General features: G+C 49.6%; 5 protein-coding genes across 9 annotated transcripts; 3 read left to right on the plus strand and 2 right to left on the minus strand.

The window, feature by feature from the left end:
- The first annotated feature begins 2603 nt into the window (after positions 1-2603).
- GNL2 (G protein nucleolar 2) lies at positions 2604-14602 on the plus strand. Its single transcript, XM_063177699.1, has 16 exons — positions 2604-2913; positions 2996-3080; positions 5220-5314; positions 6195-6334; positions 7571-7755; positions 8011-8077; positions 9159-9317; positions 9852-9965; positions 10112-10240; positions 11235-11339; positions 11438-11596; positions 11726-11848; positions 12171-12601; positions 13228-13307; positions 13938-14029; positions 14422-14602. The coding sequence occupies exons 1-16, from the start codon at positions 2850-2852 to the stop codon at positions 14569-14571; spliced, it is 2178 nt and encodes a 725-aa protein (XP_063033769.1). The 5' UTR covers positions 2604-2849; the 3' UTR covers positions 14572-14602.
- A 662-nt stretch (positions 14603-15264) lies between these two features.
- DNALI1 (dynein axonemal light intermediate chain 1) lies at positions 15265-21304 on the minus strand. Of its 2 annotated transcripts, XM_063177701.1 has the most exons (6): positions 21210-21304; positions 21027-21103; positions 20778-20947; positions 19386-19564; positions 16548-16712; positions 15265-15608 (listed from the first exon to the last, which is right to left on the minus strand). In XM_063177701.1, the coding sequence occupies exons 1-6, from the start codon at positions 21288-21290 to the stop codon at positions 15573-15575; spliced, it is 708 nt and encodes a 235-aa protein (XP_063033771.1). In that variant the 5' UTR covers positions 21291-21304; the 3' UTR covers positions 15265-15572. The 2 variants fall into 2 exon arrangements, with proteins under 2 accessions (XP_063033771.1, XP_063033772.1); XM_063177702.1 differs by lacking the exon at positions 15265-15608 and having other exon boundaries at positions 16574-17313.
- A 511-nt stretch (positions 21305-21815) lies between these two features.
- SNIP1 (Smad nuclear interacting protein 1) lies at positions 21816-27183 on the plus strand. The gene is made up of 3 exons (XM_063177398.1): positions 21816-22122; positions 23497-24056; positions 25728-27183. Exons 1-3 carry the CDS (start codon positions 22099-22101, stop codon positions 25990-25992), a joined length of 849 nt encoding a protein of 282 aa, XP_063033468.1. The 5' UTR covers positions 21816-22098; the 3' UTR covers positions 25993-27183.
- A 1985-nt stretch (positions 27184-29168) lies between these two features.
- MEAF6 (MYST/Esa1 associated factor 6) lies at positions 29169-36006 on the plus strand. Of its 4 annotated transcripts, none has more exons than XR_010030661.1 (8): positions 29169-29291; positions 29408-29523; positions 29610-29697; positions 30583-30628; positions 31114-31306; positions 34126-34183; positions 34782-34815; positions 35259-36006. XR_010030661.1 is itself a non-coding variant. In XM_063177241.1 (8 exons), exons 1-8 carry the CDS (start codon positions 29196-29198, stop codon positions 35265-35267), a joined length of 612 nt encoding a protein of 203 aa, XP_063033311.1. In that variant the 5' UTR covers positions 29169-29195; the 3' UTR covers positions 35268-36006. The 4 variants fall into 4 exon arrangements, 3 of the variants coding, with proteins under 3 accessions (XP_063033311.1, XP_063033312.1, XP_063033313.1); XM_063177241.1 differs by lacking the exon at positions 34126-34183 and adding an exon at positions 33994-34023; XM_063177242.1 differs by lacking the exon at positions 34126-34183.
- An 8986-nt stretch (positions 36007-44992) lies between these two features.
- Positions 44993-56644, minus strand: ZC3H12A (zinc finger CCCH-type containing 12A). Its single transcript, XM_063177290.1, has 5 exons — positions 56244-56644; positions 53224-53363; positions 50265-50499; positions 47894-48000; positions 44993-47788 (listed from the first exon to the last, which is right to left on the minus strand). Exons 1-5 carry the CDS (start codon positions 56642-56644, stop codon positions 46800-46802), a joined length of 1872 nt encoding a protein of 623 aa, XP_063033360.1. The 3' UTR covers positions 44993-46799.
- Positions 56645-67719: the final 11075 nt, after the last annotated feature.

A 67719-nucleotide genomic window follows, 5' to 3' on the forward strand; every position in this document is an offset into this window, starting at 1 on the left:
TTTAAAAGCAGGTCCCACACATTATCAGCAGGATCTTATGACACAAAATCCAGGCTTGCAGCCCACCCCAATGGCTGGTAAAGGGTCCCACCAACACTTCCAACCTGGGAATTCAGCAGCCAACTCCAGGGCATCCCCAAGCCAAGCTCTCCCTGCCACAACCTCCTGCCCAAAGCTGGCTGGGTCTGTTCCCTCACAGAAAGAGACGGCGACTTTCTGGCTGCTCCCCAAGATGTCTTGCTAACAATAAAGAGGGAGTTTTCTTTAGGGAAAGGAAGAAAGAGTTGGGGAGAGCAGAGCAAAAGTATTACTCAACTATTTAGTCTAAAATGTTGAAAATCAAAAGGCTCTTCTGACAGATTGATATCGACTCTAATAGAAAACACACTTGTCCCGGGAAAACTCTTCTCCATGAGCCTCGAGTCTGATAGCTTAAACAATTATCTACAATTTGGAATTGATTTTTTTTTATAGCCACATCAATGTGTACTTTTTCAATGCCCAAGGCACAGATAATTCTATTAAAGAGAAAAACCAGAACGTGGAGGCTTAAGCCAAACAGCCTCCAAGTCCAGACTCAGTCTTACAAAACATGTCCCAAGGCCTGACTCATCGTGGCTCCCTTGTGCAGCAGGGACTCTGCACCTCACAGCAAAACGCTGAAAATCATTAGGAGAACAAAATCCCAGCAGCTCTGTTATTGTTCTGGGCTTAAAGGAGCATTAGCAGCACCAGAAGGACATTGCTGTGCTGCTAATAAGTGTTTGGGAAGGATGGGCCAGAGCTGTGTTTTGGGCAAGTATTCCCCAAGGTGCTGAGCTTGGCCCCAGCCCAAGCTCTGCTATCAATTAACACAGTTTCAGCTCAGCTTTGTTCATTTCCCCTAGGTGAGGGGATTTCAAATTGCTGTTACATCTGGCAGTGACAGGGATGTGGGCTCTGGACACAGACCTTGCACAGATTTGCTCTGGTAATGCACCATCCACGCAGTTCTTTACTCGCACATGAAAACACGCAGCGTTGTTATTGCTGATTTCTGAAATTCTTTGCCAGTAACCCAGAAAGAGCAGCCCTGTGTGCCTGTAAACACCCAGCAGCACGGCCTGGTGCTCGAGTCCCTGCTACAGCAGTGTCCCTCTGACTGTCCTGGTGTCCCTCTGGCTGTCCCAGTGTCACACCAGCAGTCCCAGTGCCCCTCTGGCTGCTTCAATGCCCCTCTGGCAGCCCCACTGTCCCCCTGGTTGTCCCAGTGCCCCTTTAGCAGCCCCAGTGCCCCACCAGCCACTCCAGTGTCACACCAGCAGTCTCAGTGCCCCTCTGGCAGCCCTAGTGTCCTATCAGCATCCCCAGCGTCACATCAGCCACCCCAGTGTCCCTGTGGCTGTCCCACTGCCCCTCTGGCTGTCCCAATGTCCCTTTAGCAGTGTCAGTGTCCCACCAGCAGCCCCAGCGTCACATCAGCCACCCCAGTGTCCCTGTGGCTGTCCAAGTGCTCCTCTGGCAGCCCCAGGGCCCCTCTGGATGTCCCAGTGTCCCTCTGGCAGCCCCAGTGTCACACCAGCAGCCCCAGTGCCCCTCTGGCAGCCCCAATGTCCTTCTGACTGGCCCAGGACGCCTCTGGCTGTACCAGTGTCACACCAGTAGCCCCAGTGCCCCTCTGGCTGTACAAGTGCCCCTCTGGCAGCCCCAGGGTCCCTCTGGCTGTCCCAGTGTCACACAAGCAGTCCCAGTGCCCCTTTAGGAGCCCCAGTGTCCTCCTGACTGCCCCAGTGTCCCTCTGGCTGCTCCAGTGTCCCACCAGCAGCCCCAGTGTCACAACAGCCACCCCACTGTCCCTCTGGCTGTCCAAGTGCCCCTCTGGCAGTGCCAGGGCCCCTCTGGCTGTCCCAGTGTCCCATGAGTAGCCCCAGTGTCCCTATGGCTGTCCCAGTGCCCTCTGGCAACCCCAGTGTCCCACCAGCGCCCCCAGTATCCCACCAACCACCCCAGTGCCCCTTTATCAGCCCCAGTATCCCACCAGCCACCCCAGTGCCCCTTTATCAGCCCCAGTATCCCACCAGCCACCCCAGTGTCACACCAGCCGCCCCAGTGTCACACCAGCCGCCCCAGTGTCACACCAGCCGCCCCAGTATCCCACCAGCCACCCCAGTGTCACACCAGCCACCCCAGTGTCACACCAGCCGCCCCAGTGTCACGCCAGCAGCCCCAGTGTCACACCAGCCACCCCTATCCCAGCGATAGGCAGGGAGCGCTCCCGCCGCTCTCCCGAACCATTTCCATGATGTGTCACTGCACAAACTCCATTCCCGAACAATGGGGGCTCCCGTGCCAGCGCCCCCGCCGGGCCTCCCAACCACCCCGCGGGGCCCGGGCCGGACCGGCCACACTGCGGCGCTCCGGGCGGGCACCGCCACTCCAGAGACGGGCATTGACACGGGACACAGTGACACAGAGCACGGGGGCACGGAGGGGACACGGGTGACACAGGGTGACACAAAGAGACCCGGGCCGGCCGAGCCGAGGTTGCCGTGGCAACCGGGCCCGGAGGTGCTACTGCGCCTGCGCCGCCGCGCGGTGCTCCCGGAATTGCGTCAGGCGCTGCTGAGCGCCGGAAGTGCCGGGCGCGTGTCCGCGGCCCGGCCTGAGCGCTCCGGGCCTGTCCCGGCACCGATACCGGCACCGGCACCGATACCGGCACCGGAACCCGAACCGACAGTGATACCGGCCCCGGAACCCGCATCCACACCGATACTGACACCGGAACCCGCATCCACACCGATACCGGCACCCGCATCCACACCGATACCGACACCGGAACCCTCACACACACCGATACCGACACCGGCACCATGGTGAAGCCGCGCTACAAGGGCCGCTGCTCCATCAACCCCTCCCGCGCCAGCACCAACCCCGGTACGGGCAGGGCCGCGGGCCGGGCGGGCTGAACCGGAGCGAACCGGAGCGAAGCGGGGCTGATGTTCTCTTGTCTCCGCAGATCGCATCGGGGGCGAGGGAGGGAACAACATGCGGGACCGAGCGACCATCCGGCGGCTCAACATGTACCGGCAGAAGGAGCGCAGGTGAGGGCCCGGCCCGGCCTGGCCGCGATCCCGGGACAGGCCCCAGAACGCCTCGGGACTGGAACTGGGAAGGAAAGATACATTATTTAATAAATATTCTTGTTTTTCAATAGGAAATTACCACAAAAATCGTTCCCTGTGAGGGTGGGCAGGCCCTGGCAGAGCGTGCCCAGAGCAGCTGTGGCTGTCCCTGGATCCCTGGCTGGGACTGGCACTGGGAAGGAAGGATACATTGTTTAATAAAAATTCTCGTTTTCCAATAGGAAATTACCATAAAAATTGTTCCCTGTGAGGGTCAGGCCTTGGCACAGGTGCCCAGAGCAGCTGTGGCTGTCCCTGGGTCCCTGGCAGTGCCCAAGGCCAGGCTGGGCAGGGCAGTGGGACAGTGGAAGGTGTCCCTGCCATGGCAGTGGTGGCGCTGGATGGGCTTTAAGGTCCCTTCCAACCCAAAGCCTTCTTTGATTCTGTGATAGATTATGATACTGTCATATTATGATTTGATTTGTGATACATTAATGTGCCAGGTGATGTTCTAATCCTTCTAACAGCTTCTGTGCCTTTCCTGAGGCTGCTGCACCCTGCAGACACTCACATGATGAGTTTGTACTCCAACACGTGTTTTATCCTGCACCAGGAATTCTTGTTCATTCAGCCTTCATTTCTAGTGCATCAAGTTTTAATTACTGCCACTTTTTCATGGTGTCTAAACCATTATCTTGGACTATTGGTAGCTGTTTTGTCATATGGAAACTTTGAGAGTTGCTCTGTGGTGGGCTCTGTAACCCTGTGAGCTGGGGAGCCTGATCCTGATCCTAGGCCTGATCAGAGGCCTGAGCCTGATTCCAAGCCTGATCTGAGCCTGATCCTGATCCTGAGCCCGATCCCAGCCTGATCCTGAGCCTGATTCCAAGCTTGATCCCAGCCTGAGCCTGATCCCAGCCTGAGCCTGATCCCAGCCTGATCCCAGCCCGATCCTGATCTTGAGCCTGATCCCAGCCTGATCCTGAGCCTGATCCCAGCCTGATCTGAGCCTGATCCTGATCCTGATCCCAGCCTGATCCTGAGCTCTCAGCAGCCCAGTGATGTACCCAGGATACAGGTGTAAAACACTTGATGCATCTGCCTGGAGAGACCCAAACCACACAGAATTCCTGAATTTCCCACAGCAGCAAAGCTCAAAATCTCCCCCCAAACACCTGAAGAGCCTCAGCTCCCTCAGCATCTCCACAGAGGGTGCCCCTGTCCCACACACAGACATCCATGGCAGGGGAGCAGCACCCACCTGGCTGTGCCATGGCAGTTCTGTTTCACATCACCTTCTTTGGCTTCTTGTGCCAAATTTCCCCCTGTTTGGGGAGCAGATGAGAAGGAGGGATTTTGAGATATTGCTGAGTTCAGACCAGGTCTCCTCTTGTACATCCTGTGTGGGTGAGTCCTGCAGAGCTGGTTAAAGGGCTTTGTGAGAGAGCTCAGTGGGGTTTGCCAGAAAACAGCACTGGTGCCTTTTGCAGCCCCAGGAGCCCTTCCTGGCTGCCACAAGCAGCTGCAGGGAGGGTCTGGCCAGGCTGGAGTGACACCAAGGGCTGTGACTGCCATCAGTGCCACTCAGGTTGGGTAACTCACCTCAGGGATGCACAGCAGCATTCACCACTGCAGAGGAAGGGTCCCTCTGTCACAGACATCTTTTATGAAAAATCCTTTCCTTAGGATTTTTTCCTCCTGAGAAGATGAGAGGTCTCAGGAACAAAATGTAAACATTGATTATGTGCTGCTGTGGAATGCAACAGGTGCATCTGGGATTGGTCTCATGTGGTTGTTTCTAATTAATGGCCAATCACAGCTGGCTCAGACAGAGAGCCAAGCCACAAACCTTTGTCATTCCTATTCTATTCTTAGCCAGCCTTCTGGTGAAATCCTTTCTTCTATCCTTTTAGTATAGTTTTAATGTAATATATATCATAAAATAATAAATCAGCCTTCTGAAACATGGAGTCAGATCCTCATCCCTCATCCAAGAACCCTGTGAACACCATCACAGTCCCTCTGCATTTTGTGCTTCTGCTTCTGGCCTGGCACACACAGGGCCTGAGGGGTCAGTGCTGCCCTTTGTGCACTGACATTTCTTCATTTGTCCCTCAGGAACAAACGTGGCAAAATCATCAAACCTCTGCAGTATCAGTCAACTGTGGCACCAGGCACTGTTGCAAGAGTGGAACCAAATATCAAATGGTTTGGTGAGTTTTGTCCAAATTCCAGACTCAGCAAGCTTCAAAGCTGTTGAATTTAGTGTGATGGAAGGGGTTTGTTTCAGAATGGTGATCTGAGAGCTCTGTGGGAAGGAGAGGGACCCCTGCTGTTGTTGATGCCTTGTGGGGCTGCCTAAAAACAGAGGGCAGACAAAATTAAGGGAATAAAAAGCAGTTCTATTTATTGAAGGACCTCCAGGTACATTTAGGGCAGACAAAGTCCCCCAAGGGCCACCTAAAATGGATGACAGGTCATGAGTTTTCACACTTTTTTTATAAGTTTGGTCCATTTGCATATTGGGGGTTCATCTTCCAATTCCAGCTTCAGCTAATGAAGTCATTTACTCCAAGTTTGCTCCCCCCAACTCACTTTTGTTTCCATCTCTGGGGCCTGAGGCAGTGAGGTGTCCTTGATTGCCAGGCCTGGAGAGGAATTGTTGTGTCTGCCCAAAATGGGGAAGCAGCAGCTCACACTGTGGAGTTTGGAGTTATACACTAAAGAACTGCGGGATTTCAAATACATGAAAAATAGAAAAGCTGAAATCCTGAGGCATCATTGTCACCCCTTGCCTGTACCTGTGCTTTGGGGCTTTGCTCTCCCTCAGGGGGGTTATTTTGGCTCCTGTTTTGTTCCCCAAGGTTTGCCCATGTGTATGGCTAGTAAATATCCTAAAGATACTTTTAAAATTTCCTATAAATGGTGGCAAAGAAAGGGATTGGCTGCTTCTTTGGGCTTGGTCTCAAGTAAAACCCTTTTTGTTTTCACTGATATTTTTGTTTCTAGATGCAAAGCTCATGTTTTATTAGTGTCCCCAGTTGGAGCAGTTGAGATCAGGAATGGCCAGGTGTGATGTTTGTTTTTTTACAGGAAATACTCGTGTGATCAAGCAATCATCCCTGCAGAAATTCCAGGAGGAGATGGAGACTGTGATGAAGGATCCTTACAGGGTGATCATGAAGCAGAAGAAGCTGCCCATGTCCCTGTTCCACGACAGGATCAAACCACACGTGGGTATCCCTGTGTGCACAGCTGTGAGCAGCTCTGCTGTTCTGATCAGTCTGGGAAATACTGGGAAATGCTGCCTTCTACAAGGGGCAGCTGGAGTGGATTCCTTGGGGAAGGATGGTTCTGATTCCCTGTCACTGTGGCCATCAAGTGAGAGCAAAGAGAGATATATTATTTAATAAAAATTCTCATTTTCCAATAGGAAATGACCCCAAAAATTCTTTTCTGTGAGGGTGGGCAGGCCTGGCACAGGGTACTCAGAGCAGCTGTGGCTGCCCCATCCCTGGCAGTGCCCAAGGCCAGGTTTGGAGCCACTTGGGACAGTGGAAAGCGTCCCTGCCATGGCAGGGGTGGCACTGGATGGGCTTTAAGGTCCCTTCCAGCCCAAAGCCTTCTGTGATTCTGTGACAGGTTATGATATTGTCATATTATGATCTGATTTCTGATAGGTTAATGGGTGTTTGGGGGGTTACTGTGTGTGGTCTTTTGAAGTTCTAATGCCTCTAACAGCTTCTGTTCCTTTCCTGAGGCTGCTGCACCCTGCAGACACTCACATGATGAATTTCAACTCAAACACGTGTTTTACCCTGTACCAGAAATTCTTCTTCATTCACCCTTCATTTCTAGTACATCCAATTTTAGTTACTGCCATTTTTTCACTGTGTCTAAACCATTATTTTGGACTATTGGTAGCTGTTTTGTCATATGGAAACTTTGCAAGTTCATGTCATAAGAACATTATTTAAATTAGGGAAAAGGTTGTGTTAAAACATGCATTACAAAAACAAATTGCTCCTTTCAGCCATGCACTGTTTGCTGTTCCAAGACAAGCTGGCTTTCATTGCAAGCTTTAAAATCTAGTTTTGATTGTAATTATCCCTGACAAAAATCTGAGAATTTGGCGAGATTTGTGCTCTTGCTAGAAAAACAAGCAGTGATCAAAGATAGCAGCTGAATTTTCATCACGGTGCCTGTAATTGCATTTGACACCATTTATGGTGGAAGAACTGAAGCATGGCTCGTTGGCAAGTGCAGAATGTTTTGTTGCTTATTAAGTATCCACTCTTGTGTTTCTCAAAGCTTGAAGTGGAAAACTCAAACATTATTAAGGAAGTGCCTGTCACTTACAGGCTGCCAGGGCTGTGTTGAACTTGGGGCTCTTTTCCTGTGTGTCACGAGAGATTGGAAAAAAATGGTGTTTGGGGTTTGTTTTTTTTAACCAACCTGTTTTTCCTCAGACCTCCAGAGTTCACATTCTTGACACAGAAACATTTGAAACAACGTTTGGCCCCAAAGCACAGAGGAAAAGACCAAATCTGTCTGCAAGTGATGTGCAGTCTCTGGTGGAGAATGCTGAGGCCTCGTCAGAGTCTTATGACCAGGGCAAGGACCGAGACCTGGTGACAGAGGACACTGGTGTAAGGTGACTGGAAAGGAAAAATTATTCATTGTGTACATATAGGAAAAGCCAGCCTTGTTTTTAAATATGGATCTGGTACCTCCATCAATGTTGTTACTGTGTGAGGAGGAAGGAAAAGGAGATGAGCTGAATGTGGGGTTTTGGCTAAATACCAGTTGTTACTTGGGCTTTGTCCCCTCTTTTGTCTGTAAATGGATTAAGAGAAGATGATCCTGACTCTGTATCTGTGGTGCTGATGTTTCTGGTGATGTCTTCTAGGGATGAAGCACAAGAGGAAATCTTTAAGAAAGGACAGTCCAAAAGAATCTGGGGTGAGCTCTACAAGGTAAATGGCACTTGGATTTTACAGCAATCACATCTGTCAGCCTTTACACAGTTAGGGGCTTCAGCACAGCACTGAAATCCTGTACAGCAACAATGAGAAAAACTCAAAAAGAGTAGATTTTAATTTCTAAATCTCTGCCTGACTGAGCTTGATTCTTGAGCTCTTGTCCTGCAGGAACAAACATTCTTAAAATACATGATCTAGAAGAGGACTGGCAGAGTGAAGGTATCAGTTTCTCTTGGACTCCTGGGTCTTCACCACAAGTAAAAGAGTCATGTTCCCTTTAGTTCCTTTAGGCTAAAAACATCTGGCATGTTGATGGGGTCATCTTGGGAGAGCTCTGACCCTCAATTCTCCATGAGCCACCGTGGCTGCCAGAGAAATGGAGACTGAGTGAATCGGGGTGGTATGAGCAGTTTGTGTGCTCTCTGTGACTCTCTAGGTGTGAAATTGTTTGACTTTTTGCTCTGAATTTCTGAATGTAGCTAAAAACCTTTTCATTTGGATCTAAAAGCCCTGGGAATGGTTCAGCAAAACAGATTTCAGTAAGAGGCTGCCAAAACTGCAGGAAAAAGCTGTGAAACAAATTCACTTGGCTTGAAACAAGTCATAAATGACAGCTCCCTGCTGTAGCTGCTTCGTGGACTAACAGCAGGTTCCTGCTTGGTTGTGTGTTTCATATTGGTCCAGAAAACATCCTTTATACCCTGATGCATTATGAAATGGGAGAAGGGAGTTGTTGCTGAATGGAGGATGAACACTGGGGGTTTGTGTGCTGCAGCACTTTAGTTTTCCCATTTGGGTGTAGTGGTTTCTTTCCCTGGTGCATAAGAGCAGGTAAAAGTTGTTCAGCTCTCCAGGCTGAATTTGGAGGGGATTTAGGAGAGGAGAGAGTAGAGCATCAATGGATGTTAGTCTGAACTTCACTTGTCTGTGGGGAACTAGCAGTTTGTGAGGGATACAAGGTTTTTTAATTAATTATATAGTTTCAAATATCACTAGTTTTCATTTGGGAGGTACAGATACCTTGCTTTCTGCAAAATCCATTATTTCTGTGTGGTTTTTTTTTTATATTTTTCAGGTGATTGACTCATCAGATGTTGTTGTTCAAGTTCTGGATGCCCGAGATCCCATGGGCACTCGCTCCCCTCACGTGGAATCCTACCTTAAAAAGGAGAAGCCTTGGAAACATCTCATTTTTGTCTTGAACAAATGTGATCTCATTCCTACCTGGGCCACTGTAAGCACAGTCCTGCCTGTTATTCTGTGGACCTTCTTTGTTCCTGTTGTGGCTGTAGCTCTGTGCCAGTCCCCATGCTGGTCTGGAAGGGCGTACTGCAACTGGGGCACTGGGAGTTCTCTGCTTGCCTGCAGTAAAAGTAACAATTACCATGTAAATCTGTCCAAGTTTGGCCAAGTTGAGCAACACACGCCAGCCACAAATTCCCTACTTCCTCTGTCTGGATTTAACAGTTCAGCTGTTGTCTCCAGAGTGTGCTAAATGTTAGTCTGCCTAGGATCCATATCCACCCCAGCTGGTTTGCTTTATGTCATTAAACTAATGAGTTTTAGCTAGCAGTGAAGGCGTTTTTGGGAAATTGTTTGTCTTTAATACAAACAATACTGTTGGGCTGGGGAAGTGCTTCAAAGGTTCTTCCTTAGCAATGTTCATGTTGCAGTTGTGAGCCCAGTGCAGAGGCTGTGTCCTCCTCTCTGAGCTCAGAGTGTCACTGTCCAGCCCCAGTCTCTAACCCAGTTCTCTTTGCCTCTGCAGAAGCGTTGGGTCACTGTCCTTTCCCAGGAGTATCCAACACTTGCTTTCCATGCCAGCCTCACAAACCCATTCGGCAAAGGTGCCTTCATCCAGCTCCTCAGGCAGTTTGGAAAGGTACAAAACGATTTTGGGGATCTGTGGTTGGTTTGGGGGGGTTACTGTGTGTGGTCTTTTGCTTTGTTAGCAATTGGGGTTCAGGACTGCAGTGGTAATTCTGTCCCTCACTCCAAGATGTAAAAGGGTCTGTTATTTCTCACCAGTTACACTCTGACAAGAAGCAGATCAGTGTGGGATTCATTGGTTACCCCAACGTTGGCAAGAGCTCAGTGATCAATACCCTGAGGTCCAAGAAGGTCTGCAGTGTGGCCCCCATTGCAGGGGAGACAAAGGTAGGAACATCCCAGTGCTAAAGATACAAATGTGCTCATGTGAAACAGCCCAGTGACCTTGTCAGGTTCTGCACTGACCTGCACAGGTTGTGGGACCCTGAGGAGGGGCTCATGGACAGTCCCTGATCTGAGACCCTGCTCTGGCAGCATTCCCCAATTCCCACCCTGCTGTACTGCAGGGCTGTGATGGGAATGCTCAGCTGCCCTCACTCCCTGATCCAAATGCTGGGTCAGTGTCTTGGTTTGGAAAGCCAGGAGGCTGCTAAGGAAGGCAGGAGCCTCCCCTGAAATGGAGAATGCAAACCCTCCCCACCCCTCTGAATTGCTATAAATTTTAAATTAAGGGGCTCTCAGGCAAAGATATGGGAGCAGGAAATAACAGTTCTTTAATAGGGAAGAAAATAAAAGGATAAAATAAACAATGCAGTGAACTAAACCAACACTGCCAGAGTCAGAACCCAACCTGACACCCTGTGGGTCAGGCTGTTGGCAGCAGTGCCATTGGAATTGTGGCTCAGCCCTCCTGCAGTGTCAGGGCTGGTTCTGCTGGAGCAGGGATCCTGGAGAAAGGTGCAGTCTCTGCCTCTGAAGATCCAGGGGCAGAGGCAGCTGCTGTTCCTCTGGGCAATCCAGTGCAGAAGCCGTGCTGGTGTTCCAGAATCTCCAGATTCTATCCGGGTAGGAATGCTTGGCTCCTCCCTCTGGGCTCCCATCTCCCAATGGGATGCTGTAGTTCTTATCAGCCATGCAGGGACATTCAGTAGCTGTTATCAGCAGGTGTGTCCACCCAGAGGGAGGTGTGAGAGTGGTCACTCATAGAGAGAGATAATGCATACTGCCCACTTGACCAAAGATAATCTGCCATACTGATGGTAATGGAACACATCTTGCCTTGCAATCTGGAGCACTCAGGCTCTGTTTCTCTGGCTCTGGGCTGCAAGAATGAAGCAAGGCCTGTGTGGAGGTGCTGATGGGAGCTGCTGCTCTCTTGCAGGTGTGGCAGTACATCACCTTGATGCGGCGGATCTTCCTCATCGACTGCCCCGGGGTGGTTTATCCATCAGGAGACTCAGAGACAGACATTGTGCTCAAGGGAGTGGTATGTGCCTGCACTGGGGGCTGGGAGGCTTTGCTTGTTCCCACTGTGATGGTCTCAGAGGGTTGATCCTCTGCTGATGCTCTGCTGTGCTTTTTCAGGTTCAAGTTGAAAAGATTAAGAGCCCTGAAGACCATATTTGTGCTGTGCTGGAAAGAGCCAAAGAGGAGTACATCAGGAAGACATACAAAATTGAGTGCTGGACAGATACAGTGGACTTCCTTGAGAAACTTGCTGCTAGGACTGGAAAACTGCTAAAGGTGTGCCAGCTTCCTGCATTTGTGGGCTGGAAGATGAACATGGGAAATGGCAATGGTTCTGTTGCTCATGGGGCATGGGAGGGCTGTGTGCCCCACAAACATGGACATAAACTCTTCTGTTTCTGTCAGGGTGGTGAGCCTGACTTGCAGACCGTGAGCAAGATGGTTCTCAATGACTGGCAGAGGGGCAGAATCCCTTTCTTTGTGATGCCACCAATGGAAGAACCAGTGGCAGGTCAGCCAGCTCCCCAGGTAAGAATGTGATGATTGTGTCTCCTCTTCCTTCATATTTGATATTCCTAATGGTATTCACTGCTGCTTCTCCCAGAGTGCCATGGATTTTTGGCAGTGCATGTCCTGGGCTCTGCCCAAGCATGGTCCTTCATGTGACACCTGAATTTTGTGAGGACCAGGTAGCAGTGCTCTTTACAGAGATGTCTGAGTCATTATTACTATGAGTAATGTCAGTAATCATGTTGTCATCTTAGGCTTTTTCTGATGAGAGAAAATGAAAATTGTTCCTGGAGATGGTGGGACAGACTTTGGGGATAATACACCCTGCTCTTCCTTGCAGCCTCCTGTGCTGGAAGCAGCTGTGACATCCAGCCAAGATATCACTGAGGAGAAAGTCTCTGAGTTGGTGGCACCAGCTGTGGAGGCAGCAGAGGAGGGGAGCAGCACAAACAATGAAATCAGGCAGCTCATGTCCCACGTGCGGCAGAACTTTGGCAGGATTAACGTGGCACCTCAGTTCTCAGAAGAAGACCTGGTTCCTGTGGATGTGCCAGGCTTTGATGACACTGACCATGAATCCACTGGAGAGGAGGAAGAGGAGGAGGAAGAGGAGGACGAGGAGAATGAGGAACATCCAGGAGAGGAGGAATTGCAGATGGCACCAGATGTGCAGGAGAGCTCTAAAGCAGTTCTTAAAGCTTTGGAGGACAAGATTGCAAAATACAGAAAATTTTTGGATAAAGCTAAGGCCAAGAGATTCTCAGCAATAAGGTACCTGAATCTGTCCAATGTATTGCAGGGGGAGAAAGGGTTGATGAGGCTCTGCTGTAGATTGACTCCATTTCTGACTTGCTTGACACACATAAGTTGCCACAGCTTATCTGGCTTAGCTATAAGGGTTGGGAATTGGGCCAAGTAGCAGTTTGTTTTTGAAAGATTATTCCAGGAGCTGCTATTTACCAGCAAATTAAAAATGTTCTCACTTTTGGAAAGCTGCCTCTTAAACTATGGATTGGAGTTAGCATTATCTTGGTTAACTGGGCAGCAATACTGCATCCTTGGATCTCTCCTTGATGTTGGATAATCCCAAGGTTGGATATCCCTGGGTGTTCATGCATGTGCAGTGAGTCCTGGCCCATATAGCAGGCCCAGTTTTAGCAAAGTTCACCCACCAGCTTTATGAGGAGGGAGATTTCAAGGTTTAAGTGCTACATTTTCTCTCTCATATAGCACACAAGCACAACAACTCCAGCAACAGGGGTATTGCAATATTCTGGTGCAAAGACTGGCTTTGATGCTGTCAGGGGACTGGGATCTGCTGGAGTCTGATGGCTTCTCAGAGGTGGTCACTGTTTGTGTAACAACAATCTTTTATTGCTGGTTTTATCTTCCCATAGAATCCCCAAGCGACTGAGTGACCAAGTGTTTGCAAAATCCGTGGAGAAGGCTGAAGAACCCAAAGAAACTGGAGACAGAGGTAAAATAAGATTAGTAGAGAAAAAAATGGCATTAAGGGGAGAAGCATCCACTGGATCCTGTGTGCAAGATCTTTTCCCCTAAAACTACTTAAATCTCCCTTTAGCTGTCCCAAGGGCTGCTGCTGACCTGGTGTAGCCTTCCTGTGCAACAGCTGTGTGTGATGGGAGGTGTCCCTCTCAGTGAGGGAGGATACAGTGAAGGCAATTTTTGAGTTCCAGCAGCCTGGGCTCCCAGCAGGCTGCAGCCAGAGCAGCCCTGGGTGTTACAGGAAGGAGTGGATGGGATTTGGGATGTTATAAAAGCAGAGATACTTCAAGCTATAAGTTTTTACTGAGTTGTTGTCAGTTTTAGTAAAGGCACAATCCAGTGTGAGAGCCCTGTTCTGACAGGATTGTGGAATTCTCCTGGACTTGGCTGAGGCTGGAGCAACCTGCTGCTCAAGAGCAGTTTTCACAGTAATAGCTGTGATTCTCTTGTGAGGAACATTCATGTTGTTTTGGTAGAAGCTCTTAAATACAGCCAAGGGAATATGTTGCTCAAGGAGTTGAAATGGTGACCTCAGCCTGCAGTTCTTCAAACAAATGAATGTTCTGGAAGATACCAAGGGCATGATCTCTGCTGTTTGCAGGCATAGAGAAGAAAAGAAAGATGAAAGAAGAGGAAAGTGATGATGATGACCAGTTGGGTAAACAGCCTTGTAAGAAACTCACATCCAAAGAAGTAAGTGTTCTTTCCTGTAGTACAGCTGAGCAGGGAAATCAGCTGGCTTTTCTATCCTTGGCCATATCACTAAAGAGCTTTGAGACTTTGGGCATGAACAGAAGGGCAATGAAATCTGAACTCTGTTATGAATGTGACAACTTCTGTCACCTCCCTCTTACCTGACTACGCACACCAGATTGAATTTTGTGTCTTGCTGCAAAGACCGAAATGGAGTTTTCTCCCATAAGAGCAGGGCGGGTGGGTTCTGTGCAGAGTCACATCAGTAACATTTTGTTTGAAATTATTTATTTTACTTAACGTGTGTGGAATGCAAAGTGAACACCATTGGAGAGTTGCAGACACTGAGGCTCTGGATGCTGGGGATTTGCTAATGTGTTTTGTGTTTGCAGAGGAGACGAGCCGAGAGGCAGCAGCGCTCCAAGAAAGTCGGAGTCCGCTATTATGAAACTCACAACGTGAAAAATAAGAATAAGAACAAGAAAAAAACTGGCTTGGAGGGACAAAGATCAAAGCACAAAAAATACAACCATAAGCAATAGCTGCTTATTCTATTAAATTTTACATAAAACAGCTCTAGTATGCGGTGGCTTTTTTTACTATAAAACTTGCGGTTCCTGTTCAAAGCCCAGTGTGACCGGTCTGTCCTGGCCCCAGGAGCAGCATCTCTGTCTTTGTTTCTGCATCATCTGAAAGTTCTTTGTGCAGTTGGAGCTGGTGGTATTTCCACATCGCTGTCCCAGGCCAGCAAACACTGCAGTAGCCAAGCAGCTATTCCAGTGTTGCTCAGTGGTGGGGTTTGGGTGGGTTTTGTTCTGGAAACCCAGTTTTTCCAGTTCTGGAAACTGGCTTTGTGGGGTTTTTCACATGACTACAGGGAATTCTCTTTGCCTTGTTCACCTTCAGTGTAACCAGCTGCTCACAGAGGTACCTCAAGCAGGGATTTCATTTGCTTCCAGTGAGAAGTGAATCTGTGAGTGCCATTGTGTCCCTTCATTTCACCAGAAACAGTCACACCCAGAGCTCTGCTGTTGCCTGTACTGTCACTGCTGATGGTTCTGGCAAGGGATGTCCATGAACAGTTGACACCAGCAGATACTCAAGGAAATGCCCCCAAGACACCTGTCCAAGAGTGAGCTGCCATTTCTTGGTGCATGTGACTTACTTTGCTTGTAGGCACTTCTATATTTCTGAATCTTCTACAACATTTTCAAATTAATAATGTCAGAGAGATGTTTGCATTTAAAAATATTTATTAGTTATTGCTTTGAAGGTCATTAGCACATTACCAACAGGCAAGTTCCAGACAAGTTCACTGTTCAAAGAGCTGACTGCTGAGATGGCTCTGAAGGAGGGAGCAGTAATTAATAAAAGCTCTTGAATTTCAACTCTTCAAGAGAGAAAGAAAGAACACAGTTACACTGCCTGCTGTTACTGGTAAGTGAAAACTCAAGATCATTTTAGGAAGACAAATCTTTGTCACTAATTGCAAGCTTCTTGCTCTGACAGCTCTTCTGAGCCTGCCTCGAGGACAACAAAACAATTAATTCTTTGCTGCAATGATGCATTCAAGTTGGGCCTGAAAAACAAATGAGACAGTGAGACAAATTAGATTTCCTAACCTAAAAAATAAACCTTCAGTGCTGTGGAGGGCTAAATTTTCTGTTGGATGTTCACAGCAAGGAGCTGAGGGATGTTGTGCTGCTGCCAGGAGAGCCAGGCCAGGTTTGTTCCCCAGCAATTCCGTTCCTACATGTTTTATAAATTAGTTTGTCGTTCCTGGCATGAAATTTGTTACATTCTGAGGAGAAGAGAGCTGGTCTTGGCTCTGTACGATGAGAGATTCTGTTTAGAATGTGAAGCATTGAGGAGGAAATTAAATAAAAGCTGTTGAAACAGTGGTCTGAATTCTCAGATTTGAAGCTGGACTATGTGAGCTAAATTAAGTATTTGGCTCTCTAGCATTTGGAACATGAACTGACTCCAGGACAAGAGTAGCTGGGAACAGCAAATTTTGTGATTAGTGAGAAAATTTGATGCCAGTTAGTGGATGGATGGGAGCAGCCACAATAACCCTCAGCAGTGGCACACACAGCTGGTCAAGTACAGGTACTTCAAGGAAGAATCTGATTCAGGGGCAACACACATCTGATCTAAGATTTTGTGTCCTAAAACATTCCAAGGCAGCCTGAAAATCTGAGTTAAAAAGTAAAATCTGCAGGAAAAGCAGCTTGCTCTAAGGGAAATGTTTGTAGTTGTAGCCAGAAACATTTGATGCTGTTCAGGGTGACATTCTTTCCTTCCTTAAAAGATGTGGGGTTTTGTTTTCCTTTTAAAAACAAAGTACAGAGCAGCAGCTCTGTTCTCCCCAAAGCCACAAGCACAAATAATTATCCAGTCCCTGCACAGTTGTTCTTGGGTAACATTTAATGTTAAATGGTGTGTTGTGTTACTAGGGCTTTAATGGTTTTAATGAGAATTTTACCACTAGTATTTGGAATTCTGGATTTGTACTGACCTTCAGCTGCTGGTTTGTCCGTTTGAGGAACAGAACCTCCTCACTGTGTTTCTTCTCTTCTATTTCTCTCCGTTCTGTTTCTTGCCTTTCAATGGCCTCACATTTCGCTTTCTCTTCGCTCACTTGTTTTTCCAGCTCCTCCTTCTCCTCTTCCAGCTCTGCAATCTTGGGAAAGAGTACAGATGTCTCAGGTTTTGTTGGAAAATAGTCAATTTTTAGTTCAGATGGGACTGATGCCTTGAGAGGCTACCTAGAACAGAGGCTAGCCAGAGTTAAAGGAATGAAGGAAGTTATATTAAAAAGCTTTCAAAGGATACACCTTTGGCAGTGCATGAGCCTGGTTGTGGCTACACCCAAAATGCACCATGGGTCAAGAGTTTTCACAGTTTTATAAGTATTGGCCCATTTACATATTGGAGTTAATTGCTGAATTACAGCTTCAGGTTATGAAGTCCCATCCTCCCAGTTTGCTCTCCTCAATTTACTGCTCATACTTTTTGAGCCTGAAGCTATAATGGTGTTCTCAGGAAAGGAAAAAAGATTGTTTTGTCTAACTAAACTGTAAAGAGAACTTGCTAACACTCTATATGAAGTTCAGAGTTATTTACTAATGCAGTGCAGAATCTGAAAAATACAAGAGAAAAAATTTAAGGCATCAGGAGAGAGTGGAGTGTGGTGCAGTCTTTAAAGCTGTACAACAAGCTTCAGAAGAGCAGCTAAGCCCGAGGAGAGTGAGCTGAGTATTTTGATGGTCTTTGCTGCCATCCTGTGGAAACAGAAACAATAAATTTAAGGATATAAAATCTGCTATGTTCATGTGCAGAAAGCTCCATCACGGGGCCCCAAGGCATCATTCACCTTGTCTCACTTTAATTTACAGTCAAAACTTGAAAAAAGATAACAGGTTTCAGTAAAATAATTGTATTACATTAATTGGGATACTAGCACTAATTAAACTCTGCTTTTGCATTGTTTTCAACAGTAAAAGACAAAGAAATTCAGTATCAGAGTTCATACATGGCAAGCAGAGACAGCGGACTATGTTTTTAAAATAATTTTTTAGAATCTCTTGTACAATGGGAAGCTGTAAAGATTTAAAGAGCAGAAATTCTCTAAACACTATCAAAGAGGATCTTCCTATAAAATAACCCACCACAACAGAAACTTGACATAAGAAATTCTCTAAACACTGTCAAAGAAGGTTCTTCCCATAAAATAACCCACCACAACAGAAACTTGATATAAACACTAAGGCAAACAGGAAGGGGTCAAGGTGGAGGTTTGGAATTAGCATAGCAGACAAAAATTCCACTGTGCAGACTTTGGGAAAGGAAACAGCTTTCCCCCAGTCTGCACAGTGCTTGCAGAGCGCCTTGTGGGAACCTGTCAAGGACATATTTTATGAAAAATCCTTTAGTTGGATCTTTTCTCCTAAGAAGTTGAGAGACCTCCGAAACAAAATGTAAACAATAACTATCTGCTGCTGTGGAATGCAACAGGTGCATCTGTGATTGGTCTCATGTGGTTGTTTTTAATTAATGGCCAATCAAAGTCCAGTCTCTGGTCAGTCACAAGATTTTATTACCATTCCTTTCTAGCCTTCTGATGAAATCCTTTCTTCTATTCTTTTAGTATGGTTCTAATATATCTAATATATTTTCTTTTAATGTAATATATATCTTAATATAATATATTAATATAAATTAATAAATCAGCCTTCTGCAACATGGAGTCAAGATTCTCATCTCTTCCCTCACCCTGGGACCCCTGTGAACACCACCACAGGAACCCAAGTAGTTTGGCAAGGTGTTGGGAAGGATGAAAGTTTGACAAGAAAGTGTCACAGATGTGTATGTTTAGCAGAAAGATTTTTAAATGTAGAGTCTGATGAAGGAAGAGGGATGGAAGCAAGTTTTGATATAGAAGAAAAGAATTGCTGAGCCAGTCTTACTGGATAACCAAGGAGGCAAAGGGTGTGTTAGTTAGAAGGGGTTTTCATGGCTTAGAGCAAAGAATAAACTCACTTTAAACAGAAGATGTTTTTACCAAACAGAAAGATAACACAGGCAAACAAGCCTGCCAATGTTGCAAGTAGAAAAAAGGTCTCAGAACTTTCCACTGCAAGAAAACTGAAAACCAACTTCTAGCTTAAACTGCAATGTACTGACTTTTAGTGATTGGAGAACAGTAACATGAATATGGTAATTATAGTAGTTATGATAGGCTGTAGATAAAAGTTAAGGTATAGATTGGTTCTTCTGTATTAAGATACTCAGCAAAGAAAAGCATAGAATGCATTGTAACCAAAAGAAAAGTATAGAATGCATTTGTAACCTAAACTAAAGGGCCTCCAGGTCTGCCTGCAGCTGGAGCTGACAGAGCTGTAGGCACAGGGTTTGTTGCCTATGACCCTGGACTGCTGTAACATCTTGCATGGAATAAACTGCATTTTGGAGAGCTGCATGGAGTCCCACATGTCTCATTTAAGCTCTTACAGTGGCGCCCAACGTGCGGCGCCATCAGTAAGAGCCTGAATGAGGGATGCAGGACTCCAGCTGTAGGCACAGGCTCTGTCACCAACAACGCTGGACTGCTGAAAATCTTGGATACAATAAACTGCACTTTGGAGAGCAGCCTGGAGTCCCACATCTCTCATTTAAGCTCTCAGAGTGGCGCCCAACATGGGGCGCCATTAGTAAGAGCCTGAATGAGGGATGCAGGACTCCAGGCCTGCCTGCAGCTGGAGCTGACAGCTCCACACCTCTCATTCAGGCTCTTACAGCAAGGAAACCTGCTTCCACCCCGTGTCCTTCAGACCCTTCAGTGCAGGTGTCTCACCCTTTTCTCCAGGTGGGCCTTGCCCTGCTCGGCCTGCAGCGCCTTGCGCACGCCGAAGGCCACGCTGCTCTCGTAGAGCGCCTGGTACGCCGACAGCGTCAGCTGCAGCTCGTCCCGCACGCGCAGCAGCAGCAGCCCCCGCTCGGCACAGCTCACCGTGGTCTGCCGGATCAGCTCGTCTGCAAGGGACGAGGGACAGAGCCTGCAGTGCCTCTGCCGGGGACACGGCTGCTCATCTCGCTGTCACGCTGATCATTCAAGATTTTCTAAGCATTCTCATGTTTATATTCCTGTAACAAACTTGCTCACACGGTTTGTGTGAATAACTTGTTGTTTTGCGGTGTTTTATGGAGGAGGAGGAGGAATTTGATGGGTTGTTGGATTGTGCAGTGTTTTGTTATGTTGAGCACAGCAGGTAAAAGCAGAGTGGTGGTGCAGCCCTTCAGGTAATGCCAGTGATTAGCTGATCCCCTAATCTGCAACAGCAAACACTTAAAAACGTGTAATGATTGTTGCAGTCTTGGGGGAGCCCTCAGAGGACCCTGCTCTCCAACCCATGGCTAACCCTCAGCTTTGGGAGCCCAGCACTGTGTGTGACACACACAGAGCTGTAAGTAACTTTAAATAAACTTAGTTGAAGTGCAGCTAAGAGGAAATCTATGAGGATTTAAAGCTGTTTTTCACGTGCAGGCATCCCCTCACCTTTGGGAGCCCACACCATAGAGTGTGTAACACACACAGCTGTAAGTTACTTTAGATAAAACTTGGTTAAAGTGCAGCTAAGAGGGTAACTACAAGGATTTAAAGCTGTTTTTCACAGGCAATCCCTCGCCTTTGGGAGCCCATACTGTAAAGTGTGTAACACACACACAGCTGTAAGTAACTTTAAATAAACTCGGTTGAAGTGCAGCTAAGAGGATAAGTACGAGGATTTAAGGCTGTTTTTCATGTGCAGGCAACCCCTCACACTGTAGAGTGTGTAACACACATACAGCTATAAGTTACTTTAGATAAACGTAGTTGAAGTGAAACTTAGAGGATAACTAGCAGGATTTAAAGCTGTTTTTCACATGCAGGCATCCCCTCGCCTTTGGGAGCTCAGCACTGTGTCATTGGAGTGTAACATAAAAATGGCTATAAGTAACTTTAACTAAACTTGGTTGAAGTGCAGTTAAGAGGGTAACTACGAGTATTTCACGCTGTTTTTCATGTGAAGGCAACCCCTCACCTCTGGGAGCCTAGCACTGTCATTAGGGTGTGTAACATATAAACGGCTATAAGTTACTTTAACTAAACTCGGTTGAAGCGCAGCTAAGAGGGTAAGTACAAGGATTTAAGGCTGTTTTTCGTGTGCAGGCTGTCCCCGGGGTGGGAGCTGTGTCGGGCACTGACCGAAGCACTGCGTGTAGAGCTCCCTGCGCACGGGGCACAGCCCGGTCTCCCGCGCCTGCCGCTGCTGCAGCTGCCGGTCCAGCTGCTCCTGCAGCTGCACGACGTCGCGGCGGGTGCTGGGCGCGGTGCTCACCTCCTGCACCCAGAGCTTCTGCGCCTCCTCCCACTCCCTGCCAGACAAGCACCGGCCGTTACCGGAGGCACCGGGCGCCCCCCGGGCACCGCCGGCCCCGGCCCGGCCCCGCTCACCGCGGCGGCAGGATGAGGTTCAGGAGCTCCTGCGGCTGCTGCGTGGCGAAGCCGGCGGGGGTGCGCGGAGCCTGACCCTGCGGAAACACGACAGCGCCGTAGCAGCGGGCAGGGCACCGCGTCCCCGGCTCGCTCAGCCCCGGCGGAGCGCGGTGCCCCCCTGCGTGCCCCGTGGGCGCTCACCGCCGCGGAGGGCCTGTCGTCTCGGTGGGACACCACCACGGGCGGGCAGTACCGCAGCAGCGACTCCGGCGGCGCCGCCATGGCGGCCGCGGCACTGTCACCATGGCGACCGCGCCGCGCACCAACGCCCGGGCGGAAGCGCCGGCGGGCCGGAAGTACCGGCGGGGCGGAAGTGGCGGCACTTCCGTCGGGACGGGCGCCATGGAGGCCGCGGCGGAGGAGCGGCGGAGAGAGCGGCGGCGGCGGCGGGAGGTGGCGGTGAAGGCCGAGCGGCGCAGCCCCCGGCGCAGCCCGAGCGAGGAGCGGCGGGGCCCGGCAGCGCCGCGCGCGGGCAGCAGGTGAGGAGGCCCAGCCGCTCGGCCCCGCCGCGCTCGGCCCGGCCCCGCCGCTCAACCCCTCCCGTTGTTCCGCAGGTCGCCCCGGCGGAGGAGCAGGTCCGGGAGGAGGAGCCGCTCGCCGCGAGGCAGGAGGAGCCGCAGCCACAGCCCGCACCACGGCGCCGTGAGGGTGAAGCAGGTGAGCGGGGCTGTCGGTGCAGCGGGGCCCGGTTCCCGGGACTCGGCCCGGCGGGCACAGAAGGTCGGTTCAGACAGGGCCCTGCCCGGTGTGCCGTGTCTGGGGAGTCAGGAGCTCCCGCTGCCCGGCTCAGCTGTGCCACCCGTGCCTGGAGCTCCTCTCAGAGCCCTGCCGGTGCCACAGCACAGGGAGCTGCATCCTTTCCCCAGAGCAGGCTGCCCTGCCTGTTTGTGGCGCTTTATTCCATGCAAATTGCGGGAACCCAAGTGGTTTGGCAGGGAAATCTGTTCCAGGTGGTGTCAGAGCTGCACCCCAGCAAGATGGCAAAACCCTTTCTGCATCCTGTGTAAATACTCCCTGTGTGTCTGCATCGATGCCGTTTGCAGGGTCACCAAGGGTGGGTTCAGCACTGCACCCTCATTTATTTCCCGTGTGTGCACAACCACAGATGTGCCTCCCCATGCCTCAAATCAGAGGGAGGGACATCCCAGTATCCCAGTGTGTGGGATTGGGATTTTCTAAAAGGCTGAGGTAGATGAGCTGCTGTTCACTTCGTGTTTTTACAGTTTAAAAGTTCATGTTTTTACAAGTTAAAAAGTTACAAGACTCTTAGTTTATGTTTTTACAAGTTGGTGTTTTTACAGGTTAAAAAGTTACAGGGCTCTTTGTTATAAGCCATCTTCCAGTACCAGTGAGACTCAGCAGTGGGAGGGGTTTTGTAGGAATTGAAGATGATTTCTCAATTGGTTTTGATAATGCAGAGGTTTTTTTTTGTTGTCTTACATAGGTAAGTGAGTTTAGTTCAGGTTTTTACAGTTTAGGTTAAAAAGTTTCAAGTTATAAGTCGTCTTTCAGTACCAGTGAGAACTCGGGGACTGGCAGAAGCTTGGAAGAAATTTAAGATGATTTTTGAATTAGCTTTTGATATCGCAGTTGGGTTTTTTACATAAGTAAGAAAAGTGAGTTTAATTTGTGTTTGTAAGTATAGGTTAAAAAGTTACAAGACTCATAGTTATAAGCTGTCTTCCAGTACCAGTGAGAGCTTGGGGACTGGCAGGAGTTTGGAAGGAATTTAAGATGATTTTTGAATCAATTTTGATAATGCAGTTGGGTTTTTTACATAAGTAAGAAAAGTGAGTTTAGTTTGTGTTTGTAAGTATAGGTTAAAAAGTTACAAGACTGTCTTCCAGTACCAGTGAGAGTTTGGGACTGGGAGGAGTTTGGAAGAAATTTAAGGGTTTTTAATTGAATTTGATAATGTAGTTTGTTTTTTGGTTGTTTTTTTGTTTTTTTTTTTACATAGGTAAGAGCATCTAGTTCATGTTTTTACAGTTTAGATTAAAAAGTTACAAGGCTCTTAGTTATAAGCTATCCTCAAGTACTAGTGAGAACTCGGGGACTGGCAGGAGTTTGGAAGGAATTTAAAATTATTTTTGAATTGGTTTTGATAATGCAGTTGGTTTTTTTACATAAGTAAGAAAAGTGAGTTTAGTTCGTGTTTGTAAGTATAGGTTAAAAAGTTACAAGGCTCTTAGTTAAAAGCTGTCCTCGAGTACCAGTGAGAGCTCAGCGAGTGGGCAGGGTTTGGAGGGAATTTAAGGGTTTTGATAATGCAGTTTAGTTTTTGGGGGGTTTTTGCATAGGCAAATGAGTTTAGTTCCTATTTTTACAGCATAGGTTAAAAAGTTACAAGTTCTACTTAGCGATAAGCTGCTGATTTTCCAAAAGGCTGAGTAGCTGAGCTGCTGTTTGACTCTGGCTGTCCCTGCAGGAGCGGGAGGATCACTGTGGCAGGGTGAAGGAGGAGAGGAAGCAGAGGCACCCAGCAGAGCAGGAGCAGCGGCGGGAGCGCGACAGGAGCGGGGACAGGGACAGGCACAAGGAGCACTCAGACAGGAAGAAGAACCCTGGAGCTCGCAGCCACGAGCGGGACGCGCAGAACCTGCGGGAGCAGCAGGCGGAGAGGGAGCTGCACAACGAGAGGAGGCGAGAGCACCGGCAGGGCGAGCCCGACGCTGAGCCCTGGCAGTCAGACGGCAAGCAGAAAGAAAAACCCGCCGCCAACAAGGAGAAACCGAGCTTCGAGCTGTCGGGGGCGCTGCTGGAGGACAGCAACACCTTCCGGGGCGTGGTGATCAAGTACAGCGAGCCGCCCGAGGCGCGCATCCCCAAGACGCGCTGGCGCCTGTATCCCTTCAAGAACGACGAGTTCCTGCCCGTGATGTACATCCACAGGCAGAGCGCCTACCTGCTGGGCCGGCACCGCCGCATCGCCGACATCCCCATCGACCACCCCTCCTGCTCCAAGCAGCACGCCGTCTTCCAGTACCGGTGAGGCTCGGCAGGGGGGGTTTGGGAGGGATTTAAGGGGTTTGAATTGGTTTTGATGGTGCAGTTGGTTTTTGGTTGGTTTTTTACATAGGTAAGAGAGTTTAGTTCACATTTTTACAGTATGGGTTAAAAGGTTACTAGGCACTCAGTTATAAGGCTTTTTAAAGATTTATTGATTAATAAAACCCATCCCCATCGACCACCCCTCCTGCTCCAAGCAGCACGCCGTCTTCCAGTACCGGTGAGGCTCAGCAGGGGGGGTTTGGGAGGGATTTAAGGGGTTTGAATTGGTTTTGATAGTGCAGTTGGTTTTTGGTTGGTTTTTTACATAGGTAAGAGAGTTTAGTTCACGTTTTGACAGTATAGGTTAAAAGGTTACTAGGCACTCAGTTATAAGGAAGGCTTTTTAAAGATTTATTGATTAATAAAACCCATCCCCATCGACCACCCCTCCTGCTCCAAGCAGCACGCCGTCTTCCAGTACCGGTGAGGCTCAGCAGGGGGAATTTGGGATGAATTTAAGGGGTTTGAATTGGTTTTGATGGTGCAGTTGGTGTTTGGTTTTTTTTTTTACATAGGTAAGAGAGTTTAGTTCACGCCGTCTTCCAGTACCGGTGAGGCTCGGCGGGGGGAGGAGCTTGGAAGGAATTTAAGATCAGATTTTTTAATTGGTTTTGATAATGCAGTTGGTTTTTGGTTTTTTTTTTTTTTACATAGGTAAGAGAGTTTAGTTCACATTTTTTACAGTATAGGTTTAAAAGTTGCAAGTTATACTTAGTTGTAAGCTGTCTTCCAGTACCGGTGAGAGCTCAGGGACTGGGAGGAGCTTTGATGAGATTTTTGATAATGCAATTTTTTGGGTTTTTTTTTTACATAAGAAAGAAAGCTGACTTTAGTTCATGTTTTTACAGTATAGGTTAAAAGGTTACTAGGCACTCAGTTATAAGGCTTTTTAAAGATTTATTGATTAATAAAACCCATCCCCACCGACCACCCCTCCTGCTCCAAGCAGCACGCCGTCTTCCAGTACCGGTGAGGCTCGGCGGGGGGAGGAGCTTGGAAGGAATTTAAGATCAGATTTTTTAATTGGTTTTGATAATGCAGTTGGTTTTTGGTTTTTTTTTTACACAGGTAAGAGAGTTTAGTTCATATTTTTACAGTATAGGTTAAAAAGTTGCAAGTTATACTTAGTTGTAAGCTGTCTTCCAGTACCGGTGAGAGCTCGGGGATGGGAGGAGCTTGGAAGGAATTTAAGGGGTTTGAATTGGTTTTGGTAATGCCATTTTTTGGTTTTTTTTTTTTTTTTTTTTACATAAGTAAGAAAAGTGAGTTTAGTTGGTGTTTGTAAGTATAGGTTAACAAGTTACAAGGCTCTTAGTTATGAGCCGTCTTCCAGTACCAGTGAGAGCTTGGGGAGTGGGAGGAATTTGGAAGGAATTTAAGGTTTTTTAATTGTTTTTCACAATGCAGCGTTCTTTTTGTTTTGTTTTCTTACATAGGTAAGTGAGTTTAGTGAGTTTAGTTCACATTTTTACAGTTTAGGTCAAAAAGTTACAAGACCCTTAGTTATAAGCCATCTTCCCGCCACCCCGCAGAGCACAATTTCTGCCCCTGCTGCTTTGTGACCACATTTGCAGTGTCTCAGGTGGCTCAGCAGTGGTTTTGTTGCAGGCTGGTGGAGTACACCCGGGCTGATGGCACCGTGGGCCGCAGGGTGAGGCCCTACATCATCGACCTGGGCTCGGGGAACGGCACCTTCCTCAACAACCAGCGCATCGAGCCCCAGCGCTACTACGAACTCAAGGAGAAGGACGTGCTCAAGTTCGGCTTCAGCAGCAGGGAGTACGTGCTGCTCCACGAGTCCTCCGACAAATCTGAGGCCAACACCAAGGACGATGATGAGGATGAGGAGAAGGAGGAGGAGTCTGACAGTTAACGGAGGAGGGAGAAGCTGGGGAGAGGCAGAGGAGGGAAACTCCTTGTGGTTGAACGGGACTGGGATGTAAACGTGGAGCATTGCAGCACTGATGCCTCTTGTTGCCTTAAAGTCCTTTCTCTGTTGCTGGTCTGTTCCCATAGTTTGTTTTGAGGAGCTTTGCTCGTTATTTGTGTTTGATAGTTTTGCATATCAGGAAATACAGCTTTATTTTTTATTTTATTTTTCTCCCAAGAAGCCGAAGAGCACCTGGATGTGAAAACTCTTGGTGCTGGAAACCCTCCACAGATGTTGCCAGACTCTTCCAGCAAACCATGTCAAACACAGACAGCATCTGGAAAATTATTTTTATGACTTGTTTTGTTGTAGCCCTTTGAAAATGCTACAGACTGAAAGGTTAGTTAGAGAGTACCTGATGCACGTCCTGTTCAGTAGTTTGCCAAATTCCTCTGCCTGTTGGGAGTTCTGACAGGAGAATTTACCTGGATCACTGCTAAAATGGCAGAAATGTGGCAAAGATTCTCATGTATTTGTATGTTTTTAGTATTTAATTTGTCTCATTGGTGACTGAGGGACGGGCATTTCACTGGAATTCCGCCTGGAAATCACAAGAGAATGTGAAACAGAAGTTAAACAGTTCTTGGAATTTCAGGTGATGAGACTGTGACCCAAGTTCCCTGTTCCCACACATGATGCTGAAGCTGCCCTGGATGTGGAGTGTCTGGGTTGTAAGCTAGAACCCTTTTTCCTGACCCCACCCCAGGGTTTGTTTGTGTCAGGAAGAAACACCTTCGATAGGGTGACATGTTTTAACCAGTTTGCACTATTTAAGTTCTCTTTTTATAAAAACTTGGGTACCCAAGTCCTTTGTTTAACAGTGAAGAAGTCAGTGTTTAGGGAGAGAAGCACCAGTCCCACTCACTGGGAGTTGCAGAGTTTTTGGTGTCTCTCCAACGTTGCTTTATGTTCAATGTGTGTGTCCCACACTTCACTGACTCACCTGGGTGTTTGTGGTCTCACCTGTTTGTCCCTGCTGTGTACAGACTGTACACAAAGGTGCTTGTTGTACACATGGATAGTGTAAATATGGGGCATTGCTCTGGGGTTTCAGATGGGTAGGATGGGGTTTGAGCAGGAGGAGCTCCTTTATATCTACTCCAAGGGTTTTTAAATAAACAATTTGTAAATTTAGCCTTGATTGCTTTCAGTTGTAATATTTTTCTAGCGTCCTTTTTTCTTTTTTCCTCAGAAGACTTGAAGTTTCAGTAGTTGTTTCTGTAGTAAAGAAACCAAATAAGTTCAAAACTGCACAATTTGTATCCTGGAGAAGCTGTGAGCACAGGAGGTTTGTATTGCTCCCCTTTCTCACCCCAGGGTGGATCATTCTGTGTGCCCTGACAGGGTTCTCACACGAATGGGAGGTGACAGAATTGCTCTACTGCAAAAGGGCAAACTGGCCCCCAGTGTCACTGCAGAGGATCAGAGTGACTCAGTTTAATAGGATCACAGAAGGGTTTGGGTTGGAGGTGTCAGGAAAATTAATCCTCTAACACCTGAGGTTTGTGTCCAAACAGGAGACAGAGGAGTCCTGGAACTTTATCCTAATAAAGGGAGAGGCCATGGGGCATTTCCCATGGGGTCTCTCAAGTTGTTAGAGGACATAGCTTCCTTTTTATCCCAATTTCCCAGCTGCATTTCCCTCTCTTCCCCACTGACTGAGGTACTTGAGAGGTACAAACTTCGCAGAACACCTAATAGAGACCCCCTTCTAATGTATACCCCCCTTTTTATTTTCCTTGTGCCAATCAGTGGAAGTCCTATGGAATTAATGCTTCTTCCCATTACTTCTTTTATCTCTCAGTTTCCAGTTTTATTTATCAGCAGACCTACAGTTTGTCTGTAAAGACAAATCCCTCTCATTCCATTTATCAATCAGTGGAATCCTTCCCATTGTTTCCTTCATCTCTCAGTATCCAATTTTATTTATCAGCAGACCTACAGTAGATGTGTAAATCCCTCTCATTCCATTTATCAATCAGTAGAATCCTTCCCATTATTTCTTTCATCTCTCAGTGCTGGTTTTATCTACTAGCAGACCCACAGGTTGTTTGTAAAGACAAATCCCTCTCAAAATTGAATCATTTATCAATTAGCGGAATCTTTCCCATTGCTTCTGTTACCTCTCAGCACTGGTTTTATCTACCCACAGGTTGTTTGTAAAGACAAACCCCTCCTTCCTTTCAGAGTGACCCTAAAGACCACAGACTCGGGGAAATTCAGAATTTTTAGCAGAATTTTTAGCAGCAGAACCACAGAACTCTCCAACCCTTGGGAGTATTGCGTTTAGTGATGGAATTTTGGTCCATGCAGTTATTAGGGCACAAAGCTTTAGGACTTTGACTGTGTTTAGGGTGAGGAAAACGGTTGCAGTTATTATAGCGTATAGGTAGAAGGTTGAGGAGGGTAAGTTTAGGGTTGTAGATGATAATGAGGTGGGAGATGGAAGAAAAAGCTAGGATTTTTTTGATTTGTGTCTGGTTGAGCTCCATTAATCCTCCCAGGGCTGCTGAGGGGATAGCCAGGTAGGAGTTGAGGAGGATAAGTTTAGGGTTGTAGACAATAATGATTGCTATTCAGCCTAGCTGGAAGATGGAAGAAAAAGCTAGGATTTTTCGGATTTGTGTTTGGTTGAGTCCCATTCATCCTCCAAGGGCTGCTGAGAGGATAATCAGGATAATTAATTAGGAGTGTAGGGTTTAATGAGGGTGAGGTTATCACCCCACCCCTCCCGCCTCACCAGCACCCTCAATGGACCAAGCTCAATGGACCAAGCTACCCCAGGGTATTGATTTAGTGACGGAATTTTGGTCCATGCAGTTATTAGGGCACAAAGCTTTAGGACTTTGATTGCATTTAGGGTGAGGAAAACGGTTGCAGTTATTATAGCGTATAGGTAGAAGGTTGAGGAGGGTAAGTTTAGGGTTGTAGATGATAATGAGGTGGGAGATGGAAGAAAAATCTAGGATTTTTTGGGATTTGTGTTTGGTTGAGCCCCATTCATCCTCCCAGGACAGTCAGGATCATTAATTAGGAGCGCAGGGTTTAATGAGGGTGAGGCTGTCGCCCCGCCCCTCCCGCCTCAGCAGCGCCCCTGGCGGCGGCTGCCGGCACCGCCCCGCCCCTCCCGCGCAGGCCGCGCCGCCATGGCCGCGCTGCACGCCAAGGCCGGCGGGCCCCCTCAGATCCCCGACACCCGCCGGGAGCTCGCCGAGCTGGTGAAACGCAAGCAGGAGCTGGCGGTGAGCACCGGGGAAGGGCTCGGTGCGGTGCGGGTGGCGGCGGAGCGGCCCGGGGAGCGGCGGGGCCGCAGCGGCGCGGCCCGGCCTGCTCCATGCGCGGCGGTGTTTCCCGGCAGGAGACGCTGGCAAACCTGGAGCGGCAGATCTACGCCTTCGAGGGCAGCTACCTGGAGGACACGCAGATGTACGGCAACATCATCCGCGGCTGGGATCGCTATCTCACCAACCAGAAGTGAGTGAGGGGCGGAGGAGGCGCTGCCCGCCCGCCCGGGCCCCTCCGCCCGCCCGGCCCCGCCATCGCGCCTGTCTCTGTTTCAGGAACTCCAACAGCAAAAACGACCGCAGGAACCGCAAGTTCAAGGAGGCCGAGAGGCTTTTCAGCAAGTCCTCGGTCACCTCAGCAGCGGTGAGTGCTGGGGTGAGCCCTGACCCCATCACCGTCCCTGTGGCCACCCTTCTCCTCATCTCTGTCCTCATCCCTGTCTGCATTCCCATCCCTTTCCTTGTCCCCAGTCCTGTTCCTGTTGTATCCCCATCCCATCCCTTTCCTTGTCCCCAGTCCTGTTCCTGTTTTATCCCCATCCCATCCCTTTCCTTGTCCCCAGTCCTGTTCCTGTTGTATCCCCATCCCATCCCTTTCCTTGTCCCCAGTCCTGTTCCTGTTTTATCCCCATCCCATCCCTTTCCTTGTCCCCAGTCCTGTTCCTGTTGTATCCCCATCCCATCCCTTTCCTTGTCCCCAGTCCTGTTCCTGTTTTATCCCCATCCCATCCCTTTCCTTGTTCCCATTTGTGTTCCTGTTTTATCCCCATCCCTCTCCTTGTCCCTATTCCTGTTCCTGTTTTATCCCCATCCCATCCCATCCCATCCCATCCCATCCCATCCCATCCCATCCCATCCCATCCCATCCCATCCCATCCCATCCCATCCCATCCCATCCCATCCCATCCCATCCCATCCCATCCCATCCCATCCCATCCCATCCCTGTCCCTTAGTACCTCAGTCCTGCTGGGATCACCTGCAGAATGACTTCCCCATTTGAAATCCCATACCTGCCCTGACTCCCTGCCCTAAGCATCCCTATCCCACCCTGCAGCCTCTTCCAGAGTGTTTAGGGGTGGGAGGGTGCCTGTCCCTGGTGTCACTGCTGTCCCCTGGCTTTGTCTCTGCCCCAGAGCCCCGGTGCCACATCGGGCACTTCAGAGGGATGTGTCTGTGTGACCTGGGCTCTGTGCTTTGAGCCCTGGCAAGTGAATCCCTGCTTGCCTTGACATCCTGTTTGTTTTGCAGGCTGTCAGTGCATTAGCTGGAGTGCAGGACCAGCTCATTGAGAAGCGTAAGTCCCTTTGTCATTTTGCTCTGAATTTGGGGAGAATTACACTCTCCCCACCATTCTGCCCTGTCTGGGGTCTGGCTCCCCTGCCCAGCCCCTGTGTCTGCTGCCCGCAGGCTGCTCCTGGCTTCCCAAGTTCCTTCCAGGCTCAGAGGGCTTTGTTGTGTGTGAAAGGATTGAATTTGCTTTGGTGCTCTGTGGAGGAAGAGGCTGGAGGAGCTGAAGCCCTGCATCTGTAAATGTGTCAGTCACAGGAGGCCTGGGGAGGGACCACTCACCTCCAGGACTCTGAGAAACCTTTTTGTGACCAGCACCAAATCAGATGTGGCTCCTCAGTGCTGGGGAGCAGCCTCGTGTCCATCCTGCAGGGGCTCTGTGATTCACCTGGTGCTGCTCAGGTGCCTCTGCTGCTGTTCTGGGGCTGTTTCCCCCCCTCAGGGCTGTGCCAGGAGCTCACCCTGGTGCTCACCTGGTTTGTCCTGCTCTAGGGGAGCCGGGCAGTGGCACAGAGAGTGACACTTCTCCAGACTTCCACAACCAGGAGAATGAGCCCAACCAGGAGGATGCTGAAGAGCTGGATGGCTCCGTGCAGGGTGTGAAGCCCCAGAAAGCTGCTTCCTCCACTTCCTCTGGGAGCCACCACAGCAGCCACAAAAAGAGAAAGAACAAAAACAGACACAGGTCAGTGGGACCAGCAGCCTGCTCACCACACCTGGACAGTTGGCTGGGGCTGGATTGAATTTATTGCCTGAGGGGAACACGTTGGAATAACCAACAGGCAGCTGGGGTTAGTTTTTTGGGGGTTTTCCTGCTTTTGGAAGAGATGGGGAGAGTGCTGAGGAGGTTAAATAAGCAGCACAGGGTGCTCACTCCAGCTGTGGCACAGCTGGGCAGCTTCTCCAGCTCTCCCATCTCTCCAGGATAAAGCTTGTTCCTTCCAGCAGGTCCTGACCTCCTGAGCTTGCTGCTTGGTTTCTGCAGAGCCCAGGAGGACAGGAATGTTAGTGCTTGCTTTGAGGGAGGGTGGAATGCAAATGGGAATGTTTTTGGGGTTTTGGACACTCCCTGTGTCTGGATTTCCACTCCAGCCCCTTCCAGCTCTCACATCCCAACCGAGTCTCAGTGCTGGCATAGAGGAGTTGCTGTGTCACCTTCACCTCAGAGTGTTTGTTATTAAACTGACCTGAAATTCACGTGGAACAGATTCCTTGAACTCTTTTCTGGTTGGATTTACCTGTCCAGCTCTGCCCCTGAGGCATAATGAGGGCAGTGAGCTGGTCCCTGTGCCCTCAGCCAGGCTCTGGCTGTGACAGTGCCTGAGTCAGGTCCTGAGGGAGAAAAACCCTGGAGAGGAGACCCTGCAGAGCTGTCTGGAAGGTTGCTGAAGCTGGGGCTTAAGGATTTCATACAAGTAATGGAGCTTTTAAAACTTTCTAGTTTTAAAAGCTTTCTCAGAGCCAGTCTGTGCTGGCTCTGAGCTGTTGGCTCTGCCTGGCTCTCCTGTTTAAGGGACCTGCCATGCAATTAGAGAAAGGGTTTAAAGTGGTAAAATTTACAAGGGGGGCTGGGGACAGGTGGGGTGGGGACATGAGGTAGGTACAATGCTTGAAAAATGCTTAACTCCTTTTTTGCCTTCATTAAGTGTTGAGTCATTAGCATGTCTTTAATTCTTAGGTCAGAATTTCCTTCCTGCAGCAGCCTGAATTGGGCAAATATCCAAAAGGACTGGATGTCCCTTTGGTTCCCCATGAGCTGGGAATCCAAAGAAGTTCAAATCTCTTTTTTTGCCTGTAGATATTTGGAAGAAGTTCAGGAATAACACAAGGAAACCACATCCGTGAACAAGTCCAGAGAAACAACCTGTAAAACTGAAGTACAGCTTAAGGAAACTGCCATTTCAAACAAATTATAAAATATTCTCCCTGCACAAACCATGGCCAACAACATGGTGGGGTGCAGGGCAGGTGCTGGAACTGACACAAATCTCTTTGCTCTGGTCCTTGACCTGGACTTTAGGGACAGGAGCTGGGGGGAAGCTGTCCCCCAACAGGTTGTGTGGCTCTGGGTTCCCTCTCATCCCCCCTGTGCAGCTTTGGCTGGACAGAGCAGCCCTGCCCTGCTCACCTGTGGCAGCTTCTGTGTTCCCAGGCCCCTTCAGACACTCCGAGGGGCTCAGCAAGGCAGGAACTGACTGTTTGTAATGCTTAGCAGGGCCAGATAGAGAATTAAAAACCATAAAAAGATCATTAAATTTGTCTGTAATAAAAGCTCTGTTAAAATTGTGATTGCTGTTACTGAGTATCCCCTAAATTTTGGCAGACAAGACCAAACAATTCTCGAATGTGTTTAGGTTAAAAACCCCCCAGCAACAACATGCAGCGAGGGCACTCCAGGCCCTACAACCCCACAGGTGCTCCAGCCAGACCTGTGGGTCTGTCCCCTGAAGGGGTCAAAAGAGAAAAATAAAAGAAATGTTGGCTTTTCTCTTTATTCAGAAGCTTTTCCTCTTGCCAGCACGACTCTGGGTTGTGCTGCCCCGTTCTGGGAGGTGCTGGGGAAGGGCCCTGCAGGAGCCTCGCTGCCTCCCCCTGTGGGACCTTTGGCTTCAGGTGCACCCAGGGCCTCAGGTGTGGCTGCAGGGGCTGTGCTGTCCCTCTGCTCCCTGCCTGCCACACCACAGCAAGGCCAGGCTGGAGATTTTCTGTGTGCTTGGCTGGGTTTGAGCAAACCCAGTGCTGTTTGCTCTTAGTGCAGTGCTGGAATGGGATTCCCTGATCAGTCCTGCCAGCTGTGGGCACAGCTGTGTGGGGAGGCCACTTGTCTGGGGGGTGGGACAGTCCCCAAAGTGCACAGCTCTGGCCCAATGTCCCTGGGTAACCCAGCTGGGGACAGCAGCCTTGTTGGGGTGTGGGAGGAGCAGCCCAGTGCAGGTTGGGCTCCCAGTTCTGTGTCACCTCTGCCTGAAGCAGCTTTGCCTTGCCCTGGCAGCCCAGCTTTGGTTTCCAACCCCTCACTTTGGTTTCCCAAGCCCTCCTGGGTTCCTGTCCTGCCCCTGGGTGTGGCAGCTGCCCCTGCTCCAGCTCCTGAAATCCCCTGTGTGACCAAACCCAGCTCTCTGCTAACACCTCTTGTTCCCAAAATCCACTGGGGAGGGGGACTCTGCATTGCCAAGCCAGAGAGCTTTTTGTGTCCAGTCCTGGTTAAGATATCTGAAGAACTTGATGGTTTTTGAACGCTGGCTTTATTATTTATTTCATTTTAATTTTTTTTTTTTAGCAAACTCGCTAGGGTGGCTAATCAATTAATTGATTTAATTCATTAGTATATTAATTTCTATTGCTTTCTTCCTTTCAAATGCTGCCCCTCAGCCCGTCTGGCATGTTTGATTATGACTTTGAGTAAGTTTGACTTGAATTAGTACTTGTGCTGTGTTGTTAGTGTGTAGACACGATGTGCCTTTTGAGACCTCGCTAACCCCTAGTTTATCTGTTTAATTGTAGGTATGTATATTAGGTTAGGCTGGGAAGTATTTTTTAAAAACAGAAAAGCGTGATGGAGGTAACATTTTATTTAATAACTTCAGCAAATTATAAATTAACTTCACTCTTCTTTACCTTTCTGTTTCATATTTGAATAGATAAAACTTTTTAACTTTAAAACTTAGTATAAAAACTGATTCTTTTGGCTTTGCTGCTTAAGGAGATAAGTATAGACTTGGATATTTCCTTTTGGAAAAATGTACTTAACTCAGTAATTTTGGCTCATATAATCCCTGTCATCCTAACTCCTCTCTCTATCCAAGTAAATAACTCTCACGCTGTGTCTGGCTAATTACCTGTGGCATAGTTACACCTCTGGCAGATTAAATTAACATAAAGCATGCCTAGTTCCCCTTGTTCACTGCCAAAGTGCCCTGTGATTGATTGTGCCCCTTGATTAACTCTGTCTGGGAGTGGATGGAATCTGCTTTTTGGCAAATAATAACTCGGCTCTCCTGTGCTGCTCTGGTGCCCAGTAACCCTGGGCACAGCCCCTGGCTCAGCCAGCTGGGAGTGGATGGATTAACCATAGTCTCTGTCTAGCTGTGCCCTGTGCAGTAACTCTGGTGTTGGGTCAGGTATTGACATGGACGTTTCTCTTGTCTTTCCAACCACAGGATTGATCTCAAGTTAAACAAAAAGCCAAGAGCCGTAAGTATCCGTGCTCTGTCTGTGTTTTCATTGCTCACTGGAAGGGCTGGCTGACTCACAAGCTTTAAAAACCCTCCTGCTGCTGCTGCTGCTGCTGTCATTTGAGTTCTTATTGTCATGGTTGAGGAGTCGCAGTGTGAGGTCAGCATTGTCCCCTGGCTGTGGCAGCAGCTGAGCCCAGGTCACAGATAACTCCTGTGTGCTTCTCATGGAAAAAGCTGCTTTGCATCCTCTTGTCATGATCTGGAGCATCAAAAGCACCTGGTTTGAGTTGATACTCGAGGTTGGAAGGGTCCTGCTTTTCAGTGTTTAGCTACAAGAGAAAGATCTGTTCTGCCTGCAGCTAGTGGTGTGTGAGATGAGAGAGGACTGAGACCCCCAGCTCCAGAAGCAGAATGGAGGTGGGAAGGTGTTAATGTGCATGTGCTGTCCTTTCTCTGCAGGACTACTAGAGCCATCAGTGCTGATGCTCCTGGGATTTAGGTCTGTGACTCCCCACTGAGAAGCCCTGAAGCAGGATGGCAGCTGCAGCAGGAGTGACTCACTCTAAGGGACTTGGATGGGGGGAGGAAATTCTGGACCATGTACTTTGCATCATTTTGAAATCACCTGAGTTGCAGGAGGACAAAGGTGGTGCAGTAGTTGTAGTAGTTCTGAGTTCCTGACTGTTCTGTGCTTCCACCTTGGTCGGGATCTTGCTGGAAAGGCTGACACTGCTGCCCCCTGTCACCTGCAGACCCACACAGAGGCATTTCCTTTTCCACTGGAACTGGGCTAGGATTCAGTGTGTCCCATCCATGTTGTGAGACTTAAATAACTTTTGTTGCTGATATTTAGCTTTGCAGGTTTGGTTTCTTTTGGTTTTATTTTGTTGGTTTTGTTGTGCCTTTTTTAAAGCTGAAGTGTACAGTTACAAGTTGACTTTGGGTTTCTTTGTTTAGTCCGTGTAGTGGAAGGTTCTTCATTTTGTGGAGCAGCTTTTGATTCTTACTCAAGCAGAGAAGAAGGCAGTTTAACCCTTTTCTCTTTCATTTTAAACACCATCTCCCAATATTCCTCAGTGCATTAGGTGCAGGAAGGAACAGAGCTCAGAGCCAGCTCTTCACTGTCGCTGACTTTGGGTGGGTTCTCTTTTTAATACAAACCTCTGTCATTTGTACATAAACAATAAAGTTCCATGTTTGTCTCTTCTCATGGTTTATTCAGTCCAGACTTTGACTCCTGCTGCTTTTTAGTGTCCACCTGCTCTATGGGGACTTGCTGGGATTCTTCCCCTTTGGCACTGGAGCTGTTCCTTGTCCCTGGGTGTTCTCTTGGTGCTTTCTCTCCTGGGGCAGCTGTTCCTAAATTCTGCAGGGAGTGCCAGGCTCTGATCTCCAGCTTGGCTGATCCTGCTGCAAGGCATGACTGGAATGTCCATGGTTGTGCTGGTGAGGGAATATTGCTGACAGATCAGGATGAGGCAGCTGGATTGTCCCTGGAGAGGGACAGGAATCGTGGCTGGATGCTTCTCGCAGCAACCACGCCAGAATCTTATTGCTGCTGTTGAACTGAGCTGTGGGGAATTGCTTTATCAGTGCTGGGATGTGTTTGTGTAACCCCTGCATGGGACAGGGATGACACTGAGTCCCCAGAGTGTGCACAGACTGTGGAACCATCTGAGGGTTCAGATGTTCTGCTGCCCCTCTGCTCCCCTGGGTTTTGGGTCTGGGATTGTGAGGGAGCAGAATTCTGCTTTGGGCTGTGTCTGATCTGGGGATCAAGGCAGCTCTGTGTTTGTTCCTGCAGGGAGCTGGGACTGGTGGCTGCTCCTCCTCAGGGGGATCAGGATAGAGCAGCTTAAAGGCCAAGCTGCAAAGCCGGCCTACTTGTGTGTTTTAAGCTACAGTTTAAGTACAGGGGGGTGGAAGATCTAGGAAACAGCATAAACTACAAGGCCTTGCTCCTACTTAGTTCTGGAAAAAAGAATTCCCAGCTGATGGTTTTGGTTCCCTGGCCTCGGTATGAAAACAGTTCTGCTGCTGCTCTGAGCAGGAATGGCTGGAGCACCTGGATTTCAGAGGCTGAAGTCTCTGCTGCACCTCTGCCCTCGAGGAAAGCTGTCAGACTTTTTTGGGTGGAACATTTTGAAGAAGCAGCAAAGCGCTGGTGCAGCTCAGAGCCTTTGTGCAGGCAGGGCCAGCTCTGCATTCCCTGTGACACCTTTGGGTGCTGCAGGGACAACGTGAAGTGCAGCCATTCCTGCCCTGGCTGTGTTTGTCACCGAAGGAGGGGACAGCCTGTTCTGCACATTGATGGGGCAGAAGGAGAAATGGCACACACCCGATTCAGTCAAAGGATCAGCTGTTCCCCGCTGGGTCCTGACTCCAGCAGTTGTGCCTAAAACTCCCATTTGACTACTGAACACTTCTGTTTTACTTCCTAAAGAGCCTGAGTGACTAAAGATCCCCAGGATGGGCACAGGAGTCAGAGAGAGCTGCACAGCCTTTACCTAAAAGCTAATTAAAGCTAAAAGTAGTGCTTAGAAATACGTCCTGAGTCCTTTGCTTGTGAAAGATGAATCCTGAGCAAAGGAAAGCGCAGAAGAGCAACCCCTGTCCTTGTGGACCCTAAAGGTGGAGCGTTAGGGAAGCGCTAATCCCTGCCCAGCCTCGTCACCAAGAGGATTAGGCAGGAGGAGTTCATCCGGGGGCCGAGGGGCAGGAGGGCCGCGGTGCACGGCTGGGTAAGGGGGCAGCGGGGAGGGAGCGGGGAGGGAGCGGGGACTGCGGCGGGGGTCCCGCGTGTCCGCTCCCCTCTCGCTGTGCTGATCGCGGCCAGCCGGGACAGAGCCTGACCACCCTCCTCGGTATCGCTGCTGGGCAGCCCCGGCCGAGGCTGAGCCCCGTGTGCGGCCCTGAGCCATGGCTGGGCCTGATCAGCTCCATGTCCGGCCCACAGGTGCCCCCCATGGGCCGGCACCGAGCCATGGCTGGGCCTGATCAGCTCCATGTCCGGCCCACAGGTGCCCACCATGGGCCGGCACCGAGCCATGGCTGGGCCTGATCAGCTCCATGTCCGGCCCACAGGTGCCCACCATGGGCCGGCACCGAGCCATGGCTGGGCCTGATCAGCTCCATGTCCGGCTCACAGGTGCCCACCATGGGCCGGCACCGAGCCATGGCTGGGCCTGATCAGCTCCATGTCCGGCCCACAGGTGCCCACCATGGGCCGGCACCGAGCCATGGCTGGGCCTGATCAGCTCCATGTCCGGCTCACAGGTGCCCACCATGGGCCGGCACCGAGCCCCGGCCGGGCCCTGCTGGACGCGGCTGCTGCGCGCCGGGGGCCGCTGGCTCCTGGAGCTCTGCGGGACGGCGCTGCGGGGGCTGCGGCGGCTCTGGAGCCTGGCCTGGGTCGGTACCGCACGGACCCTTCCCCGGGGGGGCTCCCCGAACCTCGGCCGGCTCCAAATGGGGCGTGCTGGGGTGCGATCCCTGCACCGCTGCTGCTATGGGGGGCTGGAGGGGGAATGCAGTACCTGCACTGCTGCTGTGGGTGTTGCCCTGGGGGCTGGACGCGGGGTGCAATACCTGCACCGCTGCTGCTCTGGGGGGCTGGCGGGTGTTGCAGTTGCAGGCGGGGTGCAATCCCTGCACTGCTGCTGCTGTGGGTGTTGCAGCTGGGGTCAGGGTGCAATCCCTGCACTGCTGCTGCTGTGGGTGTTGCAGCTGGGGTCAGGGTGCAATCCCTGCACTGCTGCGGTGGGTGTTGCAGCTGGGGGCAGGATGCAATCGCTGCACTGCTGCGGTGGGTGTTGCAGCTGGGGTCAGGGTGCAATCCCTGCACTGCTGCGGTGGGTGTTGCAGCTGCCTCACCGCAGCACCCCGTGCGGGAGCGGCACCCCCGTTGCTTGGTAAGGCGCTGGGCGGGTGCTGTTGTGCCCAGCGAGAGCGCTGTGGATGCAGGGACACCGCTCAGGGCAGGTGTGAGCCGTCCTCTCGCCCAGGTGCTGCTGATGTGCTTCAAGAGCTGCTGGGATGGCGCCTTCCAGGTGACCGAGGAGGTAAAGCCCGGCTGGGAGAGCCCCGGGACAGCCGGGCCCGGTGACAGCGCCTGCTGGGTGGCATCGGGGGGCTCTGGTGCCCGTGCACCTGCCCATGCCCACTGTCCGTGTTGGCTTCCAGCTCGGCACAGCCCTGCAGCTGAGACTGGAGGGGAGCGAGGAGGAGGAGGAGGAGGATGTGGACTCGGATTCTGCGTGGCAGCCTGCGCAGACAGGTGGGTGCCTGACCCTGGGTGCCCCTGGGGCTGGCAGTGCCCCGCGGGGTGGCAGGAGCTGAGCTGAGCTGTGCTGCCAGGGCAGTGGCGTGGCCAGGGCAGCGAGGCCGTGCTGGCCAGGCTGGAGGCGCTGGAGGCCGACGTCCGATTCCTGTGCACCGAGCTGGGGGCTGAGAAGCTGCTGTGGAGCTCCAGGTTCCTGGAGCTGCTGCGGGAACAGCAGAGCCTGCGCCAGCGGGTGAGTGCTGGGGGGAACAGGGGGTGCAAGCCCCCACATCCCCTGTGACCCCCCGGACCCTCACACCCTGCTCCAGCTGCAGGAGCTGCCCTGGAACAGCAGGGACAGCCCCGAGCTGCTGGGGGAAGCAGAGGACCCAAGTGCCAGTGGGAGTGAGGGAGAGAGCCCAGAAGGTAGGGAATGGGGATGGTGGAGGGAACGGGGATGGTGGAGGGGCTCGGGGAGGCAGTGGTGGGGAGGGGGCAATGTGCTGAGCTCTGCTATGGGCAGTGTGGGTGATCCCCCAGCTGCCACCTGTGTGACAGTGTTCACAGGGGTTTGAGGATGAGGGAAGAGATGAGGATCTGACTCCATGTTTCAGAATATTTGTGATATATATTATATTAAAACTATACTAAAAGAATAGAAGAAATGATTTCATCAGAAGGCTAGGTAATAACAGAACAAAAAGAAAGAATGAATAACAAAAGCTTCTGTCTCGGACAGAGTCCAAACCAGCTGACTGTGATTGGCCATTAATTACAAACATCCAACATGGGCCAATCACAGATGCACCTGTTGCATCTCACAGCAGCAGATAATCAATGTTTACATTTTGTTCCTGAGGCCTTTCAGCTTCTCAGGAGGAAAAATCCTAAGGAAAGGATTTTTCATAAAAGATGTCTGTGACACACCTGGGCACTGGGTGGCACTGGGCAGCCCAGGGAGGGAGGTTCTCAGTTCTGTTCCCAGCAGGAGCCTGGCTGGGGGCTCCCACTGCTGTCCCCTCTCTCCTTTGCTCTTTTCCAGGTCGCCCGTGGATGGAGGCACCTCAGCAAGCACGTGGCTCCATCCAGCGTGACAGGCAGAAAATGTGAGTGAAGGTGTGAGCAGGGCTCAGCAAACCAGGCAGGATCCACACATCCCTCCCTGCCCAGGCTGCTGCACCCCTGTATGTGCCTCCATCCATCCCTTGGTGCTGGCTGGGCCTGGCCCCATCCAGCAGAGCTGCAGCCATTCCCCAGGAGCAGGAGCCGGCTGGAGGCAGCTCAGGACAAGCCACTGGCCCTGGCTCTGCCCCAGGACATGGCACAGCCCTTCCTGCCCTGGGCTGACTGTGCCTGGGTGAAGCCCACTGAGGAGCATCCTCCTGCTATGCTGCATCCTCCTGCTCTGCTGCTTTTGGGGTTCCAGGAACAAGAGTCTGGTCAGCAGCAGCTTCAGTCACCTTGCACTGGGGTGAGGGATTGCAGAACTTTCCCACTGGCTTCCTGATAGGGCAGATCCATCCTCTCCAGCTGCTCCTGTGCATGTCACAACCCTGGGCTGGCTCCTTGAGACAGTGGCCAAGGACAGCCAGCTCCCCAGGCATGGCTGAGGGCTCTGTGCTGGCCACAACACCTGGCCCAGGAGCCTGCAGGGCTGAGGGGCTGCACCCTGCCCCAGGCTACCCCTGCTCAATACAGGCAGCTGCTCTCCATTGTTTGCGTGTGCTTGGTCTTTCCCCAGCAGGGTTGGGACAGTGCTCTCTTATAGATCAAGAGTTCTGTTATCATTACAGTGCAAGGATTCCATAGCACCTGAGTCTCACATCTCCTCCACATTTCTTTCAGGCAGCTCCTCTAAGCACTGACTGTTCCTGGTCCTTGCAGCAGCCATCTGACTCCAGATCCCACCAATCCACTCTTTCACACCACTGTTCTTATTGGCTACAGCTGTGGCCTGTTAAGATCAGGCCTGCTCCTAATCTTTAGTAATTGGTTCAGCTGCAACTCTTTAGGGGATAAGATTGCATTCTATACCAGCTTCATTTACCCGTACTGTGTCCCCCTACAGGACACTTCAACAGAGCCCTGCAGGCTCTTTGGGAGGGGGTCAGGATGAGCTGTGGCTGGAGCAGAGCAGGGGCTGGGCTCCAGCAGCAGCAGGACAGGCAGGGATCTGTGCTCCCAACGTGCCCGTGCAGCTCCCACACGCAGGGAACTGATGCAACGCCAACAGCAGCAGCCTGACTCACCCTGCACACAGGGACTGCCCCGTGCTGCTCAGAAATGGCACAGAAAACCAGGTCCTGGCAGTGCCACGGGAGCCCCAAGCTGGCCCCCCACTTGTCGCAGACATCTTTTATGGAAAATCCTTTCCGTAGGATTTTTCCTCCTGAGAAGCTGAGAGGCCTCAGGAACAAAATGTAAACAATGATTATCTGCTGCTGTGGAATGCAACAGGTGGATCTGGGATTGGCCCATGTTGGATGTTTGTAATTAATGGCCAATCACAGTCAGCTGGCTTGGACAAAGAGTCCGAGCCACAAACCTTTGTTATCATTCTTTTTCTATTCTTAGCTGGCTTTCTGAGGAAATCCTTTCTTCTATTCTTTTAGTATAGTTTTAATATAATATATATAATAAAATAATAAATCAAGCCTTCTGAAACATGGAGTCAGACCCTCATCTCTTCCCTCATCCTGAGACCCCTGTGGACACTGTGACACGCAGTTCTGCAGGAATCACAGTACCTCCATGCTGGGACCACAGGAACACCAGACAGTGACCAGGTCCTGCTCCTGCTGCAGCCTCCATTCAGCTCTCCATGGCAATCCTTGGGCTGGAAATCCCCAGGCAGCCCACAGGGAGCAGGAGGAGGAGGGTGACACCGAGCAGGATGAGCTGCAGCCCCCAGCTCTGCACCCCCATGGAGCACCTGCAGCACTGCAGGAGCCACAGAAACCTTCCCCAGCCAAAGCTCCTGACCTATTGCTTAACCCGAGGCTGCATTTCCTCCAACACTTGTGCAACCCTGCTCCCCAGCCCTGGCAGGGCCCTCGGTGGCTTTGGCAGGAGGGCTGAGCAGGCTGCTGCTGCCCCAGACAGGGCTTTGGCTCCCAGGGGCAGCCCCTGGCCTTGGGGGGGCTCTGGGGTATTCATGGCTCTTAGGAAAATATGTGAGAGCTGGAAAGCTTGTGGCTGGAAGGCAATTGGCTGACAGCATCCTGACAACACACACAGATATAATGTTTGTGCATCAACAAATCAACTGCTTCTGGCCTGCAAGTGCCAGGAACATTTCTGCATCCCTTGCACAGCAAAATTCCAGGACCAGAACAAATTATTACAGCAATTGGTTTTGCTGTAGTAATTTAATTTAGGTATTTAAAAGCTCTTATAGTATCTACAATAGAAAACATCTTGGAGAGTAAGAGGAAATGAAACAGGCAATGCCAACAATGTGGTGGTGTTCACAGGGGTCCCAGGACGAGGGAAGAGATGAGAATCTTGACCCAATGTTTCAGAAGGCTGATTTATTATTTTATGATATATATTATATGAAAAGAAAATGATATATTAAAAGTCTACTAAGATAATAGAAGAAAGGATTTCATCAGAAGGCTAGCAAGGAATAGAAAGGAATGATAATAAAATCTTGTGACTGACCAGAGGGTCCGAGCCAGCTCATGGTGATTGGCCATTAATTAGAAACAACCACATGAGACCAATCACAGATGAACCTGTTGCATCCCACAGCAGCAGATAATCAATGTTTACATTTTGCTCTTGAGGCCTTTCAGCTTCTCAGGAGGAAAAATCCTAAGGAAAGGATTTGCCATAAAAGATGTCTGTGACAAGCCAGCCCTGGAGAGCAGACTGGCCTGCCTGGAGGAAGCAGCCCCTCCCGAAGCTCAGCACGAGGCTGCAGTGGCACACAGCTGACAGGATGAGGGCTGGGAAGCCCCTGAGCACAGGAAACCTTCAGCAGGCCCATGTGTGACCTCCTTCCCTGCAACAGCCCAGAGAGCTGACACAGATCTGACCCAGTTTGGCAAAACACCCAAAAGCAAACACCCAGCATCACAGCAGGCTCTACCCCCCAGCCCCAGGAAGTGCTAAACCAGAGGATGCACCCCAAAAACCTCACCTGAACAGCCCCAGCAGGGCTCCAAGGTGTGCAGGCAGGCAGCCCCACCACCCCTGGCACTGAGGAGTGTGTAGGGGAAAAAATGTGCAGCAGCAACAGTTCCAGTCAGCATTCCCATGTCCCAAATCTATGGCACCACAGTGAGCTTGGGGAATGGGACACAGAACTTTGTGTGAATGAAGGAGAAACTCAGAGCACAGCAGTTTGGGGAAGAGACCCAGATGATCTGTGCTAGGGCCTGACCCTCCCAAACTACTCCATGTGCCCCAGGACTGTCACTGCAGCAAAACATCACAACCGGAGTCAGTCAGCTCCAGCTCTTCCTCTCCTGGCTGTGATAATGAACCCCTGCACTGATGTGACCGTGTTCACAGGGGTTTTTGGATGAGGGAAGAGACTGAGATCTGACTCTATGTTACAGAAGGCTTGATTTATTATTTTATGGTATATGTTACATTAAAACTATACTAAAAGAATAGAAGAAAGCTAGCCTTCTGATGAAATCCTAATAGAATAGAAAGGAATGATAACAAAGGCAGCTGTCTCAGACTCTCTCTCCAAGCCAGCTGGGCATTAATTGGTCATGAATTATAAACATCCAAGATGGGCCAATCCCAGATGCACCTGTTGCATTCCACAGCAGCAGATAATCAATGTTTACATTTTGTTCCTGAGGCCTCTCAGCTTCTCAAGAGGGAAAATCTTAAGGAAAAGATTTTTTATGAAAACATGTCTGCGACACACTGATTCCTTTAATTGTCTGTCAGTGCAGCTTTGAGACACAAAACCCAAACCCCTCTATATTTACCCTTTTACACATCCTGTAAAAACTAGAATTACCATTGTCTTTCACAGGAACACCAGCCTTAAAATCCTGCAGCGTTTTCCAACTACAAATCCCACTAGGGACAGCAGCAAAGTCCTCACCTGGCTAAAGGTGAGCTCAGATCCCTGACACACCTCTCCATCCCCACATGAGCTGTGTCACTGCAGTGACAGCCCAGAGGCTTCCTCTCCCACAGTCAATAAAGACCTCAGAGTGAGAGCTGCAGGTTTATTTTGAAATGCAGCTGGTCCCTGGAAATGCACCTGCCTGCCTGGTTTCTCATTAACTACAGAGTCACTGCCCTGTGGTAAATGAAGAGCACAAGTTTCAATACAGACCATAAAGTTATTTAACCAGTGAGATAAGAACGTGCTGTGCTGCAGTGGAGCAGGTGGGAGGGGAAAAGCTTTACTCCACAAGGTGAGCACTGATATTCCTGCTGCACTTCAGTCCATAACAAATCTTCAGAGCAAAACCTGGACATGTTACCATTCACGTATTCCACAGTCAATATCTGACACAGATGTACTGTAACTGGATAAAATACATATTTATTTCCAGGCTGTAGTGTGGAATTGCCCCTTAAAGCCAAACACAGTCCATGCTGATTCCCAAATTGCCAGGAGTGTGGCATTTCTGCTGCTTTAAATGGCAATAAATGCTGCTTTAGCACCCAGGGCACCCACACTGTGGTGCTGAGTGAGAGCCAGTGCTGCTGCCCATGCCACCTGCCCCGGGCACTGAGCAAGCCCAAATCAGCAGCAGACACTGCTCATGCCCTTATCTGCCACAGCACATGGGTGTTTTGGTGTCACTGCATCGACTGCCAGCCTGTCAATAACAGCCTCAGGCTGCACACAGAGATCAAAGCCAGTCAGAGGAACCCTGGGGAGGAAGGATCATTTCTCTGGCTTCCCTGAATGTTGAATGTTCCTCCACAAAGCCACCAGAGACCAAATATGTCAACTCAGCAGTTTTTATTTATATAACACAGTTTTTCTTTGCCAGGGCTGTCACATGGCTATTCAGTACATGGCTATACTGCATAGTGATACAGGAAGTTCAGCAAGTGTCAGCTGAGGAGTACAAAATGTTAAATCTTCTCATTGCAAGAGAGGCAGCAGATACCAGCATTCCACCAGAAACCCAAACCCACCCTGCCAAGTAACACATGGCTGAGGTGAGGACAGCATTGATTAAAAACTGCAAGCAGCAAGGTGCTGAACAGTAACATTAAAAACCATTTTATCTGTAATTTACAAATATGCAAAGTATCAGGTTACTTTAAAATTAAGAAGCATTTTGCTTACTAACATGAAACATTACTCATTTGTAATGTATCATTATTAACCAGGTATACAGGTTCCTGTGTCCCTGTGGTCTCATGGCACATGGTGCCAGTCTGGGCAGGTCATTCCTTGGACAGCAGAGGGAAGAGCAGAACAGACAACCCTGCTCCCAGGAGGGCTTCAGGACCAGCTGCCTTCCACTCTCCCCTTCCTAATTTGCCACTCAATAACCTTGGTTTAACCACAGAAGGGCGTATTGTATTTAGAAAACAACAACACACACAGATACAATGTGTATCAACAAATCAACTGCTTCTGGCCTGCAAGTGCCAGGAACATTTCTGTATCCCTTGGCACAGCAAAATTCCAGGACCAGAAACAATTACTACAGCAATTGGTTTTGCCTATTTAAAATCTCTTACAGTACCTACAATAGAAAACATCTTACAGAGTAAGAGGAAATTAAACAAAAACAGTCTTGCCAAATAATTCTTATTCTACAATTCTGGATGCTGCTCTAGTTGGGCACAGCCAAAGGGGACAGGGGAATATTGGTGAGGAAGAAGAGAAAGCAACAGCTTTACAACACAAAATATTAAAGACTCCTCGGGAAGGCCCCTGGCAGCAGTCCAGATGTGACTGCAGCTGTTCTATTGCTGTCTGAAGGCAAAAGGCACATAATAAATCCTTGTCAGGGCTGCACAGAGCCAGCCTGGGACAGAGACAGCTCCAGAGCAGCACTCACAGCATGCTCAGCTCACCCACCTGCTCTGACACTGCAGCTGTCAGCACACACCCAACACACAACTCACACCCAGCTCTGGAGCAGTGTCCAGCCACTCCTCAGAGCCAGGACTGCGCTCCTCGGAGCTCAGAGCTCACCCAGCACTTGTGGTCCATGGGGCACAACTACCTCAGGAAAGTCAGCTGAGGTGGGAGAGGTGTGGAAAACATCATTCAAGAAGTACACCAGTAAAACCAGTCAGATAAATCCAGCTCCAGATTACAGTTAGAACCCAGTATTTGCCACAGATCTAAATGGTGGGATTTAGTAAAGAGGCTTAGTCAGGACCTAACAACAGCACTGACAAGGCATTTGGGTCCTCAGAAACTAGCCTTAGGCCACTACAAAGGCAGCACCCACTTCTCTCACATCCAGTTATGGACAACTGCAGGAGCTCAGGGTGTGCCAGACTCCCATGAACCCCAAAGGAACAGCCCTGCTCCAGAGCTGCAGCCTCCCTTCCTGCTTAGCCCCTGGGGAAGGTGGGATGCTGGAATGTTCTCACCTCTCCCACACACACATGGTCATAGCTGGAGCAGAATTTGCTGTGAGCACGATTTGCTCTGGCACCCAGCCTCCAGCTGGAACCCAGTACTTCCAAAGGAATAAGGAGCACTCGAAGGCATCTGTGGCAGCTGCAGAGGCAATCCCAGCCCCTCCAGCTCTCCCCACACCTGCCTGCCCTCAGCACCTGCCTCACACCCCCGGGTTCTGGGCCTTGTAGATGAGGATCTCAGCTGCCAGCCTCTGGGGGTCCAGCAGCCGCGGGAAGCGGCTCATGACAGCGTTCACCAGGTGCGGGTGGAAGATGCCGCACAGCTTGACGTGCACGCTGGCCCTCTCCTCAGCAAACTTCTCTGGGTCAGCCCAGGGCCCTGAGTCCCCGTAGGGCGGCCCTGGGGCCCCGTGCATGGGGTGTGGGCCGGGCACACCTGGGGATCTCACCTGGGGCAGGGGGTAGGGCTCGGACCAGAACTCCCGCGAGCGCGGCAGGGCGGCGCCGAACTCACCGGGCAGGCTGTACTGCCCTGCTGCACCCACGGGCACCCCAAAGCCTGAGAAAGAGTGGGGTGCCCCCGAGCGAGGCATCTCAGGGCTGTACTGCAAGAAGCTAGCACCAGAGGAAGAGGATTTGTGGGAGCTGTGGTTGTAAGAGAGCAGCCCGTTCTGCTCCAAGCTGGGGGAATGGGGGTAGATGGGTCTCTGCCTGCCACAGGTGCACACGGGCACCTGCTCCCCGTGGGAATGGTCACAGTGACTGGTACATCTGTGAGGCCACATGTCAGACAGCTGGTTCTCCAGAGAGCCAATGCCTGAGTCGAGATGCTCCTGAGAGATATAAGACAGAGAATCCATGGGGGGCTGCTGGTACCTGTCAGGAGAGACAGTGCCTGACACGCAGCCTTTGGCCTGCAGCACAACGTCACTGGGCTTGGCTTTGTGGGCCAAGCTCTTCCTCTCTGCAGAGACCTTCTGTGCAGAGCTTTTGTCACTCTCTGTGGGCACAGAGCACAAGAGCTCTGCCTGGGAACCCCGTTTCCCCTTTTTCTCCTCCTTGGCACTGGTACTTCTGGTTGGGGACAGCCTGGCGTTGGCACGGAGCTCATCAGCTAAGGAGCGCTGCGGCTGGTTGATCCTTTCAGGGTGGTAGAACTTACACTTAATTCCATAAGTGCATTTTTTCCCTGTAAGGAAAGCCAGAGCATGGAATGACCAGCTGGATTTGACTAGATTATGAGTGATACTTGCACAGGCACCTTGTTCTCCTCATTAAGAAGGGCAGGTCTTACCATAAGGGCACTGCTGTTTCTTGTGTTCTGGAACTACAGGTTTCTTCCTGAGGAAGTTATCCAGGCTGGGGCCATGACGCCCTAAGGGATCATCTGGAGGCATAAACCTAAAGAAAAACAAATTTCAGTCAGCAGCAGTTCACTTTCCTGAGTTGAGGTTTGGTTTCTTCTCAAAGCCTCCCATATCACTGAAGATCAAAAGCTCTCTGAGCCCTACAAAGCTCTCCCATTTCCTGCAGAGATAATCCTCCTGCCACCCAGTCCACACCAGCACAAAATGCTTCCCCTTCAGGCACAGAGGAGGCTCAATGCCTGATTGCCAACCAGAATTACTACCTGCTGCTAACAATTGTCCTGTGAGGAAATCACAGCCTGGAGCTCTCCTTGGAGCTCCTAGCTCCAAATTAGGAGCAGCTACTGAGATACACCAACTTCTTTTGCCTTTGTAGAAGCCAAAGGAGCTGGTGGCATCCCAGTAGCTGCTGAGATGATGCTTTGTAGAAGAGCAAAATGCTAGTGAAGAAATAATGAAAAGCCTTCATTATTTCTTCACTAGCATTTTGCTCTTCTCATGCAGCACTTGCTATTGCTTCATTAGAACAAGCCAGTGTGTTCACACAAATCTTTCTTAAAAGCCCAGGAAAATGTGATCATGATGCTCTGGAGTGGCTCCCTAAAACAGAGGCTAGCCAGAGTTAGAAGAATAAAGTGGGGATTTATTAAAGGCCTTCAACAGGTATACTTTGGGCAGTGCAAAAGCCTTGCACAAGCTACACCCAAGATGGACCATGGTCATGAGTTTTTTAGATTAAGTTTGGTCTATTTGCACATCAGGGGTTAATTATCCAATTACAGCTTCAGGTAATGAAGTCATATTCTCCAATTTGCTCCTCTCTCTCCAATTCAATTTTGTCTATACTTTTCAGAGCCTGAGGCAGAGGGTGCCCTTGGTTCTCAGACCCAGAATGATTGGATTGTCTGCCTGTCACCATCATGTTTTCTGGAAAAATTCCTTTGCCCAGGATTTCTCTCCTGGGAAGCTGAGAAGCCTCAGAGAAAAAGGAAAACAATATTATCTCATTTGCTTCTCCTGGGTTTTGCTGCTTTGAAAGGTAGTTGGAGATTGTTTCATTGGTTTCATGTGAATTGTTTTGACTTATTGGCCAACTATGGCCAAGCTGTGTCAGACTTTGGAGAGAGTCATGAGTATCTTTTAGCCTTCTGTCTTCTGTATTCTTTAATACAGTTTAGTATAGTACTCTTTAATATAATATAGATCATAAAATAACAAATTAGCCTTCTAAGAACATGGAGTCAGATTCATCATTCCTTCCTTTCATTAGGGAACTCCACAAATACAAGACATTATAAATAAACAAAACCATTTATTCTGTCTCTCCACAACCCCGACTGTATTCAGCCCTGCTCATCGCTGTTCTGAGTTATACAAATCTCAGCTCCTTGCAAGATCTCTTCAATGTGAAAAATTGAAAAAAAATTCTGGCTAAGTAGGATTAAAGTATTATATTAAAAGATATAAAAAATTTAAAAATTATATTAAAATATATAAAAAAATTCTGGCTAAATATGCTTCAATTAAATACAAAGCTCTCTAAGAACACAGAGTCTGACGCATCATTCCTCCCTTTTTCTGGGAACCCTGCAAATACAAGATCTGACCCGTTGCAGTGTGTTGTGAACTTCCTTCCCCAGGTGTGCCAATACCTCTCTTCCCCTTCCCCCCTTGCCCCCTGCTGGGCTGTCAATCAGGTTTAACATTCCAGCAAGGCGTCGTGTGGTTGGTCAAGTTCAAAGGATGCCCCTCAGGCCCAGGGGTCATTGGCCTGTCTGGGTGTCATCTTCCCCTGAGACCCTGCCCCTCTCACCTGGTTGGTGGCTCACCTGTACCTCCCCTCCCCCTGTCCCTGAGCTTAAAAAGGTGATCAGACCATGCGGCCGGGATTCTGTTGGAGCAGTTGCTCACATTCAGACCTCTGTAACCATGGAATAAACCTCTGGACATTAAACCCTCCAGCAGAATCCATCTCCTTTTCCTCTTCACCATCGCCTGAAGCCATTCCTCCTGAGGTAAACAGAGTTCCTAACAAGCCTGGACTTGTTCAGTGCCCAGCTGCAACCACCAGCAAGCTAAAGGTATCTCTGGGGTGATACACCGCAGTTGCTGCCTTTGGTCCAGCAGCAAGGGTCAGACTGGCCCAGGCACAATCTAACTGGTAATATTGGGATTCATATTCCAATACTGACCAACATGCGATGAGTTTACCAACACTCCATACAGAGTTTAGAGTCACGCACTGATTCTGTACAAAAAATAAAACAACACAAGCTAAAACCAAGGCAGGAGCCCTACTTGTCATTGACAAAGGAGTACATCAGCAGGCGCTCCTCGATGAACTTCTTCCACTCGGGCCGCTCGCTCTGCAGGTCGCGGTAGGTGTCGTTGGACACCACGATGCCGTCGGAATCGTGCGCCAGCTTGACGATGAAGCGATCGTCGTAGCACACCACGCGCTTGCCGCCCACGCGCCGCGACGGCGTGAACACCAGGATCTTCTTCTTCTCCAGGTCCCGCAGGATGTACTGGTCTGGGGCAAACACAGCGGTCAGCACACCTTGGGGGGACTCATGGGGGCCCCAGGATTGTCGGTTTCTCGGCTGTTTGGGTGACCTGGAAAGGCCCGAGGTGGCCTTGGACAGCCCGCGCTTCAAAGGACAAGAAGAGACTTCTGATCTTTTCTCGGTCTCGGTGTTTATTAATTGTTTATCTAGAAGATTTTCTCTTGGCCCGACAGAGGTCTGCACAGCAGCCAGCCATGAGCACACTGAGAGCCCCCGGGGCGGTCACCTATCTTTATACTCAAAACTACATATACAATATTTATCAATTTTCCCCAATACCTTTTACCCTTACTAACCAGTGCACTTTTAGTAATAACCAATCCCAAAGTGCCAACATCACCACAGAAGATGGAGGCCAAGAAGAAGAAGAAGAGGACACGCCCCAATTCCTCCATCTTACTTCTCTAGACCCCCCTGTACAGAAATCCTAAACCCTGTGTCTTACACTCTAATTAACTTATCCCTTCATCATTTACCCCAGTGAAATCCTCCCATCCTCATACAGGTGTCGTCTCCCGTGTAGGATCAAAGTCCAGCCACCAGACACTTCTGGCAACATTCCAGGACTCCCGAGCCCCCCAAGGGTGGTCTCGGTCTCTCTGCACCTCAGTCCTGAGGTGCTGAGATCCCACACAGGATGAGGGAAGAGAGGAGTGAATCCGACTCCATTGATGTCAGAATCACAGAAATTCAAGGCTGGAAGAGACCTATAAGATCATCAAGTCCAAGCCATGTTCTAACTATCCAACTAGATCATGGCAGCAAGTGCCACATCCAGTCTTTTTTTGAACTCTTCAAGGGATGATGCCTCCACCACCTCACTGGGTAGATGATTCCAGTATCTGACCACTCTTTCTGTAAAATACTTCCTTCTTAATTCTAACTTGCATCTCCCTTGACACAGCTTGAGACTGTGTCCTCTTGTTCTATCTGTTGTCGCCCGGAGAAAGAGACTGACCCCCAACTCACCACAGCCACCCTTCAGGAAGTTGTAGAGAAGGTTAATTTATTTTAATATTATGTTTTTATATTATAATTCTATATTGTATTTTAAATATTTTTATTTCCTATAATTTTATGTTTATATTATCATTTATCCTACTTTTATATTTCCATATTATTTTAATATTATTTAATATTTTTCTATTTCTATATTACTTTTATATTATTTTAATTTTTTATACTTTTATATTTTTAATATTACTTTTATATTATATTCTTTATTTTTATTTCTACATTTTATTATTTATTTTTATTTTTTCATTATATTTTTATTTAAATATAAATAAAGTATATATTATATATAAATGCTTTATTTTATTTTTCTAATGTTTTTATTTTATTTTCATTTCATTTTCATTTTATTTTCATTTCATTTTCATTTCATTTTCATTTCATTTTCATTTCATTTTCATTTCATTTTCATTTTATTTTCATTTTATTTTCATTTTATTTTCATTTTATTTTCATTTTATTTTCATTTTATTTTCATTTTATACTACACAATATTAAAGAATTATATACTAAAACAATATTAAAGAATAGAGAAAAGATACAGACAGAAGGCTTAACAAGAGTGATAACGAGAAACTCATGACTGACTCCTCAGAGTCCAACACAGCTGATGGTGATTGGTCATTAAGTAAAAAAAATTCACATGAAAACAATCAAACATGCATCTGTTGGTAAACAATGTCCAGACCACATTCCAAAGCAGCAAAACAGGAAAAGCTGAGGCTTCTCAGCTTCCCAGGAGAAAATCCTGGTGAAGAGATTTTTCCAGAAAATATGACAGTGACACACCTGCACAGCCCTTCACACAGATGAAATAGTGTTATTGTGGCAGTCATATTTTCTGGAAAAATGCCTTTGCCCAGGATTCTTCCCTGGGAAGCTGAGAAGCCTCAGAGAAAAAGGAAAACAATGTTATCTCATTTACTTCTCCTGTGCTTTACTGCTTTGGAATGTGGTTGGAGATTGTTTATCCAACAGGTAATTGTTTCATTGTTTCTGCTGTGAATTATTTCAACTTATTGGCCAACAGGGGCCAAGCTGTGTCAGACTCTGGAGAGAGAGTCACGAGATTCATTAGTATCTTTCTAGCCTTCTGTCTGTATCCTTCCTCTATTCTTTAGTATAGTAGTCTTTAATACAATACAGTATCATAAAATAATAAATTAGCCTCTAAGAACATGGAGTCAAAGTCATCATTCCTCCCTTCATCTGGGAACTCTGCAAATACAAGATATTATAAATAAACAAAAACATTTATTCTGTCTCTCCACAACCCAGACTATATTCAGTCCTGCTCATAGCTGTTCTGAGTTATTAAAATCTCAGCTCTCTGCAAGCTCCCCTCAATTTGAATAATTCTGGCTAAATATGCTTCAGTTAAATACAAAACATGTACCTGCAAGAGGAAAAACATCAAGAAATAAAAGACAAGAAGTTAGGAAGCAGAGCAGTATTACATTCCTTGTTTTCTGAATTATTGCAACTGATCCAGGCAAAAGCTGGCTTAGGGGAGAAGTTAATGACTAATATCCCTGGTCAGTTCAGCTCATTGCAGCTCCTACTACTCAGACTTTCCATTCTGAAGTTAATTACTGACTTAGCCAGAACTCTGCAAGCTCACTAAGTGACAGAGCAGTCAGCCTGAAAAGCTGCTTTAGGTTTCCATATTTTCATACCTGTTATGAGTACATCTGGTCGGGGCTGCTCCTTCCTCCACGATGGCACAAACACGGTAATGTCCTTGTGTCCCCTGTCCCAGAACCACTGCACAGCCAGAAGGATACCTCGGCAGGAGAACACTTCTTTATTCCCGTGGCTGCAAAGGAGAAAATTAAGACTTTAATCCCTTCATGATTCAGTGCACAGAGCAAAGGGAACTGGCAATTAGGACAAGATTCAGTGAAGTGTTGAGGAGCACAGGCACCAAACACAGATGCTTTTCTTGTGTAACAACACCCTCACTCAGACCTGCCCAGCACCCCTGTTCGTGTCAGCACCTCAGGACACCAGTAAACACCCAAATACTCACTGGGAGGGAGGCAGCAGCTGGAACTGTTGCAGCTGCTCTGAAACAGTCTCTGCTTCAAGCCTTCTGATGTTATTTTTAGCCCAGAGCACAATGTGACCTAAAAGTGCTTTGTGCTACTCTGACAGCCAATGCCAGTGACTGTTTCCTGCCACTGTACCCGCACTGGGCCTTTGCTTGCAAAGTTGTTCTGATCACTTCAGCAAAACAAGGTATTTTATGTGCACTCTCATCCCAAGGAAAGATGATTCATTCCATGATGGCTCCAAACCTCACCTACAAATGCACTATTTGCACAAAATGGCATCATCTCCTGTCATCGGTGCTGGATGAGAGAACAGCTCACGGCAGCTAGAGAACAAAGTTTGACAACCTTGTCAGAAGCCATGTACTGATGCAAAAAGCTTCTTAATTATTCATTAAGTCACATCAATAAGTTCCCAGAACTTCTAGGAGGAAACTACCCCTCCTGTTTTACAAGCAGTAGTATTTACAGCGCAATCAGCTCTTCTGCTGATAGTGGTTTTGGCAAACTTCCAACATTTCTATTCCTGCCTGATATGTCACTGTGGGGATCCATGTTCTGTGACAATGCACTACACCAAAAGGGGAGCTGCTCTCACAATCCAGGAAGGTTCTCCTCACCTGGGCATTACCTGTCCCAAATTTTCCTCCTTCCATCAGCACCTGAACAGCATTTCAGCCCCCATCAGCCCCGTTCCTGCAGTGGCACTGTGGCAGCACCACTACAGAGAAGTTTCAGTTCCCCTCCCAGCCTCTCCCTTTCTTTGAAACTACAAAGGAAGTTGAAGAGCTGTACAAAAGTACTTATTCTAGAAGAACTAAACACTTGGCAACAGAACTAACACCTAAAGAGACACCTAACACACCTTCAAGGAGAATCCTACATTACAAAAGGCCGAAAATCACCATCAGAAGATGCTCTAAAAGTTTTCTCCAATATCAGATGGATTTAGCTATAAATAGCCAAGCACAGGTTACTACAATTTTTTAGAGACAAGTGTGAAAAAAAAAATCCCTTTTGGTGGATTTTTTTGGTTTGTCTTTGTTTTGGGTTGTTGGTTGTTTTTATTTTTTGAGTCTCTGCTACCAACCTCAAACCTCCAGAAGGCAGCTAATTGGGCTGATCTGATTTGGCAGCAGCCAAGGAAAAATTCCCTTAGAAGGAAGTAAAAGCTAATTTCCACTATGATTTGCATAAGTTTGTCAAGAGCTGTTGAGGGAGGCCGCTGTACATACTGCAAATGAATCAGCAGGGAACATCACACCATCAATACAGGAAGTTTCAGAATGGAATTCCCCTTCTAGAGAATTGCTTAAAAAAAAGCCAGACTGCTTCTCTCATGTCAGACCCTGGGCTCTGGCCTGCCCTGACTCACAGCTGCTGTGATTTCCCCTCTGCAGTTTGGGGTAACTTTCACCAGTAAGAGGCTCCTCACCAACAAACACGGCCAATCCTGCTGTTAAAGCCCAAGCACTTATCCAAGGTAAACTTTGTTGCCAGAGTCACTTATCAGCCTGGGCTCACAATAGGCAATTTCCCACAGTGTTCCCAGAGCTGTAGAGAAGGTAGGAACTGGAAAAGGTTCTCTTCAGGAGTGCCAGGCACGGCTTTCACTCTCCTGCCCTGTTCCACTGCCACCACCATTCCTCATTCACCCTGGGGCTCACCTGTGCCCCATCTTTTCTGTTCTCAGAACTGTCAGCCAGGGCTTGGCAAAAACCACACCTGCAAACAAACCTCCACGCAGCACTTTCACCCCAGACAAACCTACTGCAACCGACACGGCAGCTCCACCCGCACCCAGGGTTATTTTTTATAAAATCTGCATACACAAACATAAACAATAAAGGAGGCGGCTTCTGAGCTGCAACAGAAAAAAGCTTTCAGGGCCCAGTTCAGAAGCTGGTGTGTTAAATTTCAAGTGTGTGCTATGCAGAGGTGGGGAACACATACTGCTGGGGGTGGGGTGAGGGCAAGCAATGTTCACCAAAGTGGGAGCAAAGCCAGGGTGAAAATGAGACCATCACACCCATAAATATCTAGCCCTGAGATTCTGAATGCTTCATGCATACTGGGGGCTCTGGTGAGTGTCCATGAGAACCTGCTCCAGCAACACTGGGACACGTGAAACGGCGAGGATGAGTCACAGCCCTGCCTTGGTGACACCTCTGACATCTCATCGTGCTCTACCTTGAACAGAATTTCACCAATATACAAGAGGCACAATTCGGAGACAAGCCTCCAACGGAGCTCCACATTACAAACCCTTCCCTAATTAACCCTGTAATTATTTATTGAGCAACTTCCTGCTACGGAAACTTACACAAAGCCACTAGCTGAGAGGACAACGTCTCCTCAGTTATCCCCGGATCGCCAGAGCCCAGGAGGAAGTGTTGGTTTCAGAGGAAGCACTGCTGCCCTCACCATTGCCCCGTGACTGGCGGCTCTGGGCAGGCAGAGCAGTGCAAGCCGGGCCCGCAAACGTGATGCTCGTCCTCGTGTGTCGGAGAGGAACTTTGGAAAATATTACCAGCGCCGTTCGCAGCACCCAGAAGCGGCTGCTTTGAGCGTGGCACTCACAGCTTTTCACCTCCGAGCCCTGGCAGAGCTCATATCCGACAGCCCCGCGCCCACCCCGGACGCACCTCATGGCCACGTTGCTGCCATCGATGACGATGGGCTTCAGGTTGTCGCTCTCCGTCTCCTCGGGGCCGGGCGCGGGGGATTTGTTGCCGGCACCGCCCCGAGGGACCAGCGGGGCCTCGCCAGGCTCGGGCGGGGCCTCGGGGCCGTCCCGCTCGGCCGGGCCGTGCTTCACCAGCTCCCCCAGCACCGTGTTGGTGTCGGCGCCCACGCCCAGCTTCTGCAGCACGACGCGGATCTCCTCCGAGGAGTAGCCGAGCTTGCGGAAAAAATCCACCTTCAGCTGCAGCTCGGGGCCGTCTCCAAGCCCCTCGGGGCTCTCGCTGCCGCTCATCCCCGCTGCGGGCCGGGCCGCGGCCGGCAGCGCCTCAGGCCAGCCCGGGGCGACGCTGCCCGCGCTCATGGCTCCCGGCGGGGGACTCGCGGCCTCCGCTCGCCGCCGGGACCTGCGGGGCGACAGCGGCGTTAGCAGTGGCCCAGCAGCCCGGCCGATCCCCGGCTCCACTCCCGGCCAAACCCCGGCTCTGCTCCCGGCCCAACCTCGGCCTCGGCCACACTCCGCTCCCGGCCCAACCTCGGCCCCCGCCCCGAGCCCCCTGCGCTCACCGGGCCGCTGCCACCGCCGGGCTGCCGCTGCCTCTCCATGGGGCCGGAGCAGGGCGGGCGCGGCCGCTATTTATACCGAGCACCGCAGGGCGGAAGGGCAGAGCGAGGGGTGGAGCGGCAGGCTCGGCCCGGCCCGGCCCGCCCAGCCCAGCTCCCGTGCTGCCGGGCTGTGGCTCCGTGACGCGCGGCCCTTGCACCGCCTGGGTCCCAGCGATGCAGGCGGCCGTGATTCAGCCGCTGGTGGTTTATCAACGCGGCCGTGCGGAGATAGGAGCTGGCAGGAAACATCTGTCACCCACCGGTGCCTGTGCCTTGCCAAACCGCACCTGTATGGAAATGCAGGGGTTAAATCTATATTGTGAAACGCGCAAAAACTTCACATCTCTGACTTCTGATTAATCATGCCTAAACAATTTAATGAAGGTAGTTGCAAATTTGCTTCCCCCAGGCCATGTACCGGAGCCCAGCTCAGGAGCGAGGAACTCTCCCAGTTACAGGAATGCATTTGCATTCATCTTCCTTGTGGTTACCCCGAAACAATCATTTTTCCTTGTCTCTGGCCGTGTCTGAAACCGCACTGTGTGCTCAACAGTAACACACACACACAGTGAGATTCAGATCAGAGATAATCCTTACTCAGTTCTTAAGTAGGTGCTTTCCCAACACTTCTTTCCCTTGGAATCTACTCCAGTCAGCATGAATTTAGTATTGTTTGTGTGCTTTTGCTTCCAGGCTAAAGACTATTGCACCAGAAAGTATGGCCACAGACGTACTTCCTATAGGCCATACCCCAAGGAAGAAGAACAAAGCTGAATCTCCAGATTTATGCAAAGCAGTGGCAGCAGCCACATGGCTCCAATTTGGTGAAAGAGAAGCCAGGAGAGAGGGAGGCTGTTGGCTTCTCGACCCAAAAAGTCAGAGGGAGTCACATGCTGGGCGCACCTCAGAGCTCCTCATGGGTGATTTTGACTATTTTTTTTTCCTTTTCCACAGCTGCAAACTGCTTTGAACAGTACTTCTCTTTTTTTTGGTAGTGCAAGGGCTATGGTGGAAGCTGCAGTTTCTGAGGATGTGAAGATTCACAGAACTTTGCTGGGATTGCAAATGCACTGAGGCTCTCCAGCTTCAGGCAATGATGATGATGATGATGATGCAGTGCCAACAGGAGGACAGCTGCATCGTGCCCTTTCTGTGGTGGGACAGGCTGCCACCTGGCACTGCTGAACCTCTGTCCTCTGTGACACGTCTGTGGCCACAGGAAAGAGGTGGAAGTCCCCATCAGAGCACAAGAAAGCCCTGGGCTGTTCCAAGGAGGAACCTGTGACGCCAAGGGGAGGACAGGGCCAGATGCTCTCAGGATGGTCATTAAGAGCAGCCAGCAGCATCTCCTCCTGCTGAGCTGGGAATTCTGGTAGGCAAAAAAGGAACCAAAGCATCCAGAGACAGCAGGGACCCCAAAGTGCTCTGTGACAGCAGGAGCCCATGGATGGGGTCAGTCCCTGACTGTCCTCCACCTCCCTCCCCTTCTCTGCTGACTTTCCTCCAGCCTGGTTCCTTGTTCATTGAACAAGTCCTCAAAATCTTGATGCCACATTTTCCTAGGGATTGCCACCCCCATGTCCCACATTTTAAAGGAAGAGCTCATCCTCTGGCAGAGCCTTTCATCTCCCACTCATGCATTTAACACAGCCAAAATAGTTGATATTCAAGGCTCCCATTATCTGCTGGTGGGGTAGAAACTGGCCTTGTGCCAGTTCCTTGCTAACCAGCCACAACCAGGAGCCCTGTAAGCACAGTGGCCCTGGACCTGGCTGCTTTCCTATGGAAGCTCAAGGCAGCTAACTCACTTCTAAAAAAGGCCTAATTAAATTTCATTTATAAAAGCCTATGTGGGACCATTATGTTAATTAAAGACAACTTAAATGGCCTTATTTAGCAGCATTTGGGAGTAAATTAAACTGAATTAAGGCTGCTTTAATTCTGAATGAGAATTTTATGCAGAATTTTAATGTTCTACTTTAGAATTAGTTAATTCAATTTAATTTTCTTAAGAATTCTGTATAGACAAACCCTGAGAAATGAGGGATCTACTAAGGCACCTGCTTCAAGCTGAGCTCATTCCTCAGCTTTTCAGGGAGCTGCCTTAGGATTTGTGTGTTTCCAGCAGCTTTGGTGTCCTCAATGCCTTGCTCATCCATAGTGACCTGATGGTTCATCTCACTGCACTCACCCACAGGTGCTTCTGGTGATGAACTGAATTCTCCCATCACCTGCAACTCAAGAGGCTCACAGAGCTGCCTCTGGGTTTTCTTTCACAGCGAGCAGTATAATTTATTACAGAGGACTCAGCACATCCTGGAATGAAAGGGAAAACAAATGATGATTTAATCCCTTTCTTTGGAAGAGGGTCATCATGCCTCACGAGGAAAGCTGAGCAGTAATGCTGGAAGCAAAGCTGAGCAACATCATCCCTTTATGGCTGTTTTTTACAGTGCAGCCACTCAGGTTCATGGAGATGGCACTTGAGGGATCTGCTGCTCTGACTGGCCTTGATGAACAAGGGTCTGGTGGCAGAACCATCACGGGTTGCTGCAGGGAAAGCTGCCAGCTGAGCAAAGCCAGGCTGGACACGTGCCCAGTGCCATGAGGCACTGAGTGAAGATTCCTCCCACTCGTGTGTTGGGCAAGAGCTCCTGGCCTCCAGACCCTGGTGCTGTGTGCTGTAGTGATTCCAGAGGAGAAACAAAGCTCAGCTCTGCTCAGAAAAAAGGAAAATGTAGGAAGGAAGGAGTAGAGGAGGAGCTTATCAAGAGTGTGCAGAACTCATGTTTGGAGCCTGTATACCTGCAGTCCTTGTCACACTGCTTGTGGTCCTCCCAGTGCTGCCTTCACCCATGAGTATGGGATTCCTATGCAGCTGCAGACAAGTAGATGGATTTTTCTCTGAAACATTCTATTTTAAACTTGTTCCATGGGCTTTGAGGAGATCCTTGTAAGCACTCTGCAGAGTAACTACTCCCTGAGTGGCCCAAGGGCTCCTTGCAGAGCAGGCATGTTTCTGAGCTCTGGAGGAGAGTGCAGGCTCCCCAGGGACCATACCAAGGAAATTTATTTGGCTGTCACTGTGTGCCTGACTAGACACGGCCTTAGGTACTCCTCTGAGTAAGCAGCCTTGATCTCTGCCTTTGCTCTTTGTGATTGATGGCATTAAGTTATAGGATGAGCCTATCTCCTCAATGACAGATGGATTGGGCACACCCTGACAATTATTTCTCATGTGCTTTTGTCAAGGAAAAGAGCTGTCCTTTGACAGCCTTTTGGGCTATAAATCTGTCACTGGGGAGGGCTGAAGTGACAGAGGCAGCAGAAGCCTCACCATCACCTGGACTTTCAGCTAAAAGCAGTTCCTTGACACCCCTGGGGGGAACAGTCCCAGTGTCCCTGCCCAGGCTGCATCAGGGGTTCAATATCTGGTGATACTTTCCCTTTGTGATCACCTCATCCCACAGCATCGTGTCCAGCAGCAGCACCCTCTCCATTCTGAAGCAGCGCTCCTGGCTCACCAGGCAACCTCAGCTTCCCAGCAGCCTGATCAAGAGCAGAGAGGAGCAACAAATTCAAGTAATAAATGATTGGGGAAAACCGAGTGATTGCGCAAGGGGCCGTGACAGCAGCATTTACTGTTCTGCTCAGCTCTTCCCAGCCGTGGCCTCTCTGCTGGAAAATGTCAGTGCTCCCCTTGTCCAGAAATATCCTGCCTGCTGAACCCCAGGTTAGTTTGGATGCAGTGTCTGCAGCTCTGGGTTTGCTGTACTCTGACATGCCTGGGAGCATTCGCGACTTCAGAACGAAAAGAATAATGAAACTTGAACAAACACTTCATGGTATTAACATAAGATGTTTAAATAGACAGTCACAGAATATTTTATCTCACCCAGACCAATGTGAAGAGCAGAAGATTTATTCCTATTGCTGAGCAAATACCTCCTAAGAAGTCACATCCATCTGGGAAGTGTTTTCTCTAAGGAATGGAAAAGCAGAGCAGCAGGGTCTGCCCTGGGCACCCAAGAATTCAGGGAAGGACATGTCAGCCCCTCCGAAATCCCAAACCCAAAGTACATCCTGGACAACTTTGGGGCCTTCTTGGCAAAGTTGGCTGGTGAATCACTTGGGGGACAGGCTGGACTTCCCCAGTGCTTTTCTTAGGAATGCAAGGTCCTGGTTCTCACCACACATTGGCCGTCAGAAAATTTATTTCCTCCTTCTGTGGGCCAGCGGGGTCAGTGGGGACTCCAGCCATGGGGCCATGGGGGCTATGTGTTTATGGGGTCTGTGTGGTCATGGGGACCAGGCATCATGAGGGCTGTATGGTTATGGGGTCATGGGGGCTGTGGGATCACAGGGTCCGTGTGGTTATGGGGTCTGTGTGGTCGTGGGGCCATGTGGTCATGGGGAACATGTGGTTTTGGGATCTGTGTGGTCATGGGGGCCGTGGGATCATAGGGTCCATGTGGTTATGGGTTCCGTGTGGTTATGGGGACCGTGTGATTATGGGATCCGTGTGGTCATGGAGGCTGTGTGGTTATGGGGTCTGTGTGGTTATGGGGTCTGTGTGGTCATGGGGGCCATGGGATCATAGGGTCCGGGTGGCCATGGAGACCATGTGGTTATGGGGTCCGTGTGGTTTTGGGGTCTGTGTGGTCATGGGGGCTGTGGGATCATAGGGACCGTGTGGTCATGGGAGCCATGGGGTCATGGGGTCCGTGTGGTCGTGGGGGCCGTGCCGCTGCCCGCCGGCCTGCGCAATGTGGGGCAGCGGCGGGCGTCCCGCGGGTCGGGACGGATATGTGTCAGCGGGACAGACAGACAAACAGCCGCAGCCCTCTCGCCGCTGCCGTGATGTCAGCGCCAGCGGCCGCTGGCTGTGACTCAGGGCAGGGGCCGGGAGGTGCTTCCCACCTGCTCCGGCTCCACCTGTGAGGGTGCTAGCCGGCCCACGGAGGGCTGAGCAGTGCCGGACAGCGGGGCCGAGCCGTGCCAGCAGCAGGACTGAGCCGTGCCGGGCAGCAGAGATGAGCCGTGCCGGGATGAGCCGTGCCGGGCACCAGAGCCGAGCCGTGCAGGACAGCGGGGCTGAGCAGTGCCGGAGCGGACGGAGCAGCCCTCGCCGCAGTTGTGCAACGCTCCCCGCGCAGCCCGGCGAGCAGCCCCGGCCTCCCGTCCTGCTCCGGGAACACCCAGCGGAGTGAGGCAACACCGTGCTTTCGCTCCCTTGGCTGGGGATTTCCCCGCTGCGAGGCGTGTGGGGCTCCTGTGGGGCGGCAGCAGAGCCGGAGCTGTGGGTTTGGTGTTCGTTTGTGCGCTGGCCGGGCCGCGGGAGCTGCCCTGGCACAGCACGGAACTCAGGATGCTGTGGCTGGAGCCTTGGGACACTGCCACCCCCAGCCCAAATCCCGGTCCCCCTGCTGTGCCACGGCAGAGCCCAGCCCGGCCCCAGCCTGTCTTTCCACTTTTACACAACCGTGTGCAGGAGTGATGCATTTATTGCAAAACAGCTTCTGGAGCGGAGGCTCAGGAGACACAATATTCAGTGTGTGGGATCTGAGGTCGGTTTGTCAGACAGTTTCTGTTAAGACCTTGCCAGTCTTAACATCCTCCCAAGCCCACACACCTGATTCACAGCTGACATCAAGAAAAGGGGCAAAGAAGGGATTCAAAGTTGGTTTCCCTCTTTGGGACAACTACCCCTTTTCCCAAGAATCAGATTTGCTTTCTCAGCCTTCCACCTAGAGGCCTAAGCGAGGCTTTACAGCTTAGTCTAAATGTTCGGATTTAACGTCTCAGCTTTGTGGAACGAGCATTTGGGATGAGAAGGATGATGAGATGCAGAAAGCAGTTGAAAGCAGTAATTAATGATTGACCAAGGCTGGTTAATGTCTCTTCCAGTTCTGCTGACAAACCAATGCTCTTTGCTGGGCTTGTCTGTCCGTTCTGATGTGCAGAAATGGAAACTTAGGTTTATAATCTTAAATTCTCTCTACAGCAACTACCACCAAATTCTGATTGCTCAGAGCAGGAGGTGGACCTGGTGTGCCTCACCCCTGTCCCTGTTTGCAATCCTGCCTCTTTGCAAACCAGGACAAGCAGCACCTCCTTCTCTTCCTCCCTGCTCCTTGCAGTGTTTCTGTGAGGGTGGAAAGTTGCTCATTTTGGTAGAAAACAATTGAACTTTGGTAGAAAACCAAAGTTTTCATGAAAATAGGAGGCTGGCTTTTGCTTCCCATTTCAGTTTGCTTTAACAGACACAATTATGTACTGATGAAATTAGTCTTTCCAATGAAAGACTCCTGAGCAGTAAATACTGATCCATTTAACATGACTATAAAAAAATCCATGCCAATAACCTGTTGTAGCTTAAGGTATTTAAACAATTCTCTATCTTTTTGTAGTTCTCTGTAATAATAATTAAATGACCTTTAAAATGGCAGTGGGTGGAAAAATTGTGCAAAGCTGAATAGCAATTCAGCAACTGCTGAAGAAGATTGAAAATCGAGTAGAAAAAACGCACTTTGATGTAAAGGGAAGTGAAGCAATCAAGTCTGAAGCTGGAAGTTTGTTCATCATTTGTGCTGATTTACAAATCCCATTGGGCAGAATAAATATGGGAACACTGAGCACCCAAGGGATCAGTGAACACCTCCCTGTGCACAGGAGCTTCCAGTGGCCTCAGCTCCCTTTGTGTTCACATCTCACATCTCCCTCAGTGGTCACATCTGCCCCAGAGCAGGGGACAGCAGAGTGGTGACAACAAATTTGCTTTGCCGTGACCAGCAGGTGTTGAAGGTGCTGAGGGTGATGCCTGGTGAAGGCCGACCTAGAACAGAGGCTAGATTGAGTTAAAGAATAAATAGGGATTTATTAAAAGGCCTCAATGGATCCACTTTGGCAGTACAAGAACCCAGCCAGGGCTACACCCAAGATGGACCAAAATGGTCACAAAATGGACACCCGGTCACGGGGTCTCTCATTTTATAAGTTTTGGTCCATTTGCATATTGTAGTTAATTGTCTAATTACAGCTTTAGGTTATGCAGTCCCATCCTTCTTGTTTTTCTCTCTTCTCTCAGCCCACGTTGTTTGTGCTCTTGAGCCTGAGATTTGGATCATTTGGCCTTGTCCCCAGCTGGAGAAGGAATTGTTTTGTCTCCCTGCTCTGTGCAGGGAGCTCACCATCCCTTAATAGCTCGGAAGTACACACTAAAGCAGCACAGAATGTGAAAAATATAAAACCTAAAACTTAAAGCATCAAGGGCTTTGGTTCTGCTGAGGATCCCTCACGAGGAGCTGGTTAAATCCCCAGTGTGTGCTCACACAGCCGGTCTGAAACACGAGGCTGGTGGGGAAGGAGCTGCTCCCTCTTCCCCATACCCACCTGCCAGGCAGAAAAGGGCCCCTCTTTTGGTGGTTTTACCATGCCAGCCATCAGCAGGGCTTGGGGACACACAGGGTTGGGGACACACAGGGTTGGGGACACACAGCTGAGGGGCTCCCGCGTGTCTCATTGCAGATACCTGGGGGCAAACAGAGGGGACAGAAGCACTGGTGGGTGACAGAGGGGGCAGAAACACTGGCAGGTGACAGAGGCCAGGCCAGGCAGAGCCTGCAGCATCCTGGGAGAGGAGCTATTGCTGCACTGCTGCTGGCACAGCCTCCTCCGTGGTATCGCCACTCCGCAGCCTCGCGCTGCATTTGATCCCTACAATACATGGGATTTATCTCTCTCACTTTCATGTGCCTTTAAGGAAACACCACTCTTTATCTCATTTCTGCTGCTTTTTTATCATCACAAAGAGTTTTTAATGAAATGAGAAAGCGTCTGTTTCTGTGGGCCGACGTGGCGTGGGTAATTTCAATATAAAACAAACAAGGCGGCTTTCAAAATTAAAATTTTATGTGTGGCATTTTCTCATTTAACGGAATGCACAAAGACGGGCAAAACCAATTAACGGGAGGTTGAGACTCAGCAACTGGCAAAATTAAACAACAGGACTCTGCAAATGGAATGATTTGTTCAAAGAAAGCTGGAGAAGGGGATGGAGAGGAGGGTGGAAGCAAGGCTGTGATCAAAAATCCACCACCTCTTAAAAATAAATGCAGCCAACCTGCTTGTTAGCTCCAGAGCTGCACAGGCTGGAACACTGGGGGATTGCATAGTCTGGGAATGCCAGCTTTTGGGGAGAGCTGGGCATGTCCCAAGCCAGGGCTTGGATGCTGTGAGTGCCAGGAGAAGTTGATTCCCAAAGTGTACCTGCCCCAGAGCAGCAGCTTGTGTTGCGTGCAGGGCTGCTCTAACACCTTCAGGAGAGGGCTGCTTCCATCCCCAGATTTCCCTCTGCTTCCAAATCCCCTCCCACCAAGGAAAACCTCTGTTCCAGGAGGAGTTAAGCTGGAGACAAGAAGGAAAGCAGGAAGGGGAGGCTGGAGGTGTCTCTGCCCCCTGTGCTGCTCCTGCACAGGGCTGTGATCAGAGGAACACCGTGGGGGCTCCAGATGAACCATCCTAAAAGAGAGGAAGAGTGGAATTAGGGCTAATCACTTGCTATCAACCATCAGCCAGGGCTGTGCCTGCAGAGTTCAGGATTTACAGTCCCTGGGAGCCAACCTGAGCTGGGCTCTGATTGCTGCAATCACTGCAAAAAGGGGCTGGGGCTTATTTGCCTGTTTAGTTCATAATTTGTGGTGTTGAAGTGCTGAATTCTTTAAGGTGAGAAGGTGTCAGGACCGTATTTATGTGGGAATTTAGGCCTGCTGCACCAGAGCAAGGCTGAGCCCTGCCTCCTCATACAAGTGAGTCAAGATTTCTCTCAGGGGTGCTGCCCTTTGCTGGAGCCCCAGGGATCACAGAGGGAGAGTAAGTCTGCCTGATGAATGAAATGTGGAGCAGCATTATTCCCTGTGCTTCCAGCTTTGCTTTCCACAGAGATGGAGAAGGCAAAAGTCACTTGCAAAGGAAGTGGCCTTGCACGTGGCTGCTCAGCTGCAGATCTTGAAAGATGTTCTGGTTGTGAAAAACAGCAGTCTGCTAAGGAAGGCAGGAGCTTCTCTTGAAATGGAAAATGTAAACCCCCTCTCTCTGAATTTTTATAAGTTTTAAATTAAGGGGTTCTCAGGCAAAAAATATGGGAGCAGGAATAACAGTTATTTATTAGGGAAGAAAATAAAAGGATAAAATAAACAATGCAGTGAACTAAACCAACACTGGCAGAGTCAGAACCCAACCTGACACCCTGTGGGTCAGGCTGTTGGCAGCAGTGCCATTGGAATTGTGGCTCAGCCCTCCTGCAGTGTCAGGGCTGGTTCTGCTGGAGCAGGGATCCTGGAGAAAGGTGCAGTCTCTGCCTCTGAAGATCCAGGGGCAGAGGCAGCTGCTGTTCCTCTGGGCAATCCAGTGCAGAAGCCGTGCTGGTGTTGCAGAATCTCCAGATTCTATCTGGGTAGGAATGCTTGGCTCCTCCCTCTGGGCTCCCATCTCCCAATGGGATGCTGTAGTTCTTATCAGCCATGCAGTGACACTCAGTAGCTGTAATCAGCAGGGGTCTCCCCAGTTGTGGAAGAGATAAGGAAAACTGCCCACTGAACAGAAAACAACTGCCATAAATGGTAAATAGCATACAATTTGCCTTGCAATCTGGGACAAAAGAAGATGCAGTTCTTGGGGGAAAAAGTTGGGAAGGAATGTGCTGAACACCTGTAGCAGCCTGGGCAGAAAGAGATGGTGCACTTTGCACCCACTTTTGTAGCAGACAGAGCTAATGTGGCGCTATTTCAGCCCAATGCTGCTTGTGGCTGACAGTCTGGAGGTGCCAATGGAAGGAGGGGGCCCTAAGCCCGGGTTTGGAGTGGGACACCAGCTTTCAACTAGCAAGAATCACCCAGTGCCTCCCAACCACTGGTCCAGCCTGGCCATGGGAGCACCTGGAGAGTGACACAGGGCTCCCTGGGACATGGAGCAGGAAGCTTCTGTGTCTGGGAAATGAAACTTCACTGAGAGGAGAAAAGCAGGGCTGTGGAAAGAGAGGAGCAAGCTGCCAAAGCAGGTAATCCATCTCCGCAGCGGCTGCGTCAGGATGATTCATGCCTTCCAATTTACTCCCAGCTCAAATCTGGAGTAAATCAGCACAGGCTGCTCCTGCCCCGTGCCGGGACACGGTGTCAGTGTGGGGAACATCCCACCCTGTTGGGGAAGATGAAACAAGAAAGCCTTATAAATATGATTGTCTGGAAAAGATTTTGAGAATATAGAAACTATAAGCAAGATTGAAATGAAAGCAAGCTTTGAGATCCCTCAGTTACTGAACAACTGGAAAACAATGGCATGGCCAGCTGAAGGTGATCCCCTTTGGATCAAACAATCCCCTCTGCTTGCAGACAGGCCCAAGGCTCAGAGCAGACCCTGCCAGCTTGGCAGAAGGGGCCCAAAGAGGAGTTTTTAGGGTTTAAAATGTAACCCAGTGTGGGAATGTAATGATTCTTACAGGCTGATTCTTATAGGCTGTTCCCTTGCCCTGGCACTCCACACTTCATTACAGCAGATTTGGGGTGCTCAGAGAGGGCAGGATGGGAGGTGCCTCAGCAGGCTGTGTCCCCCCAAGCTGCTCCTGCTGCCAATGGATCCTCTGGAGGCACTGCACAAAGCAGGTTGTGTGGTGGGCTGACCTCTGGCCAAAGGCCTGTGCACTCACAAAAATCATTTACTCATCTTCCTCTGCTCCAGCTGGACAAGAGGAGGGGAAAACTAGTTAAAATAAAGCTCATGGGGTTGAGATAAGGATTAGGAGAAAATGCTTTAGGAACAGAGCAGGCTCAAAACTTC

The sequence above is a fragment of the Melospiza melodia genome, chromosome 27 (assembly GCF_035770615.1).
Source record: "Melospiza melodia melodia isolate bMelMel2 chromosome 27, bMelMel2.pri, whole genome shotgun sequence".
Classification (NCBI taxonomy): Eukaryota; Metazoa; Chordata; class Aves; order Passeriformes; family Passerellidae; genus Melospiza; species Melospiza melodia.

Bases quoted from the DNA above. Each gene is read 5' to 3' on its own strand.
- GNL2 (XM_063177699.1), top strand. From the start codon at position 2,850: ATGGTGAAGCCGCGCTACAAGGGCCGCTGCTCCATCAACCCCTCCCGC. The intron at 5,315-6,194 runs GTGAGTTTTGTC...GTTTTTTTACAG, and splicing joins ACCAAATATCAAATGGTTTG to GAAATACTCGTGTGATCAAG. The intron at 11,849-12,170 runs GTAAGAATGTGA...TCTTCCTTGCAG, and splicing joins CAGGTCAGCCAGCTCCCCAG to CCTCCTGTGCTGGAAGCAGC.
- DNALI1 (XM_063177701.1), bottom strand. From the start codon at position 21,290: ATGGCGGCGCCGCCGGAGTCGCTGCTGCGGTACTGCCCGCCCGTGGTG. The intron at 16,713-19,385 runs GTGAGACACCTG...CTCTTTCCCAAG, and splicing joins AGGCCCACCTGGAGAAAAGG to ATTGCAGAGCTGGAAGAGGA. The intron at 15,609-16,547 runs GTCAGTACAAAT...TTTGTTTTTCAG, and splicing joins GGACAAACCAGCAGCTGAAG to GCCCAACTTGAATGCATCAT.
- SNIP1 (XM_063177398.1), top strand. From the start codon at position 22,099: ATGCCGTTTGCAGGGTCACCAAGG. The intron at 22,123-23,496 runs GTGGGTTCAGCA...CTGTCCCTGCAG, and splicing joins CGTTTGCAGGGTCACCAAGG to GAGCGGGAGGATCACTGTGG. The intron at 24,057-25,727 runs GTGAGGCTCGGC...GTTTTGTTGCAG, and splicing joins CACGCCGTCTTCCAGTACCG to GCTGGTGGAGTACACCCGGG.
- MEAF6 (XM_063177241.1), top strand. From the start codon at position 29,196: ATGGCCGCGCTGCACGCCAAGGCCGGCGGGCCCCCTCAGATCCCCGAC. The intron at 29,524-29,609 runs GTGAGTGAGGGG...TCTCTGTTTCAG, and splicing joins CGCTATCTCACCAACCAGAA to GAACTCCAACAGCAAAAACG. The intron at 29,698-30,582 runs GTGAGTGCTGGG...TTTGTTTTGCAG, and splicing joins CCTCGGTCACCTCAGCAGCG to GCTGTCAGTGCATTAGCTGG.
- ZC3H12A (XM_063177290.1), bottom strand. From the start codon at position 56,644: ATGAGCGCGGGCAGCGTCGCCCCGGGCTGGCCTGAGGCGCTGCCGGCC. The intron at 50,500-53,223 runs GTATGAAAATAT...TGTTTGCCCCAG, and splicing joins ACCAGATGTACTCATAACAG to ACCAGTACATCCTGCGGGAC. The intron at 48,001-50,264 runs GTAGGGCTCCTG...GTTTTTCTTTAG, and splicing joins TACTCCTTTGTCAATGACAA to GTTTATGCCTCCAGATGATC.